General features: G+C 26.9%; 4 protein-coding genes across 15 annotated transcripts; 2 read left to right on the forward strand and 2 right to left on the reverse strand.

Annotated features, from left to right (window-relative positions):
- The first annotated feature begins 28,066 nt into the window (after window positions 1-28,066).
- LOC114127082 (ATP-dependent 6-phosphofructokinase) lies at window positions 28,067-43,081 on the forward strand. 6 transcript variants are annotated; one of them, XM_027991214.2, is made up of 17 exons: window positions 28,067-28,579; window positions 28,653-28,746; window positions 29,998-30,149; window positions 31,165-31,565; window positions 34,740-34,848; window positions 37,769-37,957; window positions 38,449-38,639; window positions 39,689-39,776; window positions 39,882-39,893; window positions 39,998-40,018; window positions 40,331-40,477; window positions 40,541-40,699; window positions 40,770-40,922; window positions 41,032-41,258; window positions 41,333-41,430; window positions 41,554-41,776; window positions 42,172-43,081. In XM_027991214.2, exons 2-17 carry the CDS (start codon window positions 28,659-28,661, stop codon window positions 42,311-42,313), a joined length of 2,400 nt encoding a protein of 799 aa, XP_027847015.1. In that variant the 5' UTR covers window positions 28,067-28,579; window positions 28,653-28,658; the 3' UTR covers window positions 42,314-43,081. The 6 variants fall into 6 exon arrangements, with proteins under 6 accessions (XP_027847015.1, XP_027847012.1, XP_027847016.1 ...); XM_027991211.2 differs by lacking the exon at window positions 34,740-34,848 and adding an exon at window positions 33,820-33,928 and having other exon boundaries at window positions 28,068-28,579; XM_027991215.2 differs by lacking the exons at window positions 34,740-34,848; window positions 39,882-39,893; window positions 39,998-40,018 and adding an exon at window positions 33,820-33,928 and having other exon boundaries at window positions 28,068-28,579.
- A 1,391-nt stretch (window positions 43,082-44,472) lies between these two features.
- LOC114127083 (adenosylhomocysteinase) lies at window positions 44,473-48,521 on the reverse strand. The gene is made up of 2 exons (XM_027991217.2): window positions 48,112-48,521; window positions 44,473-45,901 (listed from the first exon to the last, which is right to left on the reverse strand). Exon 2 carries the CDS (start codon window positions 45,857-45,859, stop codon window positions 44,552-44,554), a length of 1,308 nt encoding a protein of 435 aa, XP_027847018.2. The 5' UTR covers window positions 45,860-45,901; window positions 48,112-48,521; the 3' UTR covers window positions 44,473-44,551.
- Window positions 48,522-49,336: 815 nt separating this feature from the next.
- Window positions 49,337-52,613, reverse strand: LOC126550091 (uncharacterized). Of its 7 annotated transcripts, none has more exons than XM_050201037.1 (7): window positions 52,472-52,613; window positions 52,329-52,394; window positions 51,838-51,900; window positions 51,685-51,750; window positions 51,517-51,579; window positions 51,364-51,429; window positions 49,337-51,281 (listed from the first exon to the last, which is right to left on the reverse strand). In XM_050201037.1, exons 1-7 carry the CDS (start codon window positions 52,539-52,541, stop codon window positions 49,492-49,494), a joined length of 2,184 nt encoding a protein of 727 aa, XP_050056994.1. In that variant the 5' UTR covers window positions 52,542-52,613; the 3' UTR covers window positions 49,337-49,491. The 7 variants fall into 7 exon arrangements, with proteins under 7 accessions (XP_050056994.1, XP_050056993.1, XP_050056998.1 ...); XM_050201036.1 differs by lacking the exon at window positions 52,329-52,394 and adding an exon at window positions 52,007-52,072 and having other exon boundaries at window positions 52,472-52,611; XM_050201041.1 differs by lacking the exons at window positions 51,685-51,750; window positions 51,838-51,900.
- Window positions 52,614-52,877: 264 nt separating this feature from the next.
- Window positions 52,878-56,965, forward strand: LOC114127084 (LETM1 domain-containing protein 1). Its single transcript, XM_027991218.2, has 7 exons — window positions 52,878-53,156; window positions 54,399-54,705; window positions 54,774-54,958; window positions 55,128-55,241; window positions 55,560-55,731; window positions 55,813-55,959; window positions 56,550-56,965. Exons 1-7 carry the CDS (start codon window positions 53,059-53,061, stop codon window positions 56,730-56,732), a joined length of 1,206 nt encoding a protein of 401 aa, XP_027847019.2. The 5' UTR covers window positions 52,878-53,058; the 3' UTR covers window positions 56,733-56,965.
- Window positions 56,966-60,948: the final 3,983 nt, after the last annotated feature.

Raw genomic sequence — 60,948 nt, forward strand, 5'->3', positions numbered from 1 at the left:
TTCTATGGCTAATTTATTCCCTCTATGGCTAATATATTTGCATATATTGCGGGATAACCAAATATTCGTGATAATATATATTGCGGGATAACTAAATATTCGTGATAATATATATTGCGGGATAACTAAATATTCGTGATAATATATTTGGGGATAATATACATTGCGGGATAAATATATTACGGGATAACTAAATATTCGTGATAATATATATTGCGGGATAATATACATTGCGGATAACTAGATATTCGTGATAATATATATTGCGGGATAACTAATATTCGTGATAATATATATTGCGGGATAACTAAATATTCGTGATATATATATTGCGGGATAATATACATTGCGGGATAATATTATTACGGGATACTAAATATTCGTGATAATATATATTGCGGGATAACTAAATATTCGTGATAATATATATTGCGGGATAACTAAATATTGCGGGATAACTAAATATTCGTGATAATATATATTGCGGATAACTAATATGCGGGATAATATATATTGCGGGATAACTAAATATTCGTGATAATATATATTGCGGGATAATATACATTGCGGGATAACTAGATATTCGGATAATATATTTGCGGGATAACAAATATTTGTGATAATATTATTGCGGATAACTAAATATTCGTGATAATATATATTGCGGGATAATATACATTGCGGGATAATATATTACGGGATAACTAAATATTCGTGATAATATATATGCGGGATAACTAAATATTCGTGATAATATATATTGCGGGATAATATACATTGCGGGATAACTAAATATTCGTTATAATATATACTGCGGGATAACTAAATATTCGTGATAATATATATTGCGGGATAATAACATTGCGGGATAATATATATTACGGGATAACTAAATATTCGTGATAATATATATTGCGGGATAATATACATTGCGGGATAATATTATTACGGGATAACTAAATATTCGTGATAATATATATTGCGGGATAACTAAATATTCGTGATAATATATATTGCGGGATAATATACATTGCGGGATAACTACCGGTACTGATATATTGGAAATCTGAATACCGATATTTTTGGATATTCTTTGGATATATTAACCCTGTATGGCTAATTTACCCCTTATGGATATTTTTTTTTAAATTTATTTTTTTTGGCTAATTTTACCCGTCTATGGATAATAATTTTTGAATCTATGGCTAATATACACCCTCTATAGATAATATTAACCCTGTATGGCTAATATTCACCCTACATGGCTAATTTTCCCTCTATGGCTAATATATTCCCTTTATGGCTATATATACCCTCCATGGATATATATTGCATCTATGACTAATATATACTCTCTATGGCTAATATATTTGCATCTATGGCTAATATATTTGCATCTATGGCTAATATAAACCCTCTATGGCTAATATATTTGCATCTATGGCTAATTTATTCCCTCTATGGCTAATATATTTGCATCTTTGCATAACCTATCTATTTGCATATATGCGGGATAACTAAATATTCGTGATAATATATATTGCGGGATAACTAATATTCGTGATAATATATATTGCGGGATAATATACATTGCGGGATAATATATATTGCGTGATAATATTATTGCGGGATAACTAAATATTCGTGATAATATATATTGCGGGATAATATACATTGCGGGATAACTAAATATTCGTGATAATTATATTGCGGGATAACTAAATATTCGTGATAATATATATTGCGGATAACTAAATATTCGTGATAATATTATTGCGGGATAATATACATTGCGGGATAATATATATTACGGGATAACTAAATATTCGTGATAATATATTTGCGGGATAACTAAATATTCGTTATAATATATATTGCGGGATAATATACATTGCGGGATAACTAAATATTCGTGATAATATATATTGCGGGATAACTAAATATTCGTGTAATATATATTGCGGGATAACTAATATTCGTGATAATATATATTGCGGGATAATATACAGTGCGGGATAATATATATTACGGGATAACTAAATATTCGTGATAATATATATTGCGGGATAACTAAATATTGCGGGATAATAAATATTGCGGGATAACTAAATATTCGTGATAATATATATTGCGGGATAACTAAATATTCGTGATAATATATTTGCGGGATAATATACATTGCGGGATAATATATATTACGGGATAACTAAATATTCGTGATAATATATGTTGCGGGATAACTAATATTCGTTAATATATATTGCGGGATAATTACATTGCGGGATAACTAAATATTCGTGATAATATATATTGCGGGATAACTAAATATTCGTGATAATATATTCGGATAACTAAATATTCGTGATAATATATATTGCGGGATAATATACAGTGCGGGATAATATATATTACGGGATAACTAAATATTCGTGATAATATATATTGCGGATATAACTAAATATTCGTGATAATATATATTGCGGGATAATACATGCGGGATAACTAAATATTCGTTATAATATATATTGCGGGATAACTAAATATTCGTGATAATAATATGCGGGATAATATACATTGCGGGATAATATATATTACGGGATAACTAAATATTCGTGATAATATATATTGCGGGATAATACATTGCGGGATAATATATATTACGGGATAACTAAATATTCGTGATAATATATATTGCGGGATAACTAAATATTCGTGATAATATATTTGCGGGATTTTTTTTTTTTTTTTTTTTTATTTATTTATCATTCAAACAAAATTACAAAACATATACAGATTCTATTAACCTCTCCCTTTAGCTAGGCTTGTGATGAAGAGAGGTTTTATGGTAGTTATAAAATTTAATAATATATAATATAATATAACAAAACGTATACTAATATGTATGTTAATATAATAGACTATGAAATAAAGTAATATAATGAGAATAAGAGAATATATAATATGATCTACAAAAGAAAAGAAAAATACATACATAAACACTCAACAATTATAAAGCATAATACATAGTAAATAATTTAATAAAGTTATACATTTCAAAGTTTTATAACAAAGAAAAATGAAAATACTTTACATACATAACGCGTTCTTCTCTAATTCCAAATAAAAACTTGTATACCACATATTTAATATTAAAAGTATCACCCATTATCACATTTTTTTTTAAATTCAAACGCATAGAATTAAAAATTGTCGGTCCCAGATAGTCTACAAAAGACTGTCCAAAAGATTTATTGGTGTATATAACAGGAAAGTCATAATTTCTAAATTCCTTTTTTTTATCTAATTTATTGTAGTGATTATCTCGTCTAACATGTTTCAATAAATGCATTATTACTATTTTTTTGTAAAGGTACCTTACGGTAAAACACCAAATTCCATGTAATTTGCTTTTGTAGATCCCGTAACAGTACATTTATTTAGACAAATTCTGATTATATTATTTTGATTAATTGTTAATGCATTTAGTATGTTATCTTTAAGGCCCCCATACTAATATACCATATTGAAAATTAGACTGATACAGTGCATAGTAAATTGTTCTTAATGTTTGTTTCGGCACCATACATTTAATTTTTACTAGCTTTGTAAGTTATAAAACGTAGTTTACCTAATAGGTTGTTGATGTGTAAATTCCATCTCAAGTTCTTATCGAATATAATACCCAAGTATCGAATTTTTTTTACTTTTTTAATAGATTTACAATTTAGGGGTCACAGATTTTGTTTATATCACAGTCATGAATTGTAATATTATTGTAATTAATATCATTTTTTATAATTGAGAACTGCATAAAACAGTTTTTTCAACAATTAAGATAAGATTTCTATCTTTTAATCTGTTACTTATCTGTCTGAAACCTTGGTGAGCTTTTTCATACACACCATCCCAGGTCTTATGAAAAAAGCAGACATGTATCGTCAGCATAAGTGATTATAGATCCATCAATATGACTTCACATATATCATTTATATATATAATAAAGAGTATTGGACCCAAAACATGCCTTGTGGTACACCAGATTTAATTACACATGTATTACCATTAACTTCATTTATTTTACTAATTGTTTCCTTATTAGCAAATAACTTTTAAACCAGTTTAAACTTGAACATTTTATTCCAAAGCTGGGTAGTATATTCAATAGAATGTCATGGTTGACTGTGTCAAAATGCCTTAGCTAAGTCTAAGAAAATTGCCCTCGTTTTGTTATTTTATCTAAATTACTAAATAATATGTTTACTTGTTCTGATATAGTGCGTATTATCCGTACTTAATCCCGTTATACTGCCGTATTGATTTTTTAACAAACTATTTTTTCTAGAAAATCAATTAATCTAATTTTTATAATTTTCTCGAATGTTTTGGAAAAGTTACTTAGCATGGATATCGGTCTATAGTTAGTCATAGACGCTTTATCTCCGCTTTTAAATAAAGGTTTAACCACTGCCAATTTTAGGTTATCAGGAAAAATGCTTTGTTCAATACTTAAATTGTAAATGTAAACTAGAGGATCAATTATATTTTTACTTATAGTTTTTAAAATTTTTACTGTAACTCTGTCCGAACCCGCTGCAGTATCTTCTTTGAAATTATTGATTATCTCTAGAATAATTGACGGCTCGATTTTTTTAAGAAACATCATCAAATGAGATATTATTATGTTCACAGCTCATTTTCAAAGTAATTGGCTCTTTAGATAAGTTATTAGCAATATTTATAAAAAAGTTATTAAACATATTGGAAGCTACAATTGGATCTTTTTTGACATTTAATTCAATTTCGTTATATTTTAATTTGATTATTTCATCTTTTGATCTACATTTGTCACCAATTACTTCGTTTATTAGTTTCCATGTTAAATTCGGGTTAGAACTTACATTTTTAAATTTTTGTTCATAAAATTTATCTTTGCTAACCTAACGGAATTCGTAAAGTTATTTTTATTTTTTTGTAATGTAAGCTAAACATTGATTGTTAGGAGTTTTTTACATTTAATTGATAGATATTTTTTACGTCGGGCTGAGATTAATAATTCGTTAGTCATCCACTCTTTTAAAACGTTTATTTTGGCGCTAATTAATCTACAAGTTGTAGATGTATCAATTGCAGATTTAATTTTAGAATCGAAAACGGAATAGCATTTATTAACATCACTAATTTCATTATATACTTCATCCATTTTTCATTAGCTAATATAGATAACAGAAGATTGTAATTAATTGTACTAACATTTTATTTTTTTTTGAACAAATTCAGTATTGATAGGAATTGAGGTACATATAGTACAGTGATCAGTGATATCAGTTAAAAATGACACCGGCATTAATTTTAGTCATTAGGTAATCGTTCCCATTAATGAATATATGGTCTAAACACGCATGATTTAAAACCAATAGGTAATCTTTGTAAACATTAAAAAAGAGACATTTGATTTTCCGAAAGCAATTTAAATAACCGTTATATTTTCTTTTATACCAATTATGTTAATATTCATATCACCAGTGAGAACTGTTATCGCATTATTTATTTTGGAATCATCAATTACTTTCAATAAAGCATTCAAAAAGTTTATTACTATCCGAAATGGGTGACCTATACATACATACTAAATTTATAGGCACTTTTATATTTGATATATAAAGTTTTAAAATATTAACATCTACAAAATCATACTCAAAAAATTCAACAATAACGTGCTTTTAGCAAAAACTATAACACCGTCATTTTGGTTTCTTTTATGGAGGAACAATACATACTATAGCCATCTATTAATAATCACACGATAAAAGATTATGCCACGTTTCGGTTAGAACAATTACATCAATGTCCCTATATTTAGCATCATTTTCCAAAAAAAATAGAAGCTCATCAAAGTTAGCATTTATACTCCTAATGTTACAACATATTATATTAAGATAATTACAAGACGCATTATTATTTATATGTACAAATTCAGAGAAAGATTCATATATTTTGTTCTGTAATTTAAATAATCTTCACAGACGTTTCCATAAGGGAAAATAAATAATAAATACGTTACAAAATAGAGACAGAAAATAAAAATTAAAATTATTTTAACTTATTTAGAGATAACTCACTATCAATCACTATCGCTTTTGATAGTTCGTTTTTTTTTAGGAACAATTTTTGTCTTTGAACCAGACAAATTTGTAACTAAATCACGGGCAAATGATTTTGTTATAAAAAATATAATGTCTGTTGAATGGCGTTAAATTATCGTTGTATAATAGCTCATTCTTCCAGGTAACATCGACACTATTACCTGTGGTTTGAATTTCCTAGCGTTTTCAATCAGCTCTTTCTTGTCTCGTTTTGAAGATAGTTCAGCTACAATTTTCTTAGATTTGGTGTTGAATTTCGATTGAACACGATACGCATTGATGACGTCAATTTCCACCTTTAAAGATTTTGCAATTTTTTCAACTGTATTTTTACAAACTTCATTAGTTACTTCTGGTACGTTCACAATTTCCACGAAATGTCAAGCGATTTTTGTTCAAGGATATTCATTTTTTTCTGAAGTATACTAAGATCATTTCCCAAGTTATAATTTGTTCTTTTGAATTCTGTTTTCCTCCTCAAGTCTTTCATAGACTGAAGAAGTTCTTTTTTGATTCCCAAACGTATCAAACTTCTCACTCATAAAATTAACGGAGTCCGTCAAATTACGAATGATTCGTTGGTTACTTCTTTTGCATCATTCCTTTTTCAAAATTCATAGTAGGCGATTTCGTATTAGAGTCGTTAGAGTCGTTAATGAACTTGCACTTTACACAACTCCATTTTTGTTTTGTGTTTTTCGACATTTTTTCGAAATGTAGCTTCTCGTAACTGCACACATCCAAAATGAAAATAACCATTGCATGTAGAACATTTCAATTATCATTCTCGTAAATTCAATGTTACATGTATTGCACAACATTTTACCGTAGGTAGATAATTGAATTAAATATTATAAAAGAAGATAAGCAAACACTGACTGCACTATTCACGCACGTCTACACAGAATTATAACGAATTAAGATAAGCGAGCGAACTAGGTGAACATACGTCTGTGCGCGTCGGCTAAATAATCGTAACTTTACGATTTACGGGATAATATACATTGCGGGATAACTACCGGTACTGATATATTGGAAATCTAAATACCGATATTTTTGGATATTCTTTGGATAATATTAACCCTGTATGGCTAATTTACCCCTTATGGATAATTTTTTTTTAAATATATTTTTTTTGGCTAATATTTACCCGTCTATGGATAATATATTTGCATCTATGACTAATATATACTCTCTATGGCTAATATATTTGCATCTATGGCTAATATAAACCCTCTATGGCTAATATATTTGCATCTATGGCTAATTTATTCCCTCTATGGCTAATATATTTGCATCTATTGCATAACCTATCTATTTGCATATATTGCGGGATAACTAAATATTCGTGATAATATATATTGCGGGATAACTAAATATTCGTGATAATATATATTGCGGGATAATATACATTGCGGGATAACTAAATATTCGTGATAATATATATTGCGGGATAACTAAATATTCGTGATAATATATATTGCGGGATAACTAATTATTCGTGATAATATATATTGCGGGATAATATACATTGCGGGATAATATATATTGCGTGATAATATATATTGCGGGATAACTAAATATTCGTGATAATATATATTGCGGGATAACTAATTATTCGTGATAATATATATTGCGGGATAATATACATTGCGGGATAATATATATTGCGTGATAATATATATTGCGGGACAACTAAATATTCGTGATAATATATATTGCGGGATAATATACATTGCGGGATAACTAAATATTCGTGATAATATATATTGCGGGATAACTAAATATTCGTGATAATATATATTGCGGGATAACTAATTATTCGTGATAATATATATTGCGGGATAATATACATTGCGGGATAATATATATTGCGTGATAATATATATTGCGGGATAACTAAATATTCGTGATAATATATATTGCGGGATAACTAAATATTCGTGATAATATATATTGCGGGATAATATACATTGCGGGATAACTAAATATTCGTGATAATATATATTGCGGGATAACTAAATATTCGTGATAATATATATTGCGGGATAACTAATTATTCGTGATAATATATATTGCGGGATAATATACATTGCGGGATAACATATATTGCGTGATAATATATATTGCGGGATAACTAAATATTCGTGATAATATATATTGTGGGATAATATACATTGCGGGATAACTAAATATTCGTGATAATATATATTGCGGGATAACTAAATATTCGTGATAATATATATTGCGGGATAACTAAATATTCGTGATAATATATATTGCGGGATAATATACATTGCGGGATAATATATATTGCGTGATAATATATATTGCGGGATAACTAAATATTCGTGATAATATATATTGCGGGATAACTAAATATTGCGGGATAATAAATATTGCGGGATAACTAAATATTCGTGATAATATATATATTGCGGGATAACTAAATATTCGTGATAATATATATTGCGGGATAATATACATTGCGGGATAATATATATTACGGGATAACTAATATTCGTGATAATATATGTTGCGGGATAACTAAATATTCGTTATAATATATATTGCGGGATAATATACATTGCGGGATAACTAAATATTCGTGATAATATATATTGCGGGATAACTAAATATTCGTGATAATATATATTGCGGGATAATATACATTGCGGGATAATATACATTGCGGGATAACTACCGGTACTGATATATTGGAAATCTGAATACCGATATTTTTAGATATTCTTTGGATAATATTAACCCTGTATGGCTAATTTACCCCTTATGGATAATTTTTTTTTAAATATATTTTTTTTGGCTAATATTTACCCGTCTATGGATAATATTTTTGAATCTATGGCTAATATACACCCTCTATAGATAATATTAACCCTGTATGGCTAATATTCACCCTACATGGCTAATTTTCCCTCTATGGCTAATATATTCCCTTTATGGCTAATATACCCTCCATGGATAATATTTTTGAATCTATGGCTAGTATTCACCCTCTATGGCTAATATATACCTTTTATAACTTTCTAGTTTTATTTTTCAACAATCAGCTTTCTAATTTCTAATTTTTCATCAATCGGCTTTCTAGTTTTTCATCAATTGGCTTTCTTTGGCCCTCTTAGGATATTATTTTTGAAATTAGGCTATAAACCCCTTTGGATAATATTTTTGAATTTATGGCTAATATACCCTCTTTGGATATTATTTTTGAATTTATTATGAATTTATGGCTAATATTTTTCCTCTTTGGATAATATTTACCCATTATGGCTAATAATCCATTTATAGCTAATTTAACCCTCTTTGGATTATATTTTTGAAATTATGGCTAATAAACACCCTTTGGATAATATTTTTGAATTTATGGCTATATATTTCGCTTTTTGGATAATATATTTGCATATATGGCTAATATCTACCCTCTATGGCTAATATATTTGCATCTATGGCTAATATATACTCTCTATGGCTAATATATCTGCATCTATGGCTATTATATTCCCTCAATGGCTAATATATTTGCATCTATGGCTATTATATTCCCTCTATGGCTAATATATTTGCATCTATGGCTAATATATACTCTCTATGGCTAATATATTTGCATCTATTGCATAACCTATCTATTTGCATATATTGCGGGATAACCAAATATTCGTGATAATATATATTGCGGGATAACTAAATATTCGTGATAATATATATTGCGGGATAACTAAATATTCGTGATAATATATATTGCGGGATAATATACATTGCGGGATAACTAAATATTCGTGATAATATATATTGCGGGATAACTAAATATTCGTGATAATATATATTGCGGGATAATATACATTGCGGGATAACTAAATATTCGTTATAATATATATTGCGGGATAACTAAATATTCGTTATAATATATATTGCGGGATAATATACATTGCGGGATAATATATATTACGGGATAACTAAATATTCGTGATAATATATATTGCGGGATAACTAATTATTCGTGATAATATATATTGCGGAAATATACATTGCGGGATAATATATATTGCGTGATAATATATATTGCGGGATAACTAAATATTCGTGATAATATATATTGTGGGATAATATACATTGCGGGATAACTAAATATTCGTGATAATATATATTGCGGGATAACTAAATATTCGTGATAATATATATTGCGGGATAACTAATATTCGTGATAATATATATTGCGGGATAATATACATTGCGGGATAATATATATTGCGTGATAATATATATTGCGGGATAACTAAATATTCGTGATAATATATATTGCGGGATAACTAAATATTGCGGGATAATAAATATTGCGGGATAACTAAATATTCGTGATAATATATATATTGCGGGATAACTAAATATTCGTGATAATATATATTGCGGGATAATATACATTGCGGGATAATATATATTACGGGATAACTAAATATTCGTGATAATATATGTTGCGGGATAACTAAATATTCGTTATAATATATATTGCGGGATAATATACATTGCGGGATAACTAAATATTCGTGATAATATATATTGCGGGATAACTAAATATTCGTGATAATATATATTGCGGGATAATATACATTGCGGGATAATATACATTGCGGGATAACTACCGGTACTGATATATTGGAAATCTGAATACCGATATTTTTAGATATTCTTTGGATAATATTAACCCTGTATGGCTAATTTACCCCTTATGGATAATTTTTTTTTAAATATATTTTTTTTGGCTAATATTTACCCGTCTATGGATAATATTTTTGAATCTATGGCTAATATACACCCTCTATAGATAATATTAACCCTGTATGGCTAATATTCACCCTACATGGCTAATTTTCCCTCTATGGCTAATATATTCCCTTTATGGCTAATATACCCTCCATGGATAATATTTTTGAATCTATGGCTAGTATTCACCCTCTATGGCTAATATATACCTTTTATAACTTTCTAGTTTTTATTTTTCAACAATCAGCTTTCTAATTTCTAATTTTTCATCAATCGGCTTTCTAGTTTTTCATCAATTGGCTTTCTTTGGCCCTCTTAGGATATTATTTTTGAAATTAAGGCTAATAAACACCCTTTGGATAATATTTTTGAATTTATGGCTAATATACCCTCTTTGGATATTATTTTTGAATTTATTATGAATTTATGGCTAATATTTTTCCTCTTGGATAATATTTACCCATTATGGCTAATAATCCATTTATAGCTAATTTAACCCTCTTTGGATTATATTTTTGAAATTATGGCTAATAAACACCCTTGGATAATATTTTTGAATTTATGGCTAATATATTCGCTTTTTGGATAATATATTTGCATATATGGCTAATATCTACCCTCTATGCTAATATATTTGCATCTATGGCTAATATATACTCTCTATGGCTAATATATCTGCATCTGGCTATTATATTCCCTCAATGGCTAATATATTTGCATCTATGGCTATTATATTCCCTCTATGGCTAATTATTTTGCATCTATGGCTAATATATACTCTCTATGGCTAATATATTTGCATCTATTGCATAACTCTATCTATTTGCATATATTGCGGGATAACCAATATTCGTGATAATTATATTGCGGGATACTAAATATTCGTGATAATATATATTGCGGGATAATATACATTGCGGGATAACTAAATATTCGTGATAATATATATTGCGGGATAACTAAATATTCGTGATAATATATATTGCGGGATAATATACAGTGCGGGATAATATATATTACGGGATAACTAAATATTCGTGATAATATATATTGCGGGATAACTAAATATTCGTGATAATATATATTGCGGGATAATATACATTGCGGGATAACTAAATATTCGTGATAATATATATTGCGGGATAATATACATTGCGGGAATAATATTATACGGATACTAAATATTCGTGATAATATATATTGCGGGATAATATACATTGCGGGATAATATATATTACGGGATACTAAATATTCGTGATAATATATATTGCGGGATAACTAAATATTCGTGATAATATATATTGCGGGATAATATACATTGCGGGATAACTACCGGTACTGATATATTGGAAATCTGAATACCGATATTTTTGGATATTCTTTGGATAATATTAACCCTGTATGGCTAATTTAACCCTTATGGATAATTTTTTTTTAAATATATTTTTTTTGGCTAATATTTACCCGTCTATGGATAATATTTTTGAATCTATGGCTAATATACACCCTCTATAGATAATATTAACCCTGTATGGCTAATATTCACCCTACATTTCTAATTTTCCCTCTATGGCTAATATATTCCCTTTATGGCTAATATACCCTCCATGGATAATATATTTGCATCTATGACTAATATATACTCTCTATGGCTAATATATTTGCATCTATGGCTAATATATTTGCATCTATGGCTAATATAAACCCTCTATGTCTAATATATTTGCATCTATGGCTAATTTATTCCCTCTATGGCTAATATATTTGCATCTATTGCATAACCTATCTATTTGCATATATTGCGGGATAACTAAATATTCGTGATAATATATATTGCGGGATAACTAAATATTCGTGATAATATATATTGCGGGATAACTAAATATTCGTGATAATATATATTGCGGGATAATATACATTGCGGGATAACTAAATATTCGTGATAATATATATTGCGGGATAACTAAATATTCGTGATAATATATATTGCGGGATAATATACAGTGCGGGATAATATATATTACGGGATAACTAAATATTCGTGATAATATATATTGCGGGATAACTAATATTCGTGATAATATATATTGCGGGATAATATACATTGCGGGATAACTAAATATTCGGGATAATATATATTGCGGGATAATATACATTGCGGGATAAATATATTAGGGATATAACTAAATATTCGTGATAATATATATTGCGGGATAATATACATTGCGGGATAATATATATACGGGATAACTAAATATTCGTGATAATATATATTGCGGGATAACTAAATATTCGTGATAATATATATTGCGGGATAATATACATTGCGGGATAACTACCGGTACTGATATATTGGAAATCTGAAACCGATATTTTTGGATATTCTTTGGATAATATTAACCGGTTATGGCTAATTTAACCCTTATGGATAATTTTTTTTTAAATATATTTTTTTTGGCTAATATTTACCCGTCTATGGATAATATTTTTGAATCTATGGCTAATATACACCCTCTATAGATAATATTAACCCTGTATGGCTAATATTCACCTACATTTCTAATTTTCCCTCTATGGCTAATATATTCCCTTTATGGCTAATATACCCTCCATGGATAATATATTTGCATCTATGAATAATATATACTCTCTATGGCTAATATATTTGCATCTATGGCTAATATATTGGCATCTATGGCTAATATAAACCCTCTATGTCTAATATATTTGCATCTATGGCTAATTTATTCCCTCTATGGCTAATATATTTGCATCTATTGCATAACCTATCTATTTGCATATATTGCGGGATACTAAATATTCGTGATAATTATATTGCGGGATAACTAAATATTCGTGATAATATATATTGCGGGATAACTAAATATTCGTGATAATATATATTGCGGGATAATATACATTGCGGATAACTAATATTCGTGATAATATATATTGCGGGATAACTAAATATTCGTGATAATATATATTGCGGGATAATATACAGTGCGGGATAATATATATTACGGGATAACTAAATATTCGTGATAATATATATTGCGGGATAACTAAATATTCGTGATAATATATATTGCGGGATAATATACATTGCGGGATAACTAAATATTCGTTATAATATATATTGCGGGATAACTAAATATTCGTGATAATATATATTGCGGGATAATATACATTGCGGGATAATATATATTACGGGATAACTAAATATTCGTGATAATATATATTGCGGGATAATATACATTGCGGGATAATATATATTACCTGATAACTAAATATTCGTGATAATATATATTGCGGGATAACTAATTATTCGTGATAATATATATTGCGGGATAATATACATTGCGGGATAATATATATTGCGTGATAATATATATTGCGGGATAACTAAATATTCGTGATAATATATATTGTGGGATAATATACATTGCGGGATAACTAAATATTCGTGATAATATATATTGCGGGATAACTAAATATTCGTGATAATATATATTGCGGGATAACTAAATATTCGTGATAATATATATTGCGGGATAATATACATTGCGGGATAATATATATTGCGTGATAATATATATTGCGGGATAACTAAATATTCGTGATAATATATATTGCGGGATAACTAAATATTGCGGGATAATAAATATTGCGGGATAACTAAATATTCGTGATAATATATATTGCGGGATAACTAAATATTTGTGATAATATATATTGCGGGATAATATACATTGCGGGATAATATACATTGCGGGATAACTAAATATTCGTGATAATATATATTGCGGGATAACTAAATATTCGTGATAATATATATTGCGGGATAATATACATTGCGGGATAATATACATTGCGGGATAACTACCGGTACTGATATATTGGAAATCTGAATACCGATATTTTTGGATATTCTTTGGATAATATTAACCCTGTATGGCTAATTTACCCCTTATGGATAATTTTTTTTTAAATATATTTTTTTGGCTAATATTTACCCGTCTATGGAAATATTTTGAATCTATGGCTAATATACACCCTCTATAGATAATATTAACCCTGTATGGCTAATATTCACCCTACATGGCTAATTTTCCCTCTATGGCTAATATATTCCCTTTATGGTTAATATACCCTCCATGGATAATATTTTTGAATCTATGGCTAGTATTCACCCTCTATGGCTAATATATACCTTTTATAACTTTCTAGTTTTTATTTTTCAACAATCAGCTTTCTAATTTAAAATTTTTCATCAATCGGCTTTCTAGTTTGTCATCAATTGGCTTTCTTTGGCCCTCTTAGGATATTATTTTTGAAATTAAGGCTAATAAACACCCTTTGGATAATATTTTTGAATTTATGGCTAATATACCCTCTTTGGATATTATTTTTGAATTTATTATGAATTTATGGCTAATATTTTTCCTCTTTGGATAATATTTACCCATTATGGCTAATAATCCATTTATAGCTAATTTAACCCTCTTTGGATTATATTTTTGAAATTATGGCTAATAAACACCCTTTGGATAATATTTTTGAATTTATGGCTAATATATTCGCTTTTTGGATAATATATTTGCATATATGGCTAATATCTACCCTCTATGGCTAATATATTTGCATCTATGGCTAATATATACTCTCTATGGCTAATATATCTGCATCTATGGCTATTATATTCCCTCAATGGCTAATATATTTGCATCTATGGCTATTATATTCCCTCTATGGCTAATATATTTGCATCTATGGCTAATATATACTCTCTATGGCTAATATATTTGCATCTATTGCATAACCTATCTATTTGCATAATTGCGGGATAACCAAATATTCGTGATAATATATATTGCGGGTAACTAAATATTCGTGATAATATATATTGCGGGATTACTAAATATCGTGATAATAATATTGCGGGATAATATACATTGCGGGATAACTAAATATTCGTGATAATATATATTGCGGGATAACTAAATATTCGTGATAATATATATTGCGGGATAATATACAGTGCGGGATAATATATATTACGGGATAACTAAATATTCGTGATAATATATATTGCGGGATAACTAAATATTCGTGATAATATATATTGCGGGATAATATACATTGCGGGATAACTAAATATTCGTTATAATATATATTGCGGGATAACTAAATATTCGTGATAATATATATTGCGGGATAATATACATTGCGGGATAATATATATTACGGGATAACTAAATATTCGTGATAATATATATTGCGGGATAATATACATTGCGGGATAATATATATTACGGGATAACTAAATATTCGTGATAATATATATTGCGGGATAACTAAATATTCGTGATAATATATATTGCGGGAATATATACATTGCGGGATAATATATATTACCTGATAACTAAATATTCGTGATAATATATATTGCGGGAACTAATTATTCGTGATAATATATTGCGGGATAATATACATTGCGGGATAATAATATTGCGTGATAATATATATTGCGGGATAACTAAATATTCGTGATAATATATATTGTGGGATAATATACATTGCGGGATAACTAAATATTCGTGATAATATATATTGCGGGATAACTAAATATTCGTGATAATATATATTGCGGGATAACTAAATATTCGTGATAATATATTGCGGGATAATATACATTGCGGGATAATATATATTGCGTGATAATATATATTGCGGGATAACTAAATTCGTAATAATATATATTGCGGGATAACTAAATATTGCGGGATAATAAATATTGCGGGATAACTAAATATTCGTGATAATATATATTGCGGGATAACTAAATATTCGTGATAATATATATTGCGGGATAATAACATTGCGGGATAATAACATTGCGGGATAACTAAATATTCGTGATAATATATATTGCGGGATAACTAAATATTCGTGATAATATATATTGCGGGATAATATACATTGCGGGATAATATACATTGCGGGATAACTACCGGTACTGATATATTGGAAATCTGAATACCGATATTTTTGGATATTCTGGATATAATATAACCCTGTATGGCTAATTTACCCCTTATGGATAATTTTTTTTTAATATATTTTTTTTGGCTAATATTTACCCGTCTATGGATAATATTTTTGAATCTATGGCTAATATACACCCTCTATAGATAATATTAACCCTGTATGGCTAATATTCACCCTACATGGCTAATTTTCCCTCTATGGCTAATATATTCCCTTTATGGCTAATATACCCTCCATGGATAATATTTTTGAATCTATGGCTAGTATTCACCCTCTATGGCTAATATATACCTTTTATAACTTTCTAGTTTTATTTTTCAACAATCAGCTTTCTAATTTCTAATTTTTCATCAATCGGCTTTCTAGTTTTTCATCAATTGGCTTTCTTTGGCCCTCTTAGGATATATTTTTGAAATTAAGGCTAATAAACACCTTTGGATAATATTTTTGAATTATGGCTAATATACCCTCTTTGGATATTATTTTTGAATTTATTATGATTTATGGCTAATATTTTTCCTCTTTGGATAATATTTACCCATTATGGCTAATAATCCATTTATAGCTAATTTAACCCTCTTTGGATTATATTTTTGAAATTATGGCTAATAACACCCTTTGGATAATATTTTTGAATTTATGGCTAATATATTCGCTTTTTGGATAATATATTTGCATATATGGCTAATATCTACCCTCTATGGCTAAATATTTGCATCTATGGCTAATATACTCTCTATGGCTAATATATCTGCATCTATGGCTATTATATTCCCTCAATGGCTAATATATTTGCATCTATGGCTATTATATTCCCTCTATGGCTAATATATTTGCATCTATGGCTAATATATACTCTCTACGGCTAATATATTTGCATCTATTGCATAACCTATATATTTGCATATATTGCGGGATAACCAAATATTCGTGATAATATATGTTGCGGGATAACTAAATATTCGTTATGATATATATTGCGGGATAATATACATTGCGGGATAACTAAATATTCGGTTAATATAATGCGGGATATAATAACTAAATATTCGTGATAATATATATTGCGGGATAATATACATTGCGGGATAAATATATGCGGGATAACTAAATATTCGTTATAATATATATTGCGGGATAACTAAATATTCGTGATAATATATATGCGGGGGATAACTAAATATTCGTGATAATATATATTGCGGGATAACTTAAATATTCGTGATAATATATATTGCGGGATAATATACAGTGCGGGATAATATATATTACGGGATAACTAAATATTCGTGATAATATATATTGCGGGATAACTAAATATTCGTGATAATATATATTGCGGGATAACTAAATATTCGTGATAATATATATTGCGGGATAATATACAGTGCGGGATAATATATATTACGGGATAACTAAATATTCGTGATAATATATATTGCGGGATAACTAAATATTCGTGATAATATATATTGCGGGATAATATACATTGCGGGATAATATATATTGCGTGATAATATATATTGCGGGATAACTAAATATTCGTGATAATATATATTGCGGGATAACTAATTATTCGTGATAATATATATTGCGGGATAATATACATTGCGGGATAATATATATTGCGTGATAATATATATTGCGGGATAACTAAATATTCGTGATAATATATATTGCGGGATAATATACATTGCGGGATAACTAAATATTCGTGATAATATATATTGCGGGATAACTAAATATTCGTGATAATATATATTGCGGGATAACTAATTATTCGTGATAATATATATTGCGGGATAATATACATTGCGGGATAACATATATTGCGTGATAATATATATTGCGGGATAACTAAATATTCGTGATAATATATATTGTGGGATAATATACATTGCGGGATAACTAAATATTCGTGATAATATATATTGCGGGATAACTAAATATTCGTGATAATATATAATTGCGGGATAACTAAAATTCGTGATAATATATATTGCGGGATAATATACATTGCGGGATAATATATATTGCGTGATAATATATATTGCGGGATAACTAAATATTCGTGATAATATATATTGCGGGATAACTAAATATTGCGGGATAATAAATATTGCGGGATAACTAAATATTCGTGATAATATATATTGCGGGATAACTAAATATTCGTGATAATATATATTGCTGGATAATATACATTGCGGGATAACTACCGGTACTGATATATTGGAAATCTGAATACCGATATTTTTGGATATTCTTTGGATAATATTAACCTGTATGGCTAATTTACCCCTTATGGATAATTTTTTTTAAATATTTTTTTTGGCTAATATTTACCCGTCTATGGATAATATTTTTGAATCTATGGCTAATATACACCCTCTATAGATAATATTAACCCTGTATGGCTAATATTCACCCTACATGGCTAATTTTCCCTCTATGGCTAATATATTCCCTTTATGGCTAATATACCCTCCATGGATAATATATTTGCATCTATGACTAATATATACTCTCTATGGCTAATATATTTGCATCTATGGCTAATATAAACCCTCTATGGCTAATATATTTGCATCTATGGCTAATTTATTCCCTCTATGGCTAATATATTTGCATCTATTGCGGGATAACTAAATATTCGTGATAATATATATTGCGGGATAACTAAATATTCGTGATAATATATATTGCGGGATAATATACATTGCGGGATAATATATATTGCGTGATAATATATATTCGGGATAACTAAATATTCGTGATAATATATATTGCGGGATAATATACATTGCGGATAACTAAATATTCGTGATAATATTATTGCGGGATAACTAAATATTCGTGATAAATATATTGCGGGATAACTAAATATTCGTGATAAAATATATTGCGGGAAAATATACATTGCGGATAATATATATTGCGTGATAATATATATTGCGGGATAACTAAATATTCGTGATAATATATATTGCGGGATAACTAAATATTGCGGGATAATAAATATTGCGGGATAACTAAATATTCGTGATAATATATATTGCGGGATAACTAAATATTCGTGATAATATATATTGTGGGATAATATACATTGCGGGATAATATATATTACGGGATAACTAAATATTCGTGATAATATATGTTGCGGGATAACTAAATATTCGTTATAATATATATTGCGGGATAATATACATTGCGGGATAACTAAATATTCGTGATAATATATATTGCGGGATAACTAAATATTCGTGATAATATATATTGCGGGATAACTAAATATTCGTGATAATATATATTGCGGGATAATATACAGTGCGGGATAATATATATTACGGGATAACTAAATATTCGTGATAATATATATTGCGGGATAACTAAATATTCGTGATAATATATATTGCGGGATAATATACATTGCGGGATAACTAAATATTCGTTATAATATATATTGCGGGATAACTAAATATTCGTGATAATATATATTGCGGGATAATATACATTGCGGGATAATATATATTACGGGATAACTAAATATTCGTGATAATATATATTGCGGGATAATATACATTGCGGGATAACTAAATATTCGTGATAATATATATTGCGGGATAACTAAATATTCGTGATAATATATATTGCGGGATAACTAAATATTCGTGATAATATATATTGCGGGATAATATACAGTGCGGGATAATATATATTACGGGATAACTAAATATTCGTGATAATATATATTGCGGGATAACTAAATATTCGTGATAATATATATTGCGGGATAATATACATTGCGGGATAACTAAATATTCGTTATAATATATATTGCGGGATAACTAAATATTCGTGATAATATATATTGCGGGATAATATACATTGCGGGATAATATAATTACTGGATAACTAATATTCGTGATAATATATATTGCGGGATAATATACATTGCGGGATAATATATATTACGGGATAACTAAATATTCGTGATAATATATATTGCGGGATAACTAAATATTCGTGATAATATATATTGCGGGATAATATACATTGCGGGATAACTACCGGTACTGATATATTGGAAATCTGAATACCGATATTTTTGGATATTCTTTGGATAATATTAACCCTGTATGGCTAATTTACCCCTTATGGATAATTTTTTTTTAAATATATTTTTTTTGGCTAATATTTACCCGTCTATGGATAATATTTTTGAATCTATGGCTAATATACACCCTCTATAGATAATATTAACCCTGTATGGCTAATATACACCCTCTATAGATAATATTAACCCTGTATGGCTAATATATTCCCTTTATGGCTAATATACCCTCCATGGATAATATTTTGAATCTATGGCTAATATACACCCTCTATAGATAATATTAACCCTGTATGGCTAATATACACCCTCTATAGATAATATTAACCCTGTATGGCTAATATATTCCCTTTATGGCTAATATACCCTCCATGGATAATATTTTTGAATCTATGGCTAGTATTCACCCTCTATGGCTAATATATACCTTTTATAACTTTCTAGTTTTTATTTTTCAACAATCAGCTTTCTAATTTCTAATTTTTCATCAATCGGCTTTCTAGTTTTTCATCAATTGGCTTTCTTTGGCCCTCTTAGGATATTATTTTTGAAATTAAGGCTAATAAACACCCTTTGGATAATATTTTTTAATTTATGGCTAATATACCCTCTTTGGATATTATTTTTGAATTTATTATGAATTTATGGCTAATATTTTTCCTCTTCAGATAATATTTACCCATTATGGCTAATAATCCATTTATAGCTAATTTGACCCTCTTTGGATAATATTTTTGAAATTATGGCTAATAAACACCCTTTGGATAATATTTTTGAATTTATGGCTAATATATTCGCTTTTTGGATAATATATTTGCATCTATGGCTAATATCTACCCTCTATGGCTAATATATTTGCATCTATGGCTAATATATACTCTCTATGGCTAACATATCTGCATCTATGGCTATTATATTCCCTCAATGGCTAATATATTTGCATCTATGGCTATTATATTCCCTCTATGGCTAATATATTTGCATCTATGACTAATATATACTCTCTATGGCTAATATATTTGCATCTATGGCTAATATATTTGCATCTATGGCTAATATAAACCCTCTATGGCTAATATATTTGCATCTATGGCTAATTTATTCCCTCCATGGCTAATATATTTGCATCTATTGCATAACCTATCTATTTGCATATATTGCGGGATAACTAAATATTCGTGATAATATATATTGCGGGATAACTAAATATTCGTGATAATATATATTGCGGGATAACTAATTATTCGTGATAATATATATTGCGGGATAACTAAATATTCGTGATAATATATATTGCGGGATAGTATACATTGCGGGATAACTAAATATTCGTGATAATATATATTGCGGGATAACTAAATATTCGTGATAATATATATTGCGTGATAACTAAATATTCGTGATAATATATATTGCGGGATAACTAAATATTGCGGGATAATATATATTGCGGGATAACTAAATATTCGTGATAATATATATTGCGGGATAACTAAATATTCGTGATAATATATATTGCGGGATAATATACATTGCGGGATAATATATATTACGGGATAACTAAATATTCGTGATAATATATATTGCGGGATAACTAAATATTCGTGATAATATATATTGCGGGATAATATACATTGCGGGATAACTAAATATTCGTGATAATATATATTGCGGGATAACTAAATATTCGTGATAATATATTGCGGGATAACTAAATATTCGGATAATATATATTGCGGGATAATATACATGCGGGATAATATACATTGCGGGATAACTACCGGTACTGATATATTGGAAATCTGAATACCGATATTTTTGGATATTCTTTGGATAATATTAACCCTGTATGGCTAATTTACCCCTTATGGATAATTTTTTTTTAAATATTTTTTTTGGCTAATATTTACCCGTCTATGGATAATATTTTTGAATCTATGGCTAATATACACCCTCTATAGATAATATTAACCCTGTATGGCTAATATTCACCCTACATGGCTAATTTTCCCTCTATGGCTAATATATTCCCTTTATGGCTAATATACCCTCCATGGATAATATTTTTGAATCTATGGCTAGTATTCACCCTCTATGGCTAATATATACCTTTTATAACTTTCTAGTTTTTATTTTTCAACAATCAGCTTTCTAATTTCTAATTTTTCATCAATCGCCTTTCTAGTTTTTCATCAATTGGCTTTCTTTGGCCCTCTTAGGATATTATTTTTGAAATTAAGGCTAATAAACACCCTTTGGATAATATTTTTGAATTTATGGCTAATATACCCTCTTTGGATATTATTTTTGAATTTATTATGAATTTATGGCTAATATTTTTCCTCTTTGGATAATATTTACCCATTATGGCTAATAATCCATTTATAGCTAATTTAACCCTCTTTGGATAATATTTTTGAAATTATGGCTAATAAACACCCTTTGGATAATATTTTTGAATTTATGGCTAATATATTCGCTTTTTGGATAATATATTTGCATCTATGGCTAATATCTACCCTCTATGGCTAATATATTTGCATCTATGGCTAATATATACTCTCTATGGCTAATATATTTGCATCTATGGCTATTACATTCCCTCAATGGCTAATATATTTGCATCTATGGCTATTATATTCCCTCTATGGCTAATATATTTGCATCTATGACTAATATATACTCTGTATGGCTAATATATTTGCATCTATGGCTAATATATTTGCATCTATGGCTAATATAAACCCTCTATGGCTAATATATTTGCATCTATGGCTAATTTATTCCCTTTATGGCTAATATATTTGCATCTATTGCATAACCTATCTATTTGCATATATTGCGGGATAACTAATATTCGTGATAATATATATTGCGGGATAACTAAATATTCGTGATAATATATATTGCGGGATAACTAATTATTCGTTATAATATATATTGTGGGATAATATACATTGCGGGATAATATATATTACGGGATAACTAAATATTCGTGATAATATATATTGCGGGATAACTAAATATTCGTGATAATATATATTGCGGGATAATATACATTGCGGGATAATATATATTGCGTGATAATATATATTGCGGGATAACTAAATATTCGTGATAATATATATTGCGGGATAACTAAATTTTCGTGATAATATATATTGCGGGATAATATACATTGCGGGATAATATATATTACGGGATAACTAAATATTCGTGATAATATATATTGCGGGATAACTAAATATTCGTGATAATATATATTGCGGGATAATATACATTGCGGGATAATATATATTGCGTGATAATATATATTGCGGGATAACTAAATATTCGTGATAATATATATTGCGGGATAACTAAATATTGCGGGATAATATATATTTCGGGATAACTAAATATTCGTGATAATATATATTGCGGGATAACTAAATATTCGTGATAATATATATTGCGGGATAATTTACATTGCGGGATAACTAAATATTCGTGATAATATATATTGCGGGATAACTAAATATTCGTGATAATATATATTGCGGGATAACTAAATATTCGTGATAATATATATTGCGGGATAATATACATTGCGGGATAATATATATTACGGGATAACTAAATATTCGTGATAATATATATTGCGGGATAACTAAATATTCGTGATAATATATATTGCGGGATAATATACATTGCGGGATAACTACCGGTACTGATATATTGGAAATCTGAATACCGATATTTTTGGATATTCTTTGGATAATATTAACCCTGTATGGCTAATTTACCCCTTATGGATAATTTTTTTTTAATATATTTTTTTTGGCTAATATTTACCCTTCTATGGCTAATATATTTGCATCTATGGCTAATTTATTCCCTCTATGGCTAATATATTTGCATCTATGGCTAATACATTTGCATCTATGGCTAATATAAACACTCTATGGCTAATATATTTGCATCTATATCTAATATATACCCTCTATGGCCAATATATTTGCATCTATGGCTATAATATTTGCATCTATGGCTAATATATACCCTCTATGGCTAATATATTTGCATCTATGGCTAATTTATTCCCTCTATGGCTAATATATTTGCATCTATGGCTATAATATTTGCATCTATGGCTAATATATACCCTCTATGGCTAATATATTTGCATCTATGGCTAATTTATTCCCTCTATGGCTAATATATTTGCATCTATGGCTAATACATTTGCATCTATGGCTAATATAAACCCTCTATGGCTAATATATTTGCATCTATGGCTAATATAAACCCTCTATGGCTAATATATTTGCATCTATGGCTAATATAAACCCTCTATGGCTAATATATTTGCATCTATGGCTAATATATTTGCATCTATGGCTAATATAAACCCTCTATGGCTAATTTATTACCTCTATGGCTAATATATTTGCATCTATGGCTAATACATTTGTATCTATGGCTAATACAAACCCTCTATGGCTAATATATTTGCATCTATGGCTAATATAAACCCTCTATGGCTAATATATTTGCATCTATGGCTAATATATTTGCATCTATGGCTAATATAAACCCTCTATGGCTAATATATTTGCATCTATGGCTAATTTATTCCCTCTGTGGCTAATATATTTGCATCTATTGCATAACCTATCTATTTGCATATATTGCGGGATAACTAAATATTCGGGATAATATATATTACGGGATAACTAAATATTCGTGATAATATATATTGCGTGATAACTAAATATTCGTGATAATATATGTTGCGGGATAACTAAATATTGCGGGATAATATATATTGCGGGATAACTAAATATTCGTGATAATATATATTGCGGGATAACTAAATATTCGTGATAATATATATTGCGGGATAATATACATTGCGGGATAATATACATTGCGGGATAATATATATTACGGGATAACTAAATATTCGTGATAATATATATTGCGGGATAACTAAATATTCGTGATAATATATATTAATTATATATATTATATATATATTAAGTAATAAAGTAAAAAAAAAAACTCATAAAATTATTTTGAAAATTATTTTAAAAATAAAAATAAAAAAATTTATAAAATAAAAAAAAAAAAAATATAAAATTATTTTGAAAATTATTTTAAAAATAAAATATATTTTGAAAATAAAAATAAAAAAATTTATAAAATAAAAAAAAAAAAAAACTCATAAAATTATTTTGAAAATTATTTTGAAAATTATTTTGGAAATATTTATAAAATAAAAAAAAAAAAAATCATAAAAACATTTTGAAAATATAAAAAAAAAAATCATAATAATATTTGATAATTATTTTGAAAATATTTATAAAAAAAAAAAAAAAAATCAGAAAATTATTTTGAAAATTATTCAAATAAAAAAAAAAATCATAAAAAAATTTGGAAAATATAAAAAAAAAAAAAATCATAATAATATTTGATAATTATTTTGAAAATATTTATAAAATAAAAAAAAAAAATCATAAAAATATTTTGAAAATTTATAAAAAAAAAAAAAAAATCATAAAAAAATTTTGAAAATATTTATAAAATAAAAAAAAAAAATCATAAAAATATTTTGAAAATTATTTTGAAAATATTTATAAAATAAAAAAAAAAAAATCATAAAATTATTTTGAAAATATTTATAAAATAAAAAAAAAAATCATAAAATTATTTTGAAAATAATTATAAAATAAAAAAAAAAAATTAAAATCATAAAAAAATTTGGAAAATATAAAAAAAAAAAAATCATAAATATTCGTGATAATATATATTGCGGGATAACTAAATATTGCGGGATAATATATATTGCGGGATAACTAAATATTCGTGATAATATATATTAATTATATATTATATATATATTAAGTTATAAAATAAAAAAAAAAAAATCATAAAATTATTTTGAAAATTATTCAAGGGATATATACTCCCTTTGGATAATAAATTCAGTTTCACTACTGAAAATCTAACTAAATACAATATGGTCGTTATTATTTTTTTTTAAATTTAAATTAATTTTTAATTTTTTTATTAAATACCTAGTAAAGTTAATTTTTAGTCATGCTTTTTTTTGGTTTTTTTTTTAAGTTAATATACTTTTTTCAAACAATTGTATGCTTTTCTTGTTATTTATTATGTTATAAAATTCGAGCCTTTTAATGGTAAACATTATTATTAATTTGGTTCAATTTAAACATGTATACCGAGATAAACTAAAATGTAATAAAAAAGGATATATTTATATTATTTATAAAAATAATATCTAATCATTATTTTAGTGTTCGTTATGAGTTTTTTATTTGTTATCGATTATTCGAATGTAAGGCTTTAAATAGGTAAATATCCAACAATTAAAAAATGTAAAATGTAAAATTTATTACTTATTAAATAGATAGGTACATTTAAAAAGTTAATGTTTAATTATTTTATTGTTTATGACTTTTAATACTTATTTTTTACGTTTTACATAATAAAGTGAAAATTTTAAAATTGTGGAGGTAGGAATACCACAAATATTTGGACCAATATTATGAATATTAATTATTTATATAATATTATGTATAATAACGGGCTTTCAGCCTTGTACTCAAAATTCAAAATTCATAATCGTGTAATAGCATGACAATTGTATGGTAACAATAAAATATAGGTAATGAACAACTTAACGCAATCATTGAATAATCCATAGTAGCCTTATAAATAAATGTTATATGCCTATGGAATAAAATAAACAGTTAATTTATTGATACCACCAAGGTGGATATAAATATATATATTATTCACCTTGGGTACCACAACGTGTTATCAAATTTCAAGTGATAATGATAACAACGGCGGCGTTTTAATTTTTTAGTTATTTCCTTATCAGTATCATCATTTATCGCATAATTGATAAACGATAATATTTATGGTGTGTACCGCTTTACTGCACTTGCGCGTGGTTGTCATCATACGCGAATTGTATTTTTGTCGTAGTGTGTCGTAGCACAACACTAGTAACACACTTTTCGTTGCTTTTGAGTTTTGAGTGTTGCGTGCATACTCGTCCCGCTACTCTACTGTTGACCTTGCTTACCGACGTCCCTCCCTTCTTAGTAGTTAAGTGAAATAATAACAATTAAAAATAAAGTTTAACTAAAAAAAAAATAACTTATCGTGCTTCGTCTATTCATTGACCGTGATCCGTGACCTCTAAGAGGTCGTTCTGTAGGTACTATCTTCAGACTCGCGGTTTTAAAATAGAGCGAAACAGCGTACACTCTTGCGGTTGCTCAATTGATAGCTGATCGAACTACTGACAGTACGTTACTGTTTAGTGTTCGTCGTCAATTACCATTGATCCACCAGGACTCTGCTAGCTGAACATGATTAAATAGTCGCACGTTAACATTGTATATAAATATATTTAAATTATCAGTCCTCTTCCCGTGCTTAAAAGCCCAAATTGTTGTCAGTTTGTTCGTTTACACTGGTAAGGATTTTTTTTTTTAATTTTAACCCATTTGTAATACTTTGTTATTAATGTGTAATTTTTATTTTTTAAGAACATAATGGAGGAAGATCAAAAGAGATTCATTGAACGGGGTTCTCACAAGGGAAAAGGACTTGCTGTTTTCACCAGCGGGGGTGATTCACAAGGTACTGAATAATTTTTATTTTATTTTTACATTAGAAAGAGTTAAAAAATAATTAATAGCTATTTATTTATCTGCAATAATGGTGGATTGGCTTTTTGGCATCCTACCTGTAGCCATGGGCGCCCATTGGTAAAATTTTAGGGGGGTCAAAATAAAACAATTCTCAAATGTGAGATAGTAAAGATTTAATGTTTTTTGACATATAAATATAAATATGCCATATTTTTTAAGACTAAGCTTAATATATTTTTGCTCAAGAGTGGCCAAGTGTCGTACAGGCTGTAGCTAGTTTTTCAATTAGAGGATTGAAATAATTTTTGAATTAAGAGTATACTTAATTTTATTTTAAATATTTCATAGTGCTGTACACCAGCATCTATACATATTTAGACATTTAGCTATATTTCAGAGCTCAGTTTGAGTATAATCAACTAATATATTGTGCTGATTTTTAGAATTATATTTCATTATTACCTATATAAAAAATAAAAGTAAAATTTATCTAAAGTAGGTATTAAACTTTATAAATACCTAAATAAATAGTTTAGTTATTCAGAGAAATTACTTTACCAATCAAAAAAAGATCAATTAATATTTAAAACAATATTATGCTAAAAAAAATCAATTTCTAAGTTAATTACAAATATGTACTTAAATTTTTGAAAATATACAATATTACAAACACTCATAGTATTACACTATTTTACCATATTGACAGTCATTACTTACTGATTTATGATTTTATCAAATAATATATTACCCAATATATTATGAACTATATGTCTCATTTAATATTGATTAAATTAAAACAGAACATTTTCATCTATGTGATTACATTTTTGAGTTCTATATTTTGTTTATAGTTTTATTATTTCATCATTTTAAAATTTTAACTAAAATCTGCAATAATTACATACTGCTGCTTGCTATTTTTTTTCATATGCATGCTTATAATTATTATTTTATTAATTTTCATATTACTTGATGGTTTTTATTATTTTTTTAATATTTGCTGTGTTTATTTAGTGCATATAACATTTTTTTTTTTATATATTATTGAAAACATAAAATTAAAGATAATTTTGTACAAACATTTGTGTGTAAGAATCTTACTTATCACATATTTATGTAAAAATGTGTAACTATTTTAGAACACATAATTTGTATTTTATGTTGACTAGACACAGCAAGATATGAACTTTTTTCAGAAACCCTACCCAACATTACTAATACACTATTTTAATTTTAAAAGGTATGAATGCGGCTGTCCGTGCAGTTGTTCGTATGGCTATATACCTTGGCTGCAAGGTGTTTTTCATTAAAGAGGGTTACCAAGGTATGGTGGATGGCGGAGATAACATAGAAGAAGCTAATTGGTCTTCGGTGTCATCTATAATACATAAGGTGTGTTGAGTAAAATTCATGTAATTTATGGAATTTTTTTTTTTGTTAGAAGGTATGTTTATGTAACTTTTATAAAAAAAGTTGATAGGTATGGTGTCATAAATATGTATTATTGTTAGTTCGTGCAGTGTATTTTAAATGAACTACCTACTTGTTTTGAATTTTTATTAAGTTGCTAGTATTAGTTAGTCATACAAGTAGTCCAAAAAGATATTTTACTATTGCAATTTAATAAAAACAATTGTTTAAAATAAATATGTTTTTATGTAATCAAATAGAGGGCCAAGGAATTCTAGATAGCTTATATTATATTATAAACATTTTTAGTCATAGTATATTTTATGATATGTAATAAGTTGAATGGTGAACATTATAACATATTATTTGTCTTTATATATTTTAAAACAATAATCTGATCTTATATAGAAAAACGCCATATAGTATTACTGTGTTATGTTGTAATATTATAAATTTAATTTATAATTAATTTTTACATCTCCATTTGTAGTACCTATTTGAATTTTAATAAAATATTGACTTTTTTATAACATCTTATATGGCAATTTTATAAAAAAACATATAGATATATTTGTTATTGTAAAAAATAACTACATTTATGGCTACTTTTATAGTATGACCTCAGTAGATCAAGTAAGACCGAGTTTTATAACAACTTGGATGATCTGTAAAATGTATATAGAAGGTAACATTATTTTAAAGTTGAACTAACTTGTAATTTTTATTGTGTCCCTGTCTTTATTCATTAAAATGTCGTTCTGCTTTTTAATGGTGAATTGTAGTTAAACTACAACATAAATGTACTGTAACTAATTTCATTTTAAAATGTTATTTATATTATTGTCTTGTGTATCAATCTACTTTATATGTTCTTTACCTTATTGAGTTATATTATTTCTGACCTTCAAATAACCCCTAGTCTAGTTTATAAAACATAATTGAATACATGCATTTTATATTTATTAATAATTACAGAATTTAATATTTTATAATTTAGGGTGGTACTGTTATTGGCTCAGCACGATGTATGGATTTCAAAGAACGTGCAGGACGAGTAAAGGCTGCTTGCAATCTGGTTAAACGAGGAATTACAAATTTGGTAGTCATTGGAGGTGACGGTTCTCTAACTGGAGCCAATCTATTCAGACAAGAATGGTCTAGTCTTCTAGATGAATTATTACAGACTTCACAGATTAATAAAGCAGAACGTGAAAAATATGGACATTTAAATATTGTCGGAATGGTTGGTTCTATTGATAATGATTTTTGTGGTACTGACATGACAATTGGTACGGATTCTGCATTACATCGCATTATGGACGCAATTGATGCTATTGTGTCAACAGCCTATTCGCATCAGAGAACATTTATTATGGAAGTAATGGGACGTCATTGCGGGTATGATTATTAATTCTAATTATTATATAGTTTTAAAAATTGAGAAAACTCCAAGAAATCGGGTGATTCTATGACCTTAAAACTTAGTAGATACTAGATAGTAGTAACCACAAAGAAATTTCAAAGATTATTGTAATATATTTTTATAGAAAGAAATGCATTTATTTGAAATTTCTCATCCTGTAAATATTTTATTGAATGCTTATATAAATTATCGAGTTCATTTTAAATTAAAATAAAAAAGTTGCATAATGTTTATAATATTAATCTTAAGTCTTACAATCTCTTGGACAATTTATTGACTAAATCGGGCATTGTAAATGATTAATCGTTGAACAACAGTAATTAATTTATTTTGATATCTGGTAAATTTGGTGACTCATTTATTTGTATAAGCCTATTTATTAAAGTCCATCACTTATAATTTACTAAAGGTTGAAATGAAATGAAATTTTATCAGTATACTTTTTTTAATATAATATGAATTATTGATAAAATAATTATCTTATAATAAGCCAGCAATAAAATAGTTTTTAAAAAAAATGTATTATTACTGTTATGCATTTTGTTTTAATTAGGCTAATATTAACTTAAGTTTTATCTTGGTAAACGAGAGCTTAATTTATTTTGTTATATATAGTAAATTGGTTTTTTTATTTTATTACATCGCTTCAGGCTATTTTAAATAGTTAACAAAATGTTGTGCTGTTAAGGTTTAGATCTGATTTTCATTTGAACCAATTACTGATTTACTGCATTTTAATTAATTTACATGAGTACTTTATTTTACAATTTTATAATTTAAATATTTTTTAGAAGCCAAAATTTAATATTTATTATTTACCTTAGCAAACATATATTTTTTTTATTTCCCTGTTTTAATATGTATATAGTGCTTATAATAATATTGCATATACAACTAAATATTTCATTTAGATGACCTTATATTGAAAGGGAGTAAATATTACTAAAAAGTAACACTATTTTTTAGAAAAATAAATTGATGTGGCAGTTTAAAAAAGTAGGTTGTATTGTGAGTACCAAAAAAGTTAAAAATTTGAAATTTTTCTCAAAATGTTTATTTCAGTATTCCATTTCATTTCTGAAAACTCCATTTTAATACAAGGTCATCTAACTAAAATATTTAATAATACTTCTTAAGATGAGTACATTGCATAAAATTATTATATATGTTTCAAATATTGGTGTAACTTGTCGAGCTATTTTATTTACATTGTAAACAATATTCCATATTTTACGTTTCAAGCGATGTTAGAGAAATATTTTTAAATATATTTGAGTTATTCTTGTAATCTAAATAATTAATATTAATTATATATATAGTTTACTCTTATACGACTAGTTAAAAATAAAACTTATTAAGTTCTTAAAATTCAATAAGTAGTATTATTAATGATTAATAGTTGTACATTTTATTTATATTTGGTATGACTATGAGTCTATTAATATATCTAGTCTAGTTTAATAAAATGCTTTTAGATTTGAATACTTGAATTTATGTTTCCAACTGTGAAGTTTATAGAATAATATAAAAGCTCATTACATTCAGAAAATATTTTAATTTTTAAAAATGACTGAGTTATTTATAACATTACTCAGTTTCACAGTATTATAATATGATAATCTAATAAACAACTTGAACAGTCATAGAATCACCTAAAACTTGTTTATTTTATTTTTTAGATTTTAAAACCTTATCAATTTATTAGGGAAATTAAATTAGTCAACTAGCTAAGTCAATTATTGTTTTTCAATAAAAGTTTAAGTTAGTAGAAGTTTATTATGAAATATATTATTTACTGTAGTTGTGGTTTATATAATTAGAGTTACTAGTTAATAAGTATGATTAAATTAACGGGACTTTTACATTTTACTTATTGCATTAATAATACATTATTTTTAATAAGTACCTACATCTTAAATATTTTATTAAGAGGTAGTGATTGTTTTTGAAATAGGGTAGTATTTGTAAAATACACTTCTCATAAAAAAGAAAAAACCCTTAGGAATACATTCAAATCCATTATTTATACAAATATTTATTAAACATTTGAAACTGTAAGTAATTGACTTGGCTTCTATTTTCAATCGTTCGTCTAATAAAACTGAATTACCTAATAAATAATAATAATTCTCCATTTAAAACTTGGTCTATCTCTGCTTTTTATAACAAAATAAAAGTGATTGAAGTGTTCTTGTTTCAAGTTTAATAACGCCGCTGTTGCATATAAAGGTACCTTGCACTTGTCACAGCCCTCACTAGTGAAGCTGACTACGTGTTTATACCAGAGATGCCACCACCACGTGATTGGCCAACCAAACTTTGCACCAAATTAGAGCAGGCAAGGATTATATTATAGAAAGAAAAATAATACATGATCGTTACCTTAACTTGAAATTCTTGTCAACTTCTTCTCAGACATGTATTTACCAACACACCTTTAAATCTATTAACAACCGCTCGCACATTTTGATTTTATAATTTATATATATATTATACTAAAGCATGATTATCCCAGTGTTATATTTTATCTGTCTTTTTGCTTAACTATTTTAAATTTTAAGTTTTATTCTCGCCTCATTTGTAGATAAGGTCATAGGAAGCTCACAGCGTTAATTCATTTTATCTATAGATTATAAAGGAAACTGGTCTGATTTGTTTGTGGCTATGTCGCGGGGTGAAGTGTACAGTAGTGGCAAAATCGTAAAATTAATAATAATATAATATTTACATTTATTTATCCAATAACAATTATAGCTACATGCATACCTGTAAAGTTAAATATTGTTTAATGCAAGACACTTATTTTATCTTATTGTTTAAAAAAAGAATAGTACAATAATCTGTTTCATTTTTAGTATAATAGTAATTAACAATTAATTATTTAGGTCATTTTTATGATATATATTTTTTAATATTCTTGTATACAATATGGTTACTATATTATGTAAACATAATGTAAAATTGTTGACAAAAAATAGTGCCTTGCATTAAAATAAATCTGCTCTGTATAACTCATGTGTGTATTATATACATTTATGTATATAGTATAATAATATGTATACATGTATTATTGTCATGTATAATAATATTAAATTAGTGGATGTTTAGAAATGTATGGTGGGAGTGTGCTATATTAAAAAAATGTGCAGGTATTTAGCTTTGGTTACGGCATTGGCGGCAGAAGCCGATTTTGTGTTCATTCCTGAATGGCCGCCTCATCAAGATTGGGCGTCGAAAATGTGTAAAAAATTGCTACAGGCAAGACTGACTTCTGTTTTACAGCATAAAAATATGATGCATGAGTTGTATTAGTCCGCCAGTGTGTTATATATTATCCTTATACATTGCATTAATAATTATTATGTTATTACTTATTATACTCTGGTTGTAGCTATATTGTGAAATTATTATTAATCAGTGTAATTCCATTAAATCTGGCTTAGAAATTGTGTACAATATAGTGTTACGAAATGATCATAGAAAATATGTTTTAATTTTTTAAAAGGATTTGGTGACAAATTATTCAGAACTTCTGTTGTAGAAATCTGACAATTTTGAGGTTCTATTTATTTTTGTTGTTGCTTTTAAAGTGAGAATTCATAATTATTTATTTTAATTTTAAAAAGTACACTGATTATGATTGTTGTTTTCGAAAATATTTAATTGTTGTGTATTTTATATTTTAATATTGAAATCACTTTATTAAACATTTTCATTCAGGATAGTTGACTAACTATGTATCTACATTTTAGTCGATCTTAGTGCTTAAAATTTTTATTTTTATGTTTCAAGGATTCAAGTGTAGTTCATGTTATATTTTTAGCATGTCAAATTGTAATGTTAATTTAACCAATATAAAATATAGTATTTGCCAATTATTTTGACCCAACTTTTATGAATCAAATGATTATTATGATGAATAATTACCATTGATCATAATAAATTCATAAGTTATTTTATGTAACATTGAATTATTGTAGAAGTGACTAGGATTGATTGTGGTGCGTTTTGTCGATAATGGCTTTAGATAATTGTATAAAACTGTTTGAGGAAGAATAATAATTATTTTAAGTGTTTAATGATGCATGCATTAGTTTGGACTCTAGAACAAGGATGGCAAAGTTTTATAATTAAGTTATATAAATATTATATTTGATTAGTGTATTAGTGTGTTAGCTGTGTAAAAAATACAGTAGGTACCTATATAAGTATTAAATATAATACACACATACAAAATTGTATTTCTTAAAATATACTGGTAAATTTTAAAGGGTTTTATTGTATTTCGTATTTATATAATATAATTATGTTAAACAGATTGTTTGTCAAATGATCAACTGACAATTATTGTTAATTTAAAATTTAAAAAAAAATGAAAATAATAATAATAATAATAATAAATAAATCATAATTGTTTGAAATCTTAAATTATAATGTAATAAGATCTGTTTTTAAAATGTTCGCCATCCCTGGTCTAGAATTAAAATTTGCTAGCTATGAGTATTTTTGCTTTGCTACTAATTTATATTTGATATCTTTTCTTGACCTCAATAGTTAAGAAAATTGTAAACGGTGATGTTCTGTCTGTGTTAGTGTTAAACAAATCACTCCAACATTATATTTAGACGTATTCTATTTCCAACTTGCCTACTTAATCTGTAGCAAATTGGTAAGAATTTTGATAAACATTTTTATCCAAGATCGATTTTTTTGTATTCTCTCTATATCCTAAAAAAGTTATTTTATTAAAAAGTATAAATTCAAATTTTTTTCATGTTTTAACTATAAATGTTAATTAAATGTGAAAAAGTTTATCTCTAGTAGACCTAAAGACACATTTAAATCAAATGTTTTTAGAATTCTTGTGGTTTAACCAGATCAATCGGTATGTTGGAAATACAACACATCTAAATTTCTATATAACTCGTGTTAAACAAAGACTGACAATTATTATCATTTTTATAATTATTAATCACCTTAGTAATCTTATTGTTGACAATAGGTAAATTAGTATACTACTATTGTCTATTGTTAATATTTGTAATACGACTATTTATTTTATTTGTTATTTCCATTTAGACGTTTAAAGGTTATAGTGTACCTACACAACAATTAAAATAATAATCGTAAGTTCCTATACGAATAAATAGTAATAAGCAATTACATAATATATTATTGGTATTTAGTACTTTGTTAGGTTGTTTTAAAATTAAAAATGTTATAGTTCCTATACAAAATTAGACAATATATTATATTCTACCTCAATTCATATTGTTAACTTATGTTATTATTTTAATTTATTTAAAGTTTGTTTGGTATTGCACATAGTATAATTATATGTACAATTATTAGTGAATAAAAAAAATATATATTTAGAAAAATAACAACAAACTAAAAAATAAAAATAAAAATAAAACAATAAAACTAATTATAAAAAATATCGAATTACATAATAATTAACTATAATGAATAAATAAATTTATGGTTTTAATTGTTATGTCTTATGTAGTAACTTATCATTTCCTATATTTTTCATGCTTAACCGTGTTAGAGTCCATTTTATTGATTCCGAAAATGTTGGAAGCACATTATGTATCAATTTAAATTTTTCCATTTTAAAGTTAGGTACCTATAACATAAACCTCCTGGTAATGCGCAAATAATGTTGCTTATAAGCCTATAATTCTAATAATTTTTTCTATTGTATTTGTTTGAGTTATTTTATAAAAAAAGGAAAAAAATTTTACTTGTGACGACAGTATTGTCATATATGTTCTACACTACAGACCAGTCTTCATAATGTATACCTTATCTATTTTAGCTACTGTTCATCATCATTCTTGTAGATATAGTTGTTTTATTTGTAATGGGGCTTTTTGTACATTTTTCCACTTAGTTGTTGTGCATGATGAAATTGTTTATAATAATTACTAAAATACTAGATGTTGTTAAATTATTATTATTGAAAATTGAACAAATAATGTTCATACTTAATAATGGGCGAGTGCTTATTGAATAGTTGTATGCCTAAAAATATACACTGCAGATGGATGAAAATATTATTATATTTGAGCTTTGCAAAGAGCTTTTGGGATATGACATGCGTCGTTTGAATAATTTTTTAATTATTATTAAATATCCATTGTGTTTTTATATAATATATTTTACATATACTTAGGAACGGACAGCGGGACAGCGTTTGAACATCATCATCGTGTCTGAAGGTGCCATCGACCGTGACGGACAGCCAATCACTGCTGAGATGGTGAAACAAGTAGTAGTCGACAACTTGAAACAGGACACACGTATCACGGTTTTAGGTCACGTCCAAAGAGGAGGTGCACCATCGGCTTTTGATAGAGTTTTGGTAAATATACATAATAGTAAATATTGTTAATTTATGTTAGAGTGATAACAAAGGTAGAAATCATATACAATAAAAAATTATAAAATATGAATTATACATTAACAAAAAAAAAAAAAAATTAACACGTTTTAAAATTAATAAAATAATTTTCTTAGCTATAATGCTATTCAAATGCATTCAACATTACATGAATTAGTAAAAATGTCTAGTAACAAAATATAATACAAAACATGCATTTTTATAGTCTTTTTTGTTAGGTTTTCCCTCTTCCTAATGCCTAATAATTTATCCAAGTACAAAATCTCATCAGTTCGCTTAAAGTTGTATGTGTCTATCATTATGGTTATGGTAATGTTAAATGTCACATCTCCTGAAATTTTGAATGTTACTCAAAATAATAAGTCATGTTATTTGTGTAGTATAATACCTATTATACATTATGGCAAGTCATATTATGTTTTTGGTTATTATAATTTTTTTTTTCGTTGCAGGGTTGCAGAATGGGAGCTGAAGCCGTTATGGCCTTAATGGAAGCTACACCGGAAACTGAGGCTTGTGTTGTGTCATTAGATGGCAACCAGGCGGTCCGTTTGCCATTGATGGAATGCGTTGAGAAGACCAAAGCCGTTGCTAAAGCGATGGCGGACAAAGAATGGGAATTGGCTGTGCAACTCAGAGGAAGGTAAAACATCAAATGCAGAACTCATTTACTGGAGTAACAAATAAAAGGGTGTTATTTTTATTCTCAAAGTTAAACCATAACACGAAACAAACGAGTTAGCGACTCAAAAATTTCTATGAGCTCATTTAACATTTAATGGTTTTATAAAATTAAATAATTTTAGTTTCTGTTTGAATAATCCATTTACAATTTTTATAATGATTATTAATTACACTTTACAAACTAAAATAACACGAGACAATATTGTCGAATAAAAATAAATAAATATAAGTATGAAATTATTGGTGTCTTGATTATTTAGCTGTTTGAGATGTTCGTCGATATGGTAATATTCCGCAATCGCCGTAATCCATAGTGCCAAATAAATAATAATAATAAAAAAAAGTTGTCAAGTTGCTCTGCTATAGCCTGTAGGTAGTGTACCTTGTCATTGAGGTCACGGTAATTTTAACCGGGGCAATGGATGTATTACTTTTAGACACAATAAAGGTTTTTTTTATTTTTTGTGTGACAACATTTTTTTAGTGTGGACAAATTTTCTAAATAAACTATTTGAAGGGATGTTTTTAATAGCAATTTGGATGTAATTTGTATTTTTGATCATAAGTGTGGATATTTTCCATTACTTTTAAAATAATTGCAAAAACAAACAATTAATTTTTTTTATTGTAGTTTTGTTTTCTAAAAAGTTAAATCATAACCGTTTTCTTTCATATACAATGATTTATCATTGAATTTAAATTTAACTCATATATAATCATCTACTCATTGATAATACTTGACAGTTTTTGTTTTTCCAGATGTTTTAAAAAATACAAAAAATGTTTTTCTTTTGTTGAATCCCCTACTAAAAATTTAATTAAATTTCCTAATAAGAAAAAATAAAAAGTAGTTATGTAAAATATTTGTATATTCTGCTATTATTGAACAATATATCATTTAATTTGCCAAAGATCACATTTTAAAATATGTTTTATAAACTGCATGAACTATGGATCAGTTTGTCTTATCAATTAAAAATTTATTAAACGCATCATTTTTGTTTGTAGGAGTTTTGCAAGAAATTTGGAAACGTACAAAATGTTGACGCGTTTGAAGCCTCCTCGTTCGGCATTTGATGAATTGGGACGTGGATTGGTAAGTTGATCATCATTTGATTAAAATATTATCTTAATGAAAATCCCATATTTCTTTTTATTAATTTAAATAATATTGTTTGATATTTTTTCCATGGATTCTTAGAGTTTAAATCGAGTAAGTAAATTGATTTTCCAATATTTGTTGTGCAATATATTATTATTGCAAACACTATCCACAAAAAAAAAAATCACATTAAAATTATTATTTTTATATAACAGCAAGACACTCTGTGGGGTCAGGTAAGATGACTTATGGTGGAGTAATGATATTTTTGGAGTATTTTGATTTTCAAGCTTCATAACGCCTATAATGCGTGATTTAAAAAAAAACCTATGAAAAAAACAATAATTATTTAAACATTTTATCAAATTATAGTAGATATTGTTTTTAAAGTTGTATTAGTGTTTACTATTAATTTGAGTGTTTTGATTGGGCTTATGTTACATTGTAATGCAGATTCTTTTTTTACAGAGATTTTATTAGAAGTTTTAATTTTATAAATTAAATTCAATTATAGCGTATTAATAATTTTGAGCCATTATCAATTACAGGAAGGTTATACTCTTGCTGTAATGCACATTGGAGCTCCTGCTTGCGGTATGAATTCTGCCGTACGTTCATTTGTTCGGAATTGCATCTACAGAGGTGACACTGTTTATGGTATTCATGATGGTGTGGAAGGTTTAGTTGCAGGAAATGTGAGTATATTATCATGTAATTTAAATTAAGCTATAATGTTAAACAACTTTTTGGTTGTTTAGATTCAAGTAATGCAGTGGTCCGATGTTACTGGCTGGGTTGGCCAAGGTGGTGCAATGTTAGGTACAAAGCGTACTCTTCCTGAAAAAAGAATGCCGGAAATTGCAGCAAGGCTCAAAGAGTTCAACATCCAAGCACTTTTGATAATTGGAGGTTTTGAGGTTGGTAGCATTCTATACTTATAAAGTACTTGTAAATTGTTTAAAATTTGTATTAACTTATTTATTTTAGGCATACCAAGCTGGAATTCAATTAGTTCAGAACCGTAAAAATTTCCCAGAATTCTGTATACCAATGGTTATAATACCATCAACTATTAGTAACAACGTGCCCGGTACAGAATTTTCATTAGGCTGTGATACTGCTTTAAATGAGATCACTGAGGTTTGTAGTTTTATTTAAACTTTCTTTAAAAATTTGTATCACACATGTATATTATTTATTATTGCCTTTTATACATTTGTGTATCCTAGTTAAAATTGTTTTATTTTAGATTTGTGATAGAATTAGACAGTCTGCTCAAGGTACTAAGCGACGTGTATTTGTTATTGAAACTATGGGAGGTTACTGTGGATATTTAGCTACTGTTGCCGGTCTAGCTGGTGGTGCTGATGCAGCTTATATATATGAAGAAAAATTTACTATAAAAGATTTGCAAAACGATGTATATCATATGGCTTCCAAGATGGCAGAAGGTGTTCAACGTGGTTTGATCTTAAGGTTAATTTCTAAAAAAAAGAATCATTATTATGTTATCATATAATAAGTCTTAAAATTATGTTTTTATTTTTTAGAAACGAAAAATGTAGTGAGAACTACAACACTGACTTTATATTTAGACTTTACACTGAAGAAGGAAAAGGATTATTCAGTACTCGTATGAATGTTTTAGGTAAAAAATTTTTAGTCTGTTAAATTACCTAATCTAATGAAATAGTTAAAACCTAAAATTAACTTGATTTCTCATTTATCTTATTGTAAACTGTTTTTAATCATTATAAATGTATGTTTCTAGGTCATATGCAACAAGGAGGTTCACCTACTCCGTTTGATCGTAATATGGGTACAAAGCAAGCAGCAAAATGTGTGGAATGGCTTGTAGAAAAATTGAGAGAATCTACTAGACCTGATGGAACAATTTATACAGATAATCCAGATACAGCAGCAATGATGGGTGTAATAAGACGACAGTATCGTTTCACACCTTTAACTGATTTATTGCCTCTCACCAATTTTGAGTAAGAAAATTTTTTTAATGTATTTTTTCCCATTATAATATTTTATTTAAAAAGTTCACAAATTATTAAAATATATTATGTCAACTGGAATGTAAGTTGTGAGAAGGAATTTTCATTTTTTAAATTCCAATATATCTATAAAATTAATTTTGAGATAGCTTTCGTAGTTATATTGAGTGATTATTTTGAAAAAGAAGAAAATAGGGTGAAAAGGTTATTATCATTATAACGTTTAAACTATGAAAATTTGAGTTAAGAATATTTCTTCTTGAAATGGAATATTAATGATAACTAATGAGCTAGGGTTGTATGAATGTTTTATTACTTATATTTATTACAAGTTTGAAGTTGTACATATTATAGTTTTGAATGTAAAATATTATTTTTATTTATAGGCAGCGTATAGCTAAAACTCAATGGTGGTTGAAATTGAGACCACTCTTACGTATACTCGCTAAACACGATAGTGCGTATGAAGAGGAAGGTATGTATATAACAGTTGAAGAAGGACTTGAAGCAGATACACTGTTGGCTTAAACAAACATTTTACTGATCGTATATGTTTTAACTGAAACTGTTATTTTTCTCCGAAGAGTGTGCAAGTATATTAATAATGACTACATTTAAATTAAAAAAAAAACACAAAAAAATCATTTAATTAATATTTATTATAGTTTATACATTAGTAAACACTCTAGTCATCAAGTGTAAAGTAGGTAATACTTATATCCTCGGCAAATTATTTACCAATATTGAAACTATTATAATAATGTTTGTTAACTACGTTTAGACTGTTTTTAGATAAATATTTGTGTTTATCAGAACAATGCTGTCTAGTTTAATGTTTAAACGAGATGATAAATATAAAAAAAATATTACTCAATGTAATCAATTAATTTGTTATTAACGTAGCTAATTGTTTTCCAAATATTTTTCATTATATTATACAAATATCTGATAACTACTACTTAACATTAAAAAATTAAGCATTAGCTATTTTAGATTAGGATTTTTTTTTTTATTGTAAAATAAAATCATATCAATTTGATACTACAAGTTTTAAACAAAATAAAGATTATACAGTTCAATGCAAACCAAATGTGATTTCAAATTTCTTCTGTTGTCCTCTTCTAACTATCCTTTCAATAGAAACGATTAACTATTAAATAAAAATATACATAAAATTATATACCAAAAATAATTTTTGTACAAATTTGTATTATTATTAAGATTTAATAAGTTATATTTATACATTGTGTATAATTAGAATATTATTATTGACAAAATATACTATTTGTGACGAATTATGCTATTGTGTTTATTATCATATACATAGTGATCATTTAAAAATGTGGTTTATTCGAGAAGTAATAAATAGTAATTCAAAATATTATATATCTATGTATTCAAAGCAAAATTTACATGAAAATATTGAATATTATCAAAAAATTGAGTTAATTACATTTTGGAACACCAATATTCAAGTGAGCAAGTGAGTACCGCTCTGATGTACATTACATAGTATCGAATGGGTCACTATTATATGTGTGTGTTAAATTTTAATTTTAATAATATACCATTGTATATGAAAAAAGATTCTGAGTGGAAAGTCTATCAACCTTTATCAATAAGTATATTTCATGACGTGTTTTTGATACTACTATTTTAATCGTTTATTTTAATTTTAGTATTACAGTAGGTTTATAAATTTTTTTCAAAAATGTTGCATTAGTTATATTATTAGTATTCATTATTATAATAATTTATATTTATACTATATTATTATGTAATAATATATACTATCTTCTTAGTTCATGGTACCAGATAAGATAAGTAGGTGTCAGCACTACAAGCCCACCAAGTTTTAGAACTTTTACTATTACAAAACTGGCTAAAATAGGTTAAAATAATATTGATACAATAATATTTATCTACTAATAAACCTTTGGTGGCTTAGTGCAAGCTGGATTATAAATAAACTTAAAATATAAAATTATTATTTAGATATGTATGAAGTTTTATTCTAAGGAATAAAATATATTCTCATTTTAGATAAAGCAGTTTAATGCTTGTTGAATCTACCTTTTGTAGATTTTGTAATTAGGACCAATCGTTGTACAATTTATTTTCACAAATGTTTACTTGGATTATTAAAAGAAAAAATTATAAAGGAGAAGAAAATTTTTAATAATAAAAATATATATACTTAGTAATTGAGTGACTATTATAGGTCCTATAAATTTGTGTAGATAGTACGAGATGCTGTCTTTAAATGTAATCAAACCATAGATTGTGGCATGATTCAATCATATGCGTATCATATATGAAACATTAATATGAATTAATAATAATTATTAATTCATACTATAATTATAATTATTATATAATCATTAGTTTTTTAAATATAATGATTATTCTTATAAGTAACGCTATGTATAATGTAGTAATATATATTATTTAATATTTAATTAATTTTTATAAATCTAAGTGATTTTAAATTAGATGGTAATTTGTATGATAAATCATAGCAAGCATACCATAAATAATTTCATTGTAATTAAATAAATTGAATGGAAAATATGAAAAAATACTCCATATAAACACTTTGGGAATATCTAATGGTATACTATTAAAGTGGTTATGTTATTAAAAGGATAATAGAGGATGATAATCTAATTAAACAAGACGTGTTAATATATTTTTTTCATAGTATTGTATTTTTGATAAGTTGAAATAAAGTGCAACTGTTAAATTTAAGTTTATTTTAATTGAATTTTAGTATCTGTAATTGTCAGGTTTGAATGGCCCATCAACTGGTACTCCAAGATACTTAGATTGGTCAGGAGTAAGCTTGGTCAGCTTGACACCCAAGTGATCCAAATGTAAGGCTGCTACTTCTTCATCTAATTTCTTGGGTAATACATAAACATCATGTTTATATTGATCTGTTTTGGTAAATAATTCAATTTGCGCTAGAACTTGATTAGTGAAAGACGTGCTCATAACAAATGATGAATGTCCAGTAGCACAACCTAAATTCACCAACCTTCCTTCTGCCAAAAGAATAATGTGTCTGCCATTGGCCAGAGTGTATCGGTCTACTTGGGGTTTGATATTTACTTTATCAACAGCATTCTTTTCCAACCAAGTCACTTCAATTTCACAATCAAAATGACCAATATTACAAACAATAGCATCATCTGGCATATGTGGGAAGTGTTCACCAGTAATAATATTTTTGCAACCTGTTGTCGTCACATATATTTGTCCCTTTGAACAGACTTCTTCCATAGTGGTTACTTCAAAACCAGCAATAGATGCTTGAAGCGCATTAATTGGGTCAATTTCAGTGACAATAACACGACCACCAAAAGCTTGTAATGACATAGCGCATCCTTTGCCAACATCACCAAAACCAGCAACAACACAGACCTTTCCTGCTATCATAATATCTGTTGCACGTTTCACACCATCAATAAGAGACTCACGACAACCATATAAGTTATCAAATTTACTTTTAGTAACTGAGTCATTTACATTAATAGCGGCCATCTTTAAAATACCTTGTTTTTTCATTTTATATAGATTATGAACACCAGTAGTTGTCTCTTCAGATACTCCTTTGATTCCATCCAAAAACTGAGGGTATTTCTCATGTACCAATGTGGTCAAATCTCCACCATCATCCAAAATCATATTTAAAGGTTTACCATCGGCAAACACCAAGGTTTGTTCAATGCACCATAAGTATTCTTCTTCAGTTTCACCTTTCCAAGCAAACACAGGGATTCCAGCTTTTGCAATTGCTGCAGCTGCATGATCTTGAGTACTAAATATGTTACAGCTAGACCATTGTACTTCAGCACCTAGTTCTAATAGAGTTTCAATGAGAACAGCTGTTTGAATAGTCATGTGAAGACAACCAGCTATACGAGCACCCTTGAGAATTTTGAGTGGACCATATTTTTTACGTAAAGACATTAGACCAGGCATTTCTTTTTCAGCTAAAATAATTTCTTTGCGGCCCCATTCAGCAAGAGATAAATCTGCAACTTTAAACTTGTGTGTGACTCCGTTCTCCATTTTTCTTTTCTTGATTGACGTTATTTTGAATGTTTTATATATCTACAAAAATAAAATTGATAATTAAATTAGATACCTATCTAATACTTAACTTTAGAGTGACTACTAATTATAAGATCATAAAACTAATCTTAATATGATTACTCACAGTTACAGAATTTGGGTCATTAATTTTTGAAAACTAATAATACTATTACCTAATCTATACTAATATGTAAGCACTTTTTTTTTTTTACCAATTATTACGTCTATATTAACAGTAGGGGAAAAAAAGATAAATCATTGGTTGAGTATTGTAGATTTTAGTTGCATAAATAAAATATTTTACACGTATGTTAACATTAAGGCAGGTAAATATGAAAATAAAATGTGGCACTGTCATATTGTCACCTCACCAGCATCAGTTTAGTAAAACAAAACGTAATAAAAATGTTATCGGTCGGTTGGATAATACAACATATAAAAATTAGTAACATAACTAATTCATACAATAAAAGGAAATAAGTGGTCAATTATTTTTTGTTATTCAAATATGAGTATATCAAAATGCAATGTTTGTATATTTGTAACTTTATAGAATCAAAAACAAATGTATGAAATACCTATTTCTTTTTTAATGGAAAAAATAAATAAAAGAGAAAAAATACAAATGCCGATATTGAATAACTGTAGGTATGTAATAAGATATGCAATATTTTAAAGCATATTGATCTTAACAATTATAAACAATAAACATTTTTCTAATTTAGACTAACAGACAATATTCATCAAATAGGTACCTAATATATGCTTAACATTATTATATTGTATTATAAATAAAATCTTATTCTTTCCTGAAATTATTAATTTTATTTTAAATAAAATTTACCAATTCATCCATCATTGGTATTGGTAATTTTTAAACATACAAGCTAATAATAAATGAATTTTACTATATAAAAAATTTTTTTTTGTATTTGGTGATAGGCACTAGAAGTTCTTGTTATTCTTATTTCATATATTAAATATGATTGATAGAATTGTATTCACGTATTAGATACTGACATTTATACCTATATATAACAGTTGTAGTTCTTAGTAACATTTTTTGAATTATTTAGTTAGAAATGTTTACTGTGATCTTTTAAATATTTCTTAAACAGTTTAGTAAAAAAATGTCTCCAGAAAATAGTTAGTAATATCTTTATTTATTACTAAAAATATACTTAATTACAGTTATTAATTTATCAAGGTGTATAAATAAAAAAAAATGTTTAAGGTAAGTACAATTTTAAACATATATTTTAATATTTTATAGAAATATAGGCATATTTGATAAATTATGTTAATTAGGTAGGTAATTGTATAAATTATAATATTGCACAATGTGATTCAACAAGGATACTCACTTTCTTTTGATCTTTTAATAATGCATTGATAACTTTAATATTTTTTTAGACACTTAATTTATTAAAGGTATTATACTTCAATATTTCAAGGAATATGTTTTAACGATACAAACTGTTTTTAACTATAAATTATTAAATTCATAATTATTTTTTTTTAAATAGTCTGATGCAACTAAATCAAAATTAGAACAAAATGTTTCTATTATAAACCTTATATATGTACTTAATAAGGATAATAATATAATAATATTCCTTAATCAAAGTAATAATGTACCTAATATCTACTCTAGTATTTGTATACTTGGACAATTTTTATCAATTTTAATATATTAAATTCCTTGTTAATTAATATAATTATCTATTCATCAGTCACTAAAATGTCTATTATTTTAAACCTACATTAAACAAATCTAGAAGGCAGAAATTACTTAGGTAAGAAAATTCAATTTATATAGATATCTACGGCGGCTTAGACTGAAATCTGGGTGGATATTGAATCTAATGTTCAACTGTTTAACACGACCAAAACTCAATTTAATTTTGTATGTATGAAAAATGTTATTTAAAATAAAGGACGGACGATATAAGCTTAAATCACATAGATTCATGGTAAAATATTGCTCGCTGAGGGGTTTCCTTTAGATTTGTACTCATTGTACTAGTGATTTATAATTATTTCCAGTAAAATGGATTCTGATCGCGAATGAGTAACAATAATAGAATTAAATAATAAACTATCCACCGGCTATTTTAATTCATAGTTTTCAACAATCAATACTAACGACAGACGTCGTAACATTTTAGAGTTAATTCTCATAGATTAAATAAAATATAATATATAAAATACAACAATGCAATACTTACACGTTTCGGACACGAAAGGATGCCGGAGTACCGGACGACTGCGTGGAGACTTGAAAAATTAAAAAAAACTGGTAAATGGCGAACGGTTTGAACCGTGGAGGGTTAATTAAGTAGAAAAGTGCTGAGTTTCGTTAAGGACGGACCGGTAAATGGCGATAAGGGATGGCGTGATGGTATTTAATCGTTATTGCTCCAATGATCGCAATCCACCTCGTGTGTAGTCGTGAAAGAAAGAAAGATCTCGCCAGACCAGTAGATGTTCCGGTGACGATCGTACTATCGTAAACAATATACGTACAATTATTATTGTATACCGTATTGTGATTTGTGTTTCAGACCGCGTGACTTTTTTCTAAAAAAAACATCGATAGTCGAACAGCAATCGATAGCTGTACGTCGCGAAAAATGCATTATTCGCACTGTTGCTCGGTAAATTATTCGGTAAATTATCGTTAATCCGACGCGTTCGGAAAATCGGCGGATTCCATTAACAAAAAAATTATGATTTATTGATGCTGATAAATAATAATATTTACGTCGGAAGTCGACGTCGTCGTGATTCGTTCATAATTATTATTACTCTATAGTCTAAATGGGCCAAGACGCCAAGCACATTATCAGCTGTGCCCTTATCACCACTAGCTATCTGTCATATATCGTCGGCTACAGACGAAAACCTCGTAAGTCACTTTTATCAAATTTTTCAGGAACAGCGAAAAACTGTGACGTGTATTAAAATTACACAATTATAAATTATTTTCACTTTATTTTTATTTTATACTAATCATCTACTATGTTTGTGTAAAATAATAAAACATTTTGATTTTTTTATTGAGATATTTGACTTACGAGTTTTTGATTTTAAATTAATTTGACTTACGAGTTTTTAGTTTTACGTAAATTAAACTTACGAGTTTTTAATTTTACGTAAATTAAACTTACGAGTTTTTGGTGACATTTTAAATTATAATGATTTTAACTTTAAGGGAATTTAATTAGGAAATGTTTTACAAATTAATTGAAATACATAATAAGTGCTGTTATGTAACTAATATAATAACAATATTAAATAATTATAAAATATATCAACTTGATAAAAAAATTAATTAATATAATATAAAACATTTAAATAAATCATCTTGAAATAGTTAGGAAATGTTCTACAAATTAATTGAAATACATAATATTAAGTGCTGTTATATAATAAAATATAATAACAGTATGAAATAAAAGTAAAATAATATATCAACTAGATAAAAATATAAACTAATATAATATAAAACAATTAATTAAATCATTTTGATTTAATAATAAAAAATAGTTTAATAAAAATTAAAATAATCAACTGATAAAAAAAAAAAAAACAAAATTTAAAATAGATCACTTTTTGTTACTTTTAATATAATGTAAATTATCATAAAATTGCCAAGTATGTTTTGGCAATACTTGTTTTAGTTCTTGTAGGTGTTTAAATTTTTCTTCTTTAATTTTTATTTCCTCCTTATACAAACTCTTTACAACAAAATCTATATTTTTTCTGTTTTTATTAGGTAAAATTGCCCATTGGTCTTCATAATTAATTTTATAATGTATTATACAGTCTGGGGTGTACTTGAGACACCTAATATCAGTGACTGTAGGGTCACCTTTGCCCTGCCCAGGTCTAATAGATGTGTAGTATTTCAATGATGTATAATCATTAAAGCAACTGAAATTTAGATATTTCACTCTGTATGGAGTTTTAATTCTAGCATCTCTGCATACATTAATATAATCTGTTGGTAGATGGATTTCCCTTTTTCTAAGGCGCATTTCTATCGTGTGATGGACGCTGTCTACCTCCATTTGGGTATGACCTTTCTCTAGAAAGTTCTGTGTGATTGTTACCTTATGATCAATTGAAAATTTTAATAAAGCATTTGATACAACTATATTTCGGTTTTGATAACCGCAACCATCACTAAACAACGATATTTTACTTATGGTAGGAGTTTTTTCAATAATATTATTTAAATAGTCGATTATCAATGTGGCAAAAATGGACGACTCCAACCCTCCATTTGTTTCGTCCCACAAATAGCAGCATACATCTGCTGTGGACTGATTGAAAATTGTATAATTGTGAACACATAGTTTGGTCTTATAATACATAGATGAAGCTCGAATAAAAGGAGCCAATTTGACAGCTTGCACATCCATTGTCAAGGAAACATGTTCGTTCGGATTATTTATGGCCAATTGCTTTTCTAAATTTTTAGCATCTCTAGCATCCATTTTTTTTTTTTGATGAACATCATAAACATCTTGTGTAATATTTCCATACTTAAAACCCTCACATAAATCACATAGATCTTTCTTAGGAGAATAAAGAGCTAAATTTCTTTTCTGAAATTCTGAATAAAACTCTGTTTTGCTAACTGCTGTTTCATCACCTTGTAAACTAGCTACATAAGCTTTAAACACGGATACTTTTGACTCAAAAAATGATTCTAAATACAGTTTATTAGTGTTTGATCTGCAATAATGGGATGGCAACTTAGGCAAATTATCAAAAAATTTTATCATTCCTTTATTTTTATTAGGTTTTCTCCCAACTTTGGAAATATTTTTTTGGTGATCAGGGCTAATAGTTATTCCACTACCATTGCAAGAATTTGAAATCCAGTTTCTAACAGACCATTCTTTCAGATCTAGTGTCTGAAGAAACATTTTTTTGCATACTGGCAACACTTCATTTTCTATTTTTAAAAAATATTTTATAGTTCCTTTTCGGCGAGAATCATTGTTCCCAATTGTGTTAACTTTGGTAGGCTGTATAGTACATAAAGTTGACACATAAGTCCTCCTTTCACTCCATGACATGTCATTCCAAAATGTTTTAAATAGTTTTTCTCTATCCTCTTCTTTTATAAAAGGGCACTTTCTAGATTTAGAATTTTTTATACAAAAAGTAGAATTGCATCTTGGCCTTATTTTTCTTGCAGATTTACATTCAGAAAAGTGAAATTTGCCTTCATCATTTTTTTTTAGTCCTTTATATGATTGACCTCTCATTCTCAATATTTTATTTTTGTTTTTTTGCCAACAAAGTTCATCACCTGCTTCATATTTCAATTTCCGTTTTGCATTCACAACAATTTCTTCTGAACCACAATCACCAGTTTCTATCTCTATATTAATACCATTTTATTATTAAGTTAATAAATAATATTATCTTCAATATGGTAGACTTTATCTAACAAAATTGTTTACCTTCAACCGTAGTAAAATCATCAATATCTTTACTATTTTCAACCACATATTTTACAGCCTCAAATTCTAATAAAGATCATAATTTTACATAACATAAGCATAAATATTATATTAATTATTTTATAAATCAAAGAGCTTTAGATAATTATGTACCTTCAATAGTAGGAAATTCATCAATATCATTACTGGCTTCAACTACATTTTCAACCTCAAATTCTAATAAATATCATAATTACATAATATAAGTTAAAATAAATATTAAATAAAAAAATAATAAATCTGTATGTAAATCAAATAGTCTTATGTATTATTATAATATACCTTCAACAGTAGGAAAATCATCAATATTTTGACTATCTTCAACCACATATTTTACAGCCTCAAATTCTAATAAAGATCATAATTTTACATAACATAAGCATAAATATTATATTAATTATTTTATAAATCAAAGAGCTTTAGATAATTATGTACCTTCAATAGTAGGAAATTCATCAATATCATTACTGGCTTCAACTACATTTTCAACCTCAAATTCTAATAAATATCATAATTTACATAATATAAGTTAAAATAAATATTAAATAAAAAAATAATAAATCTGTATGTAAATCAAATAGTCTTATGTATTATTATAATATACCTTCAACAGTAGGAAAATCATCAATATTTTGACTATCTTCAACCACATATTTTACAGCCTCAAATTCTAATAAAGATCATAATTTTACATAACATAAGCATAAATATTATATTAATTATTTTATAAATCAAAGAGCTTTAGATAATTATGTACCTTCAATAGTAGGAAATTTATCAATATCATTACTGGCTTCAACTACATTTTCAACCTCAAATTCTAATAAATATCATAATTTACATAATATAAGTTAAAATAAATATTAAATAAAAAAATAATAAATCTGTATGTAAATCAAATAGCCTTATGTATTATTATAATATACCTTCAACAGTAGGAAAATCATCAATATTTTGACTATCTTCAACCACATATTTTACAGCCTCAAATTCTAATAAGGATCATAATTTTATACATTAATACAAATAATATAACATTAAATATAATAATATAAAACTTAAAAACTACCATAATCCTCATCTGAACTATAAGCATTATTTAAGAGCTGTTGAATTTCGTCGTCAGGTAAAAAAGACATACCTACTCTTATTTAGTTTACAATACTAAAAACTTAAAATTAGTTTAGTGTACTTTATTATAAACGCTGTTGTGGTGATGGATCATTATACAACACATTTAACATAACAAAAAAATATAATTATGGCGTTCATAATAATTAATAATAATGTTATAGTCGAGTTACGAGGTTTTAATAATAACAATGTAGATACGAGGATTTGTTTTTGTACGATATCAAATGGAATTAGCGGGAAATAATATGATATTATGATATCAAAATGTGCGCAAAAATACAGTGCATCCAATAGATAAAAAAAAAAAAAAAATGAAAATTTCGACTTACGAGGTTTTCGTCTGTAGCCGACGATATTATAGTATTTTGTATTTTTGTTTTCGCCAAAAACACCGATTTGGAAATAATGTAAATTTTAAACGCAAACGTTTATTGACGACATTATAATATCGGCATTCGGCGATCGTGTCAGAGCTGAGTCCGATTTAACTTGCCAACCACTGCTAGCGTCGGGCTGCGCACGATGAAGTTCATGATCAGCACGTCTCGGCGCTATGCCGCTATCAATTGCAAATTGTTGAATTTTGAAAACAACACGTACAAAAACAGTCGATTTTTCAGGTATGTGTGTCAACACAACGGAAAAGCGGATCACTTTTTAAGTCCTTCGTCTTCCCCAGTATTGTCCAAACGTAGTCCCTCCGTCCATCCACATACTGGTTGGATATTGTTTTTGAAAACGCATAGTATGGGTCTACCCATATTGAGTTGTTTCATTTAAGTATAATATCTACCATCTACCTATCAATATCGATTTTGTTTCTGCTTCGCATTCAAATGTGGTTGATGTTTGGCAATCATAATAATTTGTTTTTAACTTTTAAGTGATAGGCACTTGAATATTCTTGTTGAGAAATATTTATCTTTAGCCAAATATTTTACCATACTGTGTAATGAAGAAACATTATTTTCAAATACCGTCTACATTTAGTGCAATTGTATGAGCATTTTTTTTTATGTTCACATAATAATACACCTACCTACCCCCAGTCATTATTGTTGCTTTTTTAGGTAGATATCTATTAATGAAATGTGCCAAGTTAAAAATGTTGTAATAGTTTTATACTTTGTTAATATTATGTTTTATGACATTAGCAGAAATATTTTTATAATTAGGTACTTAATTGATGTATTAAAAAGTATGCTTTGCTTCGGTACTATCGAGGGTACTATATATTATATTGAATAGCAAATTTTTAGATATTTCTTAGAAAATACTTATTAGTTATTGAAGTTCAAAGTAGTATACTTTGGTATATTATCTGTATAGTTAATATAGATTATTTGATAATGTTTAGCTTTTACTTATATTGATATGAATATGTGTCAATGAGTTTATTATAAATACTGTTATATTATTTTGAATGCTTAAATAATTATCTTGTTGGCCCACCTTAAACAAAATGATTAATGAGATTTAAATAATTAAATGTTTAAATGAGCTTTAAATTTATTTCTGTGAACAATAGAAGAGGAAGCACATACTTCCTACATACATTTTAATAAATAACTTCAAATTCATCCTATAAAAAAACCCTATCAAGAAAAAACCTTTACACTTACACTCCCAGATAATCCCAATTGCAGGTTCAAAAGTAAGTGATGCCAAAACTTGAAAAAATGTTTTATATCTAATGCCTCTATAAAAAAAAAAAAAAAACAGTAGGTGCTTACTTAAATAATACCTTTCATGTATAATGTAAATATTATTTTTATTACATAAACTTATTGTGCTAATTTATATAGATTGTTTATGTCAAATATAAATAAAAATACAATAAATAATAATAAGCTTATTTTTAGGAATTCAGTAGTTTTGCAGTTACCAAGCAAGGAACCATTGAAAACTGATACAAAATCTACAACAGTTCCACCCTATATAAGTGGTAATAGTGTTGATAATGCTAACCAATGTTTACAATCCACCGAAAAGAAAAATGCATCTTCTAATAATACTGTTAAACATGATAATAAATTAGACAATAAACAAAATATGAATGAGTCAAAGATGTTAAATGATAATAACTTCACAATGCGACTGGTTAATAAAATTGAAAATTGGTCGCCATCTACAGCAAAGTATGCAAGACTGAGTGTTTTTGGTTGTAAAGTAAGAAATATTTACTTAATTAAATAAACAATACTTTATTATTAAATTAACATAATTTTTTGTTTCAGTATCTATACAAAGATGTTCTAGTGTTACTGTCAGCGTATAAAAAATATTATAGTTCTGATTTGTCATCCTTAACTTATGCGGAGTTGGAGTTGAAGTATAGGTTGCCATTACAACTGGTTCGTTTGACACCAATCCTTATTTTTTGGCCTGTACCATTTACTAATTTGTTTTTGTTTCCATTAGCGTAAGTAAAATTATGTTTTTTTTATAAATTATATTATTATCATTATTGACTATTATCTTTTTAGGTTTATTAGAATTTTAGTTTTATTCTAGGTATAATTATAAAAAAAATAATTTTAACATTATGGAATATAATAATTTGTAATTGTTGTTTAACTATTTGATTTTAGGTTCATGTTTCCTAAGTATTTATTATCTGAGCATTTTTGGACAGATGAACAACTTAAAAATTATTGGATAAAGGATCAACAGAACAACTTTGAACATAACATAAGAGTTTTTGAGTAAATTTATTTTTGTTATTTAATTCTTAAAGATAAAAAACAGAAAAATTAATTATATGAAAATATTAGTTAAACATAATAATATGTACTTTTAAAGCCTTAACCTTTTAGGCAGTCTGGCTACCACAGTTGATCTGACAAATAATTGTTGGAGCCTGCGCAGTAGGCAGCTATAGATCATATTTGTTGGATTGGCTGTAACTGCTTGGCTGCCTTGTGGTTTTATATGCCGGCTTTATACTAAACATATTTTTACATTGTGTTTATTATTTATATTTATTTAAGCATGTAGATTTGTATGTTAGTTTATTATGTTAGGCATTTGAGTTTAATGGCTGAAGAATGTTCAGATGATATGCTGTTAAAATGGTTTCGTGTGATTGAATGTCTGGGAGCAGGCGGAGTATCTCCTGTGGAAGATATTATTCAAGCCATCCCAGTTTTTACTATGTTTCCATATCATTTTAGTACTTTACCTCGTCAACATATTGTGAGTTTTTAAAATTAAATACTTTAGTGCGATATAAATATTTTGTATTATTAATTATTACTTTTATTATTTTAATTAAAGAAAGTACTATTAAAAATGTATAACATACACCGTGGATGGAGAAGAAGAGTGAGGTTAAAGAACTTAGCACAGTATATACAATTAATGGATAAAGCAATAGAATCTGAAGGCGGACCAGATAAATTAAATGATAGGCAATTAAAATGGGTATGTTGTTATTGAGATATTTCATTAATAATTTAATATGAAAATTATTTATTATATAATACATTGTATCTTAAGAGGATATCAGAGCACTATTTGTTTTCTCTCTCTGGCCCACGCGCAACATACACAAAACGCATTTACGCAGAATCATTTTTTCTATATTTTTTAGTAATCTTAGAGTAAAATCACCCATTACAAAAAAGATAGAAAATAATATTTTTGAGAGAATGACATATTGATTTTTATTTTATTGTTATTTGACTTGCAAAATAAACAATATGATGTTGTAAATTTAAATGATGTTTAAATTGTTTTGAGACCATATTTTGACAAATCGATATGTCATTCCCTCAAAAATATTATTCTCTATCTTTAATTTAATAGGTGTTTTTGCTCTAAGATAACTTTAAATCATAGAAAAAATGGTTCTGCGTAAATGCATTTTGTCTATGTTGCGTGTGGGCTAGAGAGAGAAAACAAATAGTGCGCTAACATCCTCTTAAACAAAGTATAATTATACATGCTCATATATTTGATATAGAGATATATGTTTTAATTATTGTAATTGGTGGTTATTATTTTTGTTGCAGGCATGTTTATTTAGAGGTTTAAACCCTTTTTCATCATCTAGGGAAACACTTGTCTTATATTTAAAAGACTGGATAAAGATCTCCTCGAAGATTGATAATGATTCACTCAGTTGTATACTCCACTGCCAGGTTTTATTAGCATTAAATCGACCAGAAAATAACATTCTAAAAAGGACGGAATAATGAATGGTGCTTAATTAAAATAAAAATAAATAACCATTGAAAACGTAGACAGAATAAGCCATTGCTATTACAATAATAATAAAATCTAGTCTGTACTTTTGTTTTGTAGTACTTATGTTAATCGATATTTTGTATGAAAAAATGAATATCCAATGGTGTTCTTAATATTCTGTCTTGGTGATATTTTATTTTGTTACATTGTAATTTTGTTAAATAGAGTTTTTTCAATTTTATTTGTGTTTTAAATTTGTTTAAATTCTTAAAAATAAGAAGATACATTTTAGTAAAAAACCATAGAGATTATAATTGAAATGTATAATAATGCATTGAGTAAATGCAATGGGATGCCTAAGTTGTGGTTATTATTTGGTGGTATTTAAGAGTACTGAGAGCGCAAGATGAATATTTTCATATTATTGATAATAATAACTATAACTAAAAATGTGGTAATGTATTACTTTTTCCAAACAATGATTTAAAATTTTATTTTATTGATGATGGTTCATAAAATAATCATAATAGATTTTCATTAAATGTTGGTGAACATTATCAATGAATGTTCACAATATTAACATATTAATATTTTTGTAGACTAAATAGCTAAAACCGAGAAAAAAATAGTCTAAAAATCCAAATTAATTTAGGTTCTATAAATTTAATATCTAGAATATTTTTGAGAAGGTATTATAACTTGTTTACCTATATAACAGTGGTGGCATATTTTTAGTGCCTACAGTCGTAAAAATAGTTGAATACCCTTTGATCACTCCTATAAGTTGCTTAATATTCTGTGTATAGTTAATATTTAATATGTATGGCCTTGTATATTGTTAATATACACACCTATTATATTTATGTTAATTATAATATATACCTAGAACTGTTTAGAAGATATATCGAAAAAAAACGACTTTGAGTTACCTAAGGTTATAAAAAATGTAAATTATTTAAATTAAAGTCATGCCCCTGGTAAAAGCAGTAATCAATTATTTAAAAAAATCCGGGAGTTACCCTGTAGTATAGTAGATGTACTTAATCCATTGAGATGCCTTGATCACTATAATCGATTTGTTAAAATTATTGAATTCAATTATAAATAATTTCATATGAAAAACGATCCAAAAGAGATCAATGGTTACATTCTCTATAATCTATATTTTTTACTCTTTATGTGAATAATAGTTTTTGCACCTCTGGCCTATTTTATTGTTTTATAAAATATCGATTTATAAGCATTAATCTCATTTGGTAGGTACAATGTATAAATTCCAAATGTAATACATACATATCTAGTGTAATATTATATTTATTACATTAATGACTGCGAGTAGTTTAATATTCCCATACTACATACTCATACCAGTCATACCATGTATTTAAAGTACACTTTACTTTGTTGTTCTATAATTATTAGTTAATAATATAGTTAATGAAGGTAAACCTACTATAAATATTATATTTATTATTATTTGTTCTACGAGCCTACACATTCAGTTCACGCGTATTTATTCAGTCACATAATATTTACAATATATTATGTACAATATAACGTACAGCGGACAACTGTTAGACGTTAGTAACTATCTTTAGTGGTTCACATTAGCAACGGCTTTCAAGTTCATGTATAATGTAAGTATTGTAAATATACTGTAGGTATACCTACCCACGTAACTCGTGTCTTGTGAGTACTGTGAGTAACTGATGAGTTTACTACGCTGACATCTGCCACAGCTAGTAGACAAGGAGTTCCATTCGTATAAACTAATAGGATGTGGTTATGTTATATCCGATTATAGGTACTTATGTAGTGGTCGTAGCCCATTCGGCTCCCGTTTTACAAAAAGATCAATTTCCAAACGGCTCCAGATTTTACAACACAAGTTCATTTTCATTTCATACCGACTTAAAACTGTCTCAAAAGAGGTGTGGTAAACTTTTGTTGGTGTAAACTAAGTAAATTATAAAACGTATACAGAAAAATCATATATTGTGAATTTTTTATTAAAATAATATTAAATTTTAGTGTTTAAAAAATAATAAAAAATATATGCACAATGTATATTATACATATAAGTAGAAATATAAAAAAAAAATCATATACTTCGCAATTTTTTTAGGCAATTTTTTTATACACCTAATTCATACGTGTTATTTCACTAGATGAAAATGTGTCTCCTAATGAACTCTAGTTCTTTTAAAAAATTTAGGTGTGCATGACATGAGTGAGCTTTAATTTAATTTTTTTCTACCGGAGCCGTTTAGGTATTTACCTGTTTGATAGACCTTTTTTGACGGGAGCCGTTTGGGATCCATGTATACAGATTACAGTTATACCTATCTATGTAAAATAAAGGAAAATATTCAGAAACATGCAGACATTATAACTCTCTGAGAAAATTATTATATTGACTAGGTAACTAAAGGTTTTTAAGAATTGTAAATACAATTGTTAATGAGTATTAAGCGAATTCCATAGTATCTACAGTTTTTTGGAGTAAAATAGACATATTACTTTTTTTTGGAAATCTAAGTTTTGAAAATTTAATACGAAATTCTTCATAAGTACCTGATTCATATGGAAATCATAAAATATAATAAATATTTATACGCAATTATTTTTTATAAATGTTTTTAAGTACAAATTTAGAATTTATCATCAATTCTTCTTGAGATCATAAAAATTCCTATATTTTTAATTTCTACAAAAATTGACAGAGTCTATGTTAATATAACGTTTTTAGGATTTTAGGGGATAACATAAAAATGTGTCAAAGTCGATCTCAAGTAGATAGACTAGACGAAAAATTCAAATCTGCTTTTAGAATTCTTATTACTGAATTATATCTATCAGTAAATTGTAAATAGGCCACATTTATGGTCTATAATTCTATTATATTGAGTGTGTATTAGACAAAAATAGAAAATCACTACACATTTAATTTGTTTGATTTGTACGCAACAAAAATAAATACACATTTAAATATATTTGCCAATAGTATTTTATTAATAATTATTAATTAAATGTAAACTGTGAAGTACTTACGTTTGATTTACTAACTAGAAATGATGAAATTTTATTGTATAGTATTTTAATAACTCTTGAAAATGTTAAGATTTTATGCACAGTAAATAGGTACAATTAATATAACGCTAAATTTACCTACCTATTAGATTTTTACATTATCTGTAAATCGTAACTGTATGAATTATAAAGCTCTTGGCTATAACTTATAAAGAACAAAATAATACGTAAACTTTACTAAAATTCATCATTTGTATTTAAATAAATAAAATATTTATACTCGTTGATAAATCTTTTTGTAGTACTGAAATTATAATAATATTTTCGGAGTAGATATAACATTTTAAAACTTATAGTTCATCCGTCCAACGTCTTACAAGAAAACTAAAATGAAAAACCATTTTCTAAAACGTATTAGATTTTTATGTACCTACTTTAAGTAATTTTATAAAATATATAATAGGTATTGTTATAATTTATTAGGTACCTGATCAATTACAAACACATTTATAACTAAGATATATTACATGACTATGACTTGTGCTTTAGTTTATAACCTTTCTGCAGGAAGTTTAGTTCACTTTATTTGTATTTAATATTTATCTATTCGTTAACTATTTAGATTTATTAGTAAATATCTACCTATGAATATATTAAGACATTAAGCACATTTCTATTAATTATTGTCATAAACATTATATTATAATGGTGTTAGTGACCACCAGACTATGAACCAATGAATGTAATGTTAATAAAAATTTCTTTGTACCTACTTACCTAATTTAAATCGAAAATGTTACTACACAAAATATGAACTTAAACATAATTTAAAGTTTTAATATTTACTTAGTATATTTTTTAAACCTTATACTTTATAGGATATAAGTAACCTCGTATAATTAATTCAAATACATAATTTTTTTAAATTATAAGCTTTAATGTAATTATGTATAATAAACCTATATTTACCTATGTTGTTATTTTACACTGCAGCCTACAGTTGGTTGATTTTATGTATTGCCAATAATTTGCCAAAAAATCCCAAAACAGTTCAATATTTATTTTATTTATTTAAAGAAATCTTGCACAAGGTCACTAGAATATACGCTATTATGGCTATTAAAATAATAATTTTATTCGATGTATGTTTGCATGTTAGATTGTGCTAAATTATATACTTTCAGCGAAACACGT

The sequence above is a fragment of the Aphis gossypii genome, chromosome 2 (assembly GCF_020184175.1).
Source record: "Aphis gossypii isolate Hap1 chromosome 2, ASM2018417v2, whole genome shotgun sequence".
Taxonomy (NCBI): Eukaryota; Metazoa; Arthropoda; class Insecta; order Hemiptera; family Aphididae; genus Aphis; species Aphis gossypii.

What these genes read in the sequence shown, in the direction of transcription:
- LOC114127082 (XM_027991214.2), top strand. Translation starts at nt 28,659, where the DNA reads ATGGAGGAAGATCAAAAGAGATTCATTGAACGGGGTTCTCACAAGGGA. An exon ending in AAGACACTCTGTGGGGTCAG is followed by an intron (nt 40,019 to 40,330) that starts GTAAGATGACTT and finishes TATCAATTACAG; the next exon opens with GAAGGTTATACTCTTGCTGT. An exon ending in TACTCGTATGAATGTTTTAG is followed by an intron (nt 41,431 to 41,553) that starts GTAAAAAATTTT and finishes GTATGTTTCTAG; the next exon opens with GTCATATGCAACAAGGAGGT.
- LOC114127083 (XM_027991217.2), bottom strand. Translation starts at nt 45,859, where the DNA reads ATGGAGAACGGAGTCACACACAAGTTTAAAGTTGCAGATTTATCTCTT.
- LOC126550091 (XM_050201037.1), bottom strand. Translation starts at nt 52,541, where the DNA reads ATGTCTTTTTTACCTGACGACGAAATTCAACAGCTCTTAAATAATGCT. An exon ending in TAGTTCAGATGAGGATTATG is followed by an intron (nt 52,395 to 52,471) that starts GTAGTTTTTAAG and finishes GATCCTTATTAG; the next exon opens with AATTTGAGGCTGTAAAATAT. An exon ending in TGATTTTACTACGGTTGAAG is followed by an intron (nt 51,282 to 51,363) that starts GTAAACAATTTT and finishes GTATTAATATAG; the next exon opens with AGATAGAAACTGGTGATTGT.
- LOC114127084 (XM_027991218.2), top strand. Translation starts at nt 53,059, where the DNA reads ATGAAGTTCATGATCAGCACGTCTCGGCGCTATGCCGCTATCAATTGC. An exon ending in AAAAACAGTCGATTTTTCAG is followed by an intron (nt 53,157 to 54,398) that starts GTATGTGTGTCA and finishes GCTTATTTTTAG; the next exon opens with GAATTCAGTAGTTTTGCAGT. An exon ending in ATGATAGGCAATTAAAATGG is followed by an intron (nt 55,960 to 56,549) that starts GTATGTTGTTAT and finishes TTTTTGTTGCAG; the next exon opens with GCATGTTTATTTAGAGGTTT.